This window comes from Rutidosis leptorrhynchoides, chromosome 8 (genome assembly GCF_046630445.1).
Source record: "Rutidosis leptorrhynchoides isolate AG116_Rl617_1_P2 chromosome 8, CSIRO_AGI_Rlap_v1, whole genome shotgun sequence".
Lineage (NCBI taxonomy): Eukaryota > Viridiplantae > Streptophyta > Magnoliopsida > Asterales > Asteraceae > Rutidosis > Rutidosis leptorrhynchoides.
In genome coordinates, this window is record NC_092340.1 from 109019770 (window position 1) to 109091858 (window position 72089).

The 72089-nt window shown below is 34.0% G+C and overlaps 2 protein-coding genes across 3 annotated transcripts; both read left to right on the plus strand.

The window, feature by feature from the left end:
* The first annotated feature begins 18851 nt into the window (after positions 1-18851).
* LOC139861357 (U-box domain-containing protein 4-like) lies at positions 18852-22731 on the plus strand. Of its 2 annotated transcripts, XM_071849731.1 has the most exons (6): positions 18852-19028; positions 19252-19315; positions 19427-19707; positions 19802-19915; positions 20593-22323; positions 22416-22731. In XM_071849731.1, exons 3-6 carry the CDS (start codon positions 19432-19434, stop codon positions 22473-22475), a joined length of 2181 nt encoding a protein of 726 aa, XP_071705832.1. In that variant the 5' UTR covers positions 18852-19028; positions 19252-19315; positions 19427-19431; the 3' UTR covers positions 22476-22731. The 2 variants fall into 2 exon arrangements, with proteins under 2 accessions (XP_071705832.1, XP_071705833.1); XM_071849732.1 differs by lacking the exon at positions 19252-19315.
* Positions 22732-30695: 7964 nt separating this feature from the next.
* Positions 30696-32743, plus strand: LOC139863725 (U-box domain-containing protein 4-like). Its single transcript, XM_071852330.1, has 4 exons — positions 30696-30974; positions 31055-31168; positions 31304-32362; positions 32480-32743. Exons 1-4 carry the CDS (start codon positions 30696-30698, stop codon positions 32537-32539), a joined length of 1512 nt encoding a protein of 503 aa, XP_071708431.1. The 3' UTR covers positions 32540-32743.
* The last annotated feature ends 39346 nt before the right edge of the window (positions 32744-72089 follow it).

Below are 72089 nucleotides of genomic sequence, written 5' to 3' on the forward strand. Positions count from 1 at the left end.
TCTATCTCAATCTTTTGTGACAGCTTCACTCGTACGCTTCACATAATCGAATCGTTTTATCTATATCTATATTAATCAATAATGATAAAACTCAATTTATCAACTCATATTCATCATGAAAACATTTTTATTGTTAGCCATGACGACCTCACTCAAATTTCTGGACAAAATTTCTTTAACAGGTAGGTACTGTGACGACTCGAAAATTTTCGACTAATTTTAAATCAAACTCTCGATACGATTTAATATTTTTGACACGATAAGAAAAGTTTGTTAGGTTGAGTCTCAAAAATTTTGAGCTGATTCATATATTTAATTGACTTTCAACTGTTCTCGACGATTCACGAACAACTATTTGTAAATAGATACATATATATTTAAAAATATAAATATATATATATATATATATATATATATATATATATATATATATATATATATATATTAATTCGAAATATAATTTGAAATATTATATTAGTTATTTATTAGAATTAATCTTGTATAATAAAATAAAATAAGATATAATAATGTTGTATCTTAAAATGAATATATATATATATATATATATATATATATATATATATATATATATATATATATATATATATATTGTAGTACTCAGTTGATATTTCAATTAATATTAAGCAAGTTAAATTCAAACTTATATGATTCTAAAATAAATGGTGATCCGAAAATGAGTTATATAAATTATAGGCTTACTAAAAATGTATTTAGGAGCTAATTGTTAAATTTGAAAACTTTTCATATTTTACCTGGAATCGAGCGCGGACAGTGATGTAATTTTATTTAAAAGTTAATAACCAAATTTTATACCATAATGACTGAAATAAATAAAGACATTTAATTTAAAAATATGGTTTTTTTTTTCGAAGACTTTCATCCGCCACTAATTATCAACGGAGTACGAAATTTAGTCCGTAATTAGTGACGGCTAACTTATAACACGTTTTATTTTCAATTGATTATTATAATTATTATTATATTATTACTTTATTTTTACTTTTAGTATTATATTATATATAGGTAATTGTAAGAGATTCATTTACATAATAACACAGACCACTTGTTTATCCCTTTACATCCGTGAACTTAAAGTATCAATCAACTTACTGTTTTGTTGATTGATTATTTCCATCAGTTATATAACATAATATATATACATATACTAGTGGCATATATAGGAGGAAGCTCAATCAACCACTCCCTAAATTTATCTGTTCTAATCAACATCAACCTTACCACCTTCACCTCACATGATTCCCAATTGTTATTTTGTTTATGTCTATCACCAAAGCCACCACAAAATACCACTATCTAATATCTAATATATGTATATAAACATATACATGTTAGAGATATCAACCCATATTATACCACTTGAGTTTTTAGTTCTCGGGTTCCATGATTTCATAATACCACAGCAACCTTACAACACAACCATCCTCCACCACCTTAAACTGCTATAACCAAACCTCAACACCATCATGATCCACCATCTCCAACCATCTCCCTTAATATCTGGTACATCCAAGTTTCTCTAACAATGATCCATCATCCTAACCGAATCCCGACCATCTAGTCCACCACCTTGAGCTCCGCCAACCACCACCATAGAATCACCATGAATCACCACCTTCCACGATAACCTTTAAACCACCATATTACCAACCATCCATCTCATCATCTTCATCAGATAAGCACCATGTACAACCACCACAACTCCATTACTATAACCTTCGATCTTCGCCAACTAACATATATGGTTTTTGTTCCGATCAATTAACGCAACCCATGACCATATTCGAACACCTTGATTTCCTACATTCTCCTGCTTGTTTTGTTCCAACATCCATAAACCCACACGCCACCTTCTCTCTCTTATTCTCTCTCTCTCTAATATTTCTGTTAGATCGAACCATTCGAACCATTACTGCATAATGATTTTCTTTTATTTTTCTGTTTAAATCGAGCAAACCGTCACCTTCCTTGCTTCCTCTCTTCTTCCTTTACGGTTGCAACCATCAACAACCCACCACCATAATAATCATCGAAAACCCATTTAAGTTGTTGATGTTTCGGTTCAACGCAAACAACCATCACCATCCTAATTATGAACACCATAACCACCAAGTTATCTTTGTGTTTCTTCCTGTTCAGTTTCCTGTCAAACCAGGCTACAAAACAGACAACATTTACAGCTGCCATTGCTGCTGTTGCAGTCCCTAATGTACCCGAACTTTTCCATGTTTATATATATTTATTGAGATTGATATTTACATGATTAAATGTTTCCAACATGTTAAGAAATCAAACTTGTTAAGACTTGATTCATTGAAATATGTTTCATATAGACAATTGACCACCCAAGTTGACCGGTGATTCACGAACGTTAAAACTTGTAAAAACTATATGATGGCATATATATGGATATATATATATATAGTTAACATGATACTATGATAAGTAAACATATCATTAAGTATATTAACAATGAACTACATATGTAAAAACAAGACTACTAACTTAATGATTTTTAAACGAGACATATATGTAACGATTATCGTTGTAAAGACATTTAATGTATATATATCATATTAAGAGATATTCATACATGATAATATCATGATAATATAATAATTTAAAATCTCATTTGATATTATAAACATTGGGTTAACAACATTTAACAAGATCGTTAACCTAAAGGTTTCAAAACAACACTTACATGTAACGACTAACGATGACTTAACGACTCAGTTAAAATGTATATACATGTAATGTTTTAATATGTATTTATACACTTTTGAAAGACTTCAATACACTTATCAAAATACTTTTACTTAACAAAAATGCTTACAATTACATCCTCATTCAGTTTCATCAACAATTCTACTCGTATGCACCGGTATTCGTACTCATACAATACACATCTTTTAGATATATGTACTATTGGTATATACACTCCAATGATCAGCTCTTAGCAGCCCATGTGAGTCACCTAACATATGTGGGAACCATCATTTGGCAACTAGCATGAAATATCTCATAAAATTACAAAAATATGAGTAATCATTCATGACTTATTTACATGAAAACAAAATTTCATATCCTTTATATCTAATCCATACACCAACGACAAAAAACACCTACAAACACTTTCATTCTTCAATTTTCTTCATCTAATTGATCTCTCTCAAGTTCTATCTTCAAGTTCTAAGTGTTCTTCATATATTCTACAACTTCTAGTTACATAAAATCAAGAATACTTTCAAGTTTGCTAGCTCACTTCCAATCTTGTAAGGTGATCATCCAACCTCAAGAAATCTTTGTTTCTTGGTTATCATTCTAATACAAGGTAATAATCATATTCAAACTTTGGTTCAATTTCTATAACTATAACAATCTTATTTCAAGTGATGATCTTACTTGAACTTGTTTTCATGTCATGACTCTGCTTCAAGAACTTCGAGCCATCCAAGGATCCGTTGAAGCTAGATCCATTTTCCTATTTTCCAGTAGGTTTATCCAAGGAACTTAAGGTAGTAATGATGTTCATAACATCATTCGATTCATACATATAAATCTATCTTATTCAAAGGTTTAAACTTGTAATCACTAGAACATAGTTTAGTTAATTCTAAACTTGTTCGCAAACAAAAGTTAATCATTCTAACTTGAATTTTAAAATCAAATAAACACATGTTCTATATCTATATGATATGCTAACTTAATGATTTAAAACCTGGAGACACGAAAAACACCGTAAAACCGGATTTACGCCGTCGTAGTAACACCGCGGGCTGTTTTGGGTTAGTTAATTAAAAACTATGATAAACTTTGATTTAAAAGTTGTTATTCTGAGAAAATGATTTTTATTATGAACATGAAACTATATCCAAAAATTATGGTTAAACTCAAAGTGGAAGTATGTTTTCTAAAATGGTCATCTAGACGTCGTTCTTTCGACTGAAATGACTACCTTTAAAAAAATGACTTGTAACTTATTTTTCCGACTATAAACCTATACTTTTTCTGTTTAGATTCATAAAATAGAGTTCAATATGAAACCATAGCAATTTGATTCACTCAAAACGGATTTAAAATGAAGAAGTTATGGGTAAAACAAGATTGGATAATTTTTCTCATTTTAGCTACGTGAAAATTGGTTACAAATCTATTCCAACCATAACTTAATCAACTTGTATTGTATATTATGTAATCTTGAGATACCATAGACACGTATACAATGTTTTGACCTATCATGTCGACACATCTATATATATTTCGGAACAACCATAGACACTCTATATGTGAATGTTGGAGTTAGCTAAACAGGGTTGAGGTTGATTCCAAAATATATATAGTTTGAGTTGTGATCAATACTGAGATACATATACACTGGGTTATGGATTGTTTCAAGATAATATTTATCGATTTATTTCTGTACATCTAACTGTGGACAACTAGTTGTAGGTTACTAACGAGGACAGCTGACTTAATAAACTTAAAACATCAAAATATATTAAAAGTATTGTAAATATATTTTGAACATACTTTGATATATATATATATATATTGTTATAGGTTCGTGAATCAACCAGTGGCCAAGTCTTACTTCCCGACGAAGTAAAAATATGTGAAAGTGAGTTATAGTCCCACTTTTAAAATCTAATATTTTTGGGATGAGAATACATGCAGGTTTTATAAATGATTTAAAAAATAGACACAAGTACGTGAAACTACATTCTATGGTTGAATTATCGAAATCGAATATGCCCCTTTTTATTAAGTCTGGTAATCTAAGAATTAGAGAACAGACACCCTAATTGAAGCGAATCCTAAAGATAGATCTATTGGGCCTAACAAACCCCATCCAAAGTACCGGATGCTTTAGTACTTCGAAATTTATATCATATCCGAAGGGTGTCCTGGAATGATGGGGATATTCTTATATATGCATCTTGTTAATGTCGGTTACCAGGTGTTCACCAGATGAATAATTTTTATCTCTATGTATGGGATGTGTATTGAAATATGAAATCTTGTGGTCTATTATTATGATTTGATATATATAGGTTAAACCTATAACTCACCAACATTTTTGTTGACGTTTTAAGCATGTTTATTCTCAGGTGATTATTAAGAGCTTCCGCTGTCGCATACTTAAATAAGGACGAGATTTGGAGTCCATGCTTGTATGATATTGTGTAAAAACTGCATTCAAGAAACTTATTTTGTTGTAACATATTTGTATTGTAAACCATTATGTAATGGTCGTGTGTAAACATGATATTTTAGATTATCATTATTTGATAATCTACGTAAAGCTTTTTAAACCTTTATTGATGAAATAAAGGTTATGGTTTGTTTTAAAATGAACGCAGTCTTTGAAAAAAGTCTCATATAGAGGTCAAAACCTCGCAACGAAATCAATTAATATGGAACATTTTTAATCAATAAGAACGAGACATTTCAGTTGGTATCCGAGCGTTGGTCTTAGAGAACCAGAATTTTGCATTAGTGTATCTTATCGAGTTTGTTAGGATGCATTAGTGAGTCTGGACTTCGACCGTGTTTACTTGAAAAATGATTGCTTAACAAATTTTGTTGGAAACTATATATTTTTAACATGTGAATATTATGTGATATATTAATCTCTTAACGTGTTTGATATTATGTGATAGATGTCTACCTCTAGAACAAGTCCCGTTGACTCACCTAATAATAATGAAGAGTCAAATGTAAACTGGAATGATTTGTGGACTGATTCACAAGTTCCCGAAGAGGAACCGGAAGAAGAATCGGAATCGGAAGAAGAATCGGAACCGGATGAAGAAATAGAACCGGTGGGGGAAATAATAAAACGGTTAAGTAAAAGAAAATCCTCAACCAACCGACCAAGGTTAATTATGGTCAATGGTGTTTCCGCCAAGGAAGCAAAATATTGGGAGGATTACCAATTCTCCGATGAATCGGATTCCGACGAGAATTCCGATGATGTTATAGAAATTACCCCAACCGAATTTAAAAAGGCAAAAGAAAATAATAAGGGAAAGGGCATAAAAATAGAGAAATCTAATTCCAACCCCGATGAACTTTATATGTATCGTCAACCCCCGAAGTCCTTAAGTTGTAACAATGACCCGGGAACCTCTAAACCACCAGGTTTTTCTAAACCAATGTGGAAAACGACAGCTCGTATTAGGGGAACATCATATATCCCTAGAAACTTGGCAAAACGAACCAAAACCGAAGAAGAAGAAACAAGAGAGTCGGAATAAGATAGTTGTATTCGTGTGGTGTAATATATGTAATATAGTGTGCTTATGCTTTATGATATATGTAAAAATTGCTTGTATTAATAAGTATTTTTTTTATGAATCTAACTCTTGTCTATTTTACAGTATAAAAACACAAAATGGATAGACAACCCAATATTTTAAGAGACCTACCCGGAGACATGATTGATGAAATCTTGTCTAGAGTCGGTCAGAATTCTTCGGCACAACTATTTAAGGCGAGATCAGTTTGTAAGACATTCGAAGAACGTTTCAAGAATGCCTTGGTTTATAAAAGGCTTTCGTTCGAAAGATGGGGGATATCACATTGGGAAATCCATAAGTTACGATGTGTTTACTTTGACGCATATATTGCGGGGAACCCAAATGCTATTTTACGCAATGGGTTAAGAAATTATTTTGACTCAATATATCCGAATATTGGACTTCGTGATTTAGAAAAAGCGGCTAACATGCAACATAAAGAAGCATGTTATGCTTACGGATTAGTAATGTTCGCTTCTCACCAAAGTGAGAACAAGAACATCGGGCTACAACTATTAAACAAAACGTTCCCACAAGTGACGGAGTCGGAAATTGGGGTAAGAAATGAGGTTTTTAGATTGTTACGGGACTGTTGGACATTACGTAACCCTCGTCCCTTTGACGACGTTACAACACGATGTCTTATCAATGGCCATAACGGTTATGTTCCACAAGACCAAGGATGGGAAGTAATCCTAGTAAAACCAGAATGCATGACTTGTTTCTGGACGTATGAATTACGTGTCTTTATTGCCTTTACTGAACGACTTGTGTACTAGCTAGAATTATCTTCACAACCATCTTGTATCAAATTTATTTTGTGCTATATTTCATTCTATATGTAAAATAAGCGGTATTGTAAGTTTGTAAAATATTGTGTAAAAGTTTGAACGCGAAATATTATTATAATCAGTTTTTCATATAGAATTGTAGTAGTTGAATTGTATATTAGCTACTAAGTATGAACTTAACGGGTAGGTACTACCCGAATTTAAACTTATAAAACGCTAATATGAAGAAAAAGCTTTTATAAATGAGTTCATATTATGCTACGAAATACTATTAACTACTCTTAATATTCTATATGATTAACTTGTTCCATTTGACTATTTTGAAGGAAATGGCAACGACTACTCGACACACCGTGAATATGAATGAAGAGGAATTCCGTACTTTTCTAGCTTCAAACATAGCCGCAGTACAGGCTGCGCTACATACCAACAATAACCTTGGATCCAGCAGTACAGGAAATCGTGTAGGATGCACCTACAAAGAATTCACTGCCTGCAAACCTTTGGAATTTGATGGAACCGAAGGACCGATCGGATTGAAACTGTGGACCGAGAAGGTCGAATCGGTGTTTGCCATAAGTAAGTGTACTGAAGAGGACAAAGTGAAGTACGCTACGCATACCTTCACAGGTTCTGCGTTAACATAGTGGAATACCTATCTAGAGCAAGTGGGACAAGACGATGCGTATGCACTACCGTGGTCAGCATTCAAGCACTTGATGAACGAGAAATACCGTCCTAGAACTGAGGTCAATAAGCTCAAGACAGAACTTAGAGGGTTACGAACCCAAGGATTTGATATTACCACGTACGAAAGACGATTCACAGAATTGTGCCTATTGTGTCCGGGAGCATTCGAAGATGAGGAAGAGAAGATCGACGCGTTTGTGAAAGGATTACCGGAAAGAATCCAAGAAGATATAAGTTCACACGAGCCCGCCTTCATACAACAGGCATGTAGAATGGCTCACAAACTAGTGAACCAGATTGAAGAAAGAATTAAAGAACAGACTGCTGAAGAGGCCAATGTGAAGCAAGTCAAAAGAAAGTGGGAGGAAAACGGTGATAAGAATCACCAATACAACAACAACAGCAATTACAACAATAATCGCAACAATTATCCCAACAATCGCAACATCAATCGCAACTACAACAAACGGCCCAACAACAACAACAACAACAACAACAACAACAGCAACTACAACAATCATCCCAACAACAATAATAACAACAACAACAACAACAATCAGAAGCAGCTATGCGAAAAGTGTGAAAAGTATCACTCGGGGTTCTGCACCAAATTTTGCAACAAGTGTAAAAGAAATGGTCATAGCGCGGCGAAGTGTGAGGTCTACGGACCAGGGGTTAATAGAACGAAAGGAACAAATAGTGTCGGAACGAGTAATGGCGGAGCAAGTAGTGTCGGAGCAAGTTATGCCAATGTAGTTTGTTATAAATGTGGAAAACCGGGCCACATTATTAGAAATTGCCCGAACCAGGAGAACACGAATGGACAAGGCCGCGGAAGAGTTTTCAATATTAATACGGCAGAGGCACAGGAAGACCCGGAGCTTGTTACGGGTACGTTTCTTATTGACAATAAATCTGCTTACGTTTTATTTGATTTGGGTGCGGATAGAAGCTATATGAGTAGAGATTTTTGTGCTAAATTAAGTTGTCCATTGACGCCTTTGGATAGTAAATTTTTACTCGAATTAGCAAATGGTAAATTAATTTCAGCAGATAATATATGTCGGAATCGAGAAATTAAACTGGTTAGCGAAACATTTAAGATTGATTTGATACCAGTAGAGTTAGGGAGTTTTGATGTGATAATCGGTATGGACTGGTTGAAAGAAGTGAAAGCAGAGATCGTTTGTTACAAAAATGCAATTCGCATTATACGAGAAAAAGGAAAACCCTTAATGGTATACGGAGAAAAGGGCAACACGAAGCTACATCTTATTAGTAATTTGAAGGCACAAAAACTAATAAGAAAAGGTTGCTATGTTGTTCTAGCACATGTCGAGAAAGTACAAACTGAAGAAAAGAGCATCAATGATGTTCCCATTGCAAAAGAATTTCCCGATGTATTTCCGAAAGAATTACCGGGATTACCCCCACATCGATCCGTTGAATTTCAAATAGATCTTGTACCAGGAGCTGCACCAATAGCTCGTGCTCCTTACAGACTCGCACCCAGCGAGATGAAAGAACTGCAAAGCCAATTACAAGAACTTTTAGAGCGTGGTTTCATTCGACCAAGCACATCACCGTGGGGAGCTCCTGTTTTGTTTGTCAAGAAGAAAGATGGTACATTCAGGTTGTGTATCGACTACCGAGAGTTGAACAAACTTACCATCAAGAACCGCTACCCACTACCGAGAATCGACGACTTATTTGATCAACTACAAGGCTCGTCTGTTTATTCAAAGATTGACTTACGTTCCGGGTATCATCAAATGCGGGTGAAAGAAGATGATATTCCAAAGACTGCTTTCAGAACACGTTACGGTCATTACGAGTTTATGGTCATGCCGTTTGGTTTAACTAATGCACCAGCTGTGTTCATGGACCTTATGAACCGAGTGTGTGGACCATACCTTGACAAGTTTGTCATTGTTTTCATTGATGACATACTTATTTACTCAAAGAATGACCAAGAACATGGTGAACATTTGAGAAAGGTGTTAGAAGTATTGAGGAAGGAAGAATTGTACGCTAAGTTTTCAAAGTGTGCATTTTAGTTGGAAGAAGTTCAATTCCTCGGTCACATAGTGAACAAAGAAGGTATTAAGGTGGATCCGGCAAAGATAGAAACTGTTGAAAAGTGGGAAACCCCGAAAACTCCAAAACACATACGCCAGTTTTTAGGACTAGCTGGTTACTACAGAAGGTTCATCCAAGACTTTTCCAGAATAGCAAAACCCTTAACTGCATTAACACATAAAGGGAAGAAATTTGAATGGAATGATGAACAAGAGAAAGCGTTTCAGTTATTGAAGAAAAAGCTAACTACGGCACCTATATTGTCATTGCTTGAAGGGAATGATGATTTTGTGATTTATTGTGACGCATCAAAGCAAGGTCTCGGTTGTGTATTAATGCAACGAACGAAGGTGATTGCTTGTGCGTCTAGACAATTGAAGATTCACGAACAAAATTATACGACGCATGATTTGGAATTAGGCGCGGTTGTTTTTGCATTAAAGACTTGGAGGCACTACTTATATGGGGTCAAAAGTATTATATATACCGACCACAAAAGTCTTCAACACATATTTAATCAGAAACAACTGAATATGAGGCAGCGCAGGTGGATTGAATTATTGAATGATTACGACTTTGAGATTCGTTACCACCCGGGGAAGGCAAATTTGGTAGCCGATGCCTTGAGCAGGAAGGACAGAGAACCCATTCGAGTAAAATCTATGAATATAATGATTCATAATAACCTTACTACTCAAATAAAGGAGGCGCAACAAGGAGTTTTAAAAGAGGGAAATTTAAAGGATGAAATACCCAAAGGATCGAAGAAGCATCTTAATATTCGGGAAGACGAAACCCGGTATAGGGCTGAAAGGATTTGGGTGCCAAAATTTGGAGATATGAGAGAAATGGTACTTAGAGAAGCTCATAAAACCAGATACTCAATACATCCTGGAACGGGGAAGATGTACAAGGATCTCATGAAACATTTTTGGTGGCCGGGTATGAAAGCCGATGTTGCTAAATACGTAGGAGAATGTTTGATGTGTTCTAAGGTCAAAGCTGAGCATCAAAAACCATCAGGTCTACTTCAACAACCCGAAATCCCGGAATGGAAATGGGAAAACATTACCATGGATTTCATCACTAAATTGCCAAGGACTGCAAGTGGTTTTGATACTATTTGGGTAATAGTTGATCGTCTCACCAAATCAGCACACTTCCTGCCAATAAGAGAAGATGACAAGATGGAGAAGTTAGCACGACTGTATTTGAAGGAAGTCGTCTCCAGACATGGAATACCAATCTCTATTATCTCTGATAGGGATGGTAGATTTATTTCAAGATTCTGGCAGACATTACAGCAAGCATTAGGAACTCGTCTAGACATGAGTACTGATTATCATCCACAAACTGATGGGCAGAGCGAAAGGATGATACAAACGCTTGAAGACATGCTACGAGCATGTGTTATTGATTTCGGAAACAGTTGGGATCGACATCTACCGTTAGCAGAATTTTCCTACAACAACAGCTACCATTCAAGCATTGAGATGGCGCCGTTTGAAGCACTTTATGGTAGAAAGTGCAGGTCTCCGATTTTTTGGAGTGAAGTGGGGGATAGACAGATTACGGGTCCGGAGATAATACAAGAAACTACCGAGAAGATCATCCAAATTCAACAACGGTTGAAAACCGCCCAAAGTCGACAAAAGAGCTACGCTGACATTAAAAGTAAAGATATAGAATTTGAAATTGGAGAGATGGTCATGCTTAAAGTTGCACCTTGGAAAGGCGTTGTTTGATTTGGTAAACGAGGGAAATTAAATCCAAGGTATATTGGACCATTCAAGATTATTGATCGTGTCGGACCAGTATCTTACCGACTTGAGTTACCTCAACAACTCGCGGCTGTACATAACACTTTCCACGTCTCAAATTTGAAGAAATGTTTTGCTAAAGAAGATCTCACTATTCCGTTAGATGAAATTCAAATCAACGAAAAACTTCAATTCATCGAAGAACCCGTCGAAATAATGGATCGTGAGGTTAAAAGACTTAAGCAAAACAAGATACCAATTGTTAAGGTTCGATGGAATGCTCGTAGAGGACCCGAGTTCACCTGGGAGCGTGAAGATCAGATGAAGAAGAAATACCCGCATCTATTTCCAGAAGATTCGTCAACACCTTCAACAGCTTAAAATTTCGGGACGAAATTTATTTAACGGGTAGGTACTGTAGTGACCCGAACTTTTCCATGTTTATATATATTAATTGAGATTGATATTTACATGATTAAATGTTTCCAACATGTTAAGCAATCAAACTTGTTAAGACTTGATTAATTGAAATAGGTTTCATATAGACAATTGACCACCCAAGTTGACCGGTGATTCACGAACGTTAAAAATTGTAAAAACTATATGATGTCATATATATGGATATATATATAGTTAAAATATATTATGATAAGTAAACATATCATTAATTATATTAAAAATGAACTACATATGTAAAAACAAGACTACTAACTTAAGAATTTCGAAACGAGGCATATATGTAACGATTATCGTTGTAACGACATTTAAATGTATATATATATATCATATTAAGATATATTAATACATCATAATATCATGATAATGTAATAATTTAACATCTCTTTAGATATAATAAACAATGGGTTAACAACATTTAACAAGATAGTTAAACTAAAGGTTTCAAAACAACACTTACATGTAACGACTAACGATGACTTAACGACTTAGTTAAAATATATATACATGTAGTGTTTTAATATGTATTCATACAATTTTTAAAGACTTCAAGACACTTATCAAAGTACTTCTACTTAACAAAAATGCTTATGATTACATCCTCATTCATTTTCATCAACAATTCTACTCGTATGCACTCGTATTTGTACTCGTACAATACACAGCTTCTAAAAGTATTTACTATTGGTATATACACTCCAATGATCAGCTATTAGAAGCCCATGTAAGTCACCTAACCATGTGGGAACCATCATTTAACATCTAGCATGAAATATCTCACAAAATTACAAACTAATGGAGCCTATATGGAAGCACCATATTCACGTGAACTTGCATACTCACAAACACATTCACTTTGCAATTTTCTTGAATCAAATTACTCTCTCTCAAGTGTTATTCCATTATTCTAAGTGTTATTCATCATCTTCATCAAAATCTAGCTCAATCTAGTTCATAAATCCGTACATAAACCAAGTTATAAAACAACTACTCAAGAATACACCAACAACACTTCCAAGTTTGCTAGCTTACTTCCAATCTTGCAAATCCACTTTGAGTGATCATCCAACCTCAAGAAATCTTTATTATTTAAAGTAAGATATCTTTCTAATATAAGGTAATACTCATATTCATACTTTGATTCAATTTCTATAACTTTAACAATCTTATTTCGAGTGAAAATCTTACTTGAACTTGTTTTCGTGTCATGATTTTGCTTCAAGAACTTTCAAGCCATCCAAGGATCCTTTGAAGCTAGATCTATTTTTCTCAATTCCAGTAGGTTTATCCTCAAAACCTGAGGTAGTAATGATGTTCATAACATCATTCGATTCATATATATAAAACTACCTTATTCGAAGGTTTAAACTTGAAATCACTAGAACATAGTTTAGTTAATTCTAAACTTGTTCGCAAACAAAAGTTAATCCTTCTAAATTGACTTTTAAAATCAACTAAACACATGTTATATATCTATATAATATGCTAACTTAATGATTTAAAACCTGAAAACACGTAAAATACCGTAAAACAGGATATACGCCGTCGTAGTAACACCGATGGCTGTTTTGGGTTAGTTAATTAAAAACTATGATAAACTTTGATTTAAAAGTTGTTCTTCTGGGAAAATTATTTTTCTTATGAACATGAAACTATATCCAAAAATCATGGTTAAACTCAAAGTGGAAGTATGTTTTCCAAAATGGTCATCTAGACGTTGTTCTTTCGACTGAAATAACTACCTTTACAAAAATGACTTGTAACCTGTATTTCTGGCTATAAAATTATACTTTTTCTGTTTAGATTCATAAACTTAAGTTCAATATGAAACCATAGCAACTTGAATCACTCAAAACGGATTTAAAACGAAGAAATTATGGGTAAAACAAGATTGGATATTTTTGCTTGTTGTAACTACGTGAAAATTGGTAACAAATCTATATTAATCATATCCTAGCTAACTCATATTGTATTAAACATGTATTCTAATATATTATGTAATCTTGGGATACCATAGACACGTATGCAAATGTTTTGACATATCATATCGACCCATGTATATATATTATTTGGAACAACCATAGACACTCTATATGCAGTAAGGTTTGAATTAGCTATACAAGGTTGATGTTGATTCCAAAAATATATATACTTTGAGTTGTGATCTAGCCTGAGACGTGTATACACTGGGTCGTGGATTGATTCAAGATAATATATATCAATTTATTTCTGTACATCTAACTGTGGACAACTAGTTCTAGGTTACTAACGATGACAGCTGACTTGATAAACTTAAAACATTAAAACATATTAAAAATGTTGTAAATATATTTTGAACATACTTTGATATATATGTACATATTTGTTATAGATTCGTGAATCAACCAGTGACCAAGTCTTACTTCCCGACGAAGTAAAAATATGTGAAAGTGAGTTATAGTCCCACTTTTAAAATCTAATATTTTGGGATGAGAATACATGCAATTTTATAAATGTTTTACGAAATAGACACAAGTAAATGAAACTACATTATATGGGTGAATGATCGAAGATAAATATGCCCCTTTTTAGCTTGGTAGCCTAAGAATTTGGGAACAGACCCCCAAATTGACGCGAATCGTAAAGATAGATCTATCGGGCCCAACAAGCCCCATTCTGGAATTTAGAATGCTTTAGTACTTCGAAATTATCATGTCCGATGGGTGTCCCGAAATGATGGGGATATTCTATATGCATCTTGTTAATGTCGGTTACCAGGTGTTCACCATATGAATGATTTTTATCTCTATGTATGGGATGTATATTGAAATATGAAATCTTGTGGTCTATTATTACGATTTGATAAATATATAGGTTAAACCTATAACTCACCAACATTTTTGTTGATGTTTAAAGCATGTTTATTCTCAGGTGACTATTAAGAGCTTCCGCTGTTGCATGCTAAATATGGACAAGATTTGGTGTCAGCATATTTGTATAATATTGTTTAAAACTGCATTCGAGATTTATTTTGTTGTAACATATTAATATTGTAAACCAATATGTATTGGTAGTGTGTAAGTGTGATATTTTTATATTATCATTTCTGGATAATCTAGGTGGTGTCCTTTTATCCTTGTCGATAAAATAAAGGTTATGGTTTGTTTTTAAAAACGAATGCAGTCTTTGAAAAACGTCTCATATAGAGGTCCAAACCTCGCAACGAAATCAATTAATATGGAACGTTTATAATCAATATGAACGGGACATTTCAATGTTTTTGTTTCGGTAAATTAACCAAACCCAAACCCATTATAATACCTTTATGATCAACCCTACCTTCACCACTTAAAACCATCACCAATTTCGATCATTATTTTCTATATTTTTGCTATTGCTCCTATTTACTTGTGCTGCTACACTGTTATCCATTCTATTACTATACAGCTCGACCTCTCCTATTTCTGTTTCAGTCCATCTCGAAACAAAAATATCGAACCCATTTAAGAGATAATGAACTGTAACTATTTTGATAACGATTCTGTGTTGACACGACGGATAACTTGAAGTTGATGATGATCGCGATAATGGTGACTGATGAGATATGATGCAAGAAGAAGATGTTACAGCTGTGAACCCATGTCCTATCTCTTATGCTTAAAATTTACGATCACTAAACAATCGAATACTCTTATTCCTGTTTTCGTTCGAGAAGATAAAAACCACAACCCACAACCACGTTCGATCACCCCTACAACCACCGTATTACTGCACTGCCTCATGTTCGTTTCTGTTTGCTACAGTTGCTGCATAATTTAATATAGCAAATAACGAAAACCCTTTATAATTGTTACTGGACTCCTATTTTCGATTTATGTTCAAATTGCAGCAGCCCACTTTTGCTATTCGGGCTTGTTATTTACTAATTGAGCTTAGATAATTAAATGTTATTGGGCCGAGATCTAGATCCAGTTCTGTTCCCGAATGGTACTGTCGTGTTTGAAGAAGAAGAAGGGGAACACATAAAAACGGGTTAAATAGAAATAAATCAAGAATTAATCAGAAATGAATGAAACGGAGGAGTGGTTATGGGAGGTGTCATATTAGCGAGAGGTCTTAGGTTCAAGCCCGGGCTGGGGCATTATTTTCTCAGCCTATTTTTTTTTTTGAGGTAGAACTTCTTTTATTATTATTATTACTATTATTATTATTATTAGTAACATAAGTATTATTATCATTACTATTATTAATTTTATCATTTCTAAATTTATTATTAAGTATCATTATTATTGTTATTACTACTACTATTATTATTAGCAAAACTATTATTATTATCATTACCATTATTAAAATCTAATCATTTTCATTATTAAAGATTACTATAAATATTATTAATATAACTAATATTATTATTATTATTAATATTTTAAACATTAGTATTATTTTTATTATCATTATCATTAGTATTATTAATATTACTATTAATATTATTATTATTACAACAAATATTATTTATGCAAAATATATTTATTACCTATATCATAAATATACTAATATCACATAAATATCATGTTTTTAATATAATATCATTTATAGTAAGATAACATTAATTAAATTATATATCAGATACATATTATAACATATTATAAGTATTAATATGAATATATATAAGGATATTAGTCTTAATACGATGTAAACTTAGTTGATTAATATTATAATGTGTTAATATATACACTTGATATAGGTTCGTGAATCTGATGCCAACCTTGCATTGTTCAGTTCATTCGTATGCATATTTTACTACAAAATATCGTATCGTGAGTTTCATTTGCTCCATTTTTAAATGCTTTTGCAATATATATATTTTTGGGACTGAGAATACATATGCTGCTTTTATAACTGTTTTACGAAATAGACACAAGTACTTAAAAACTACATTCTATGGTTGGATTATTATACCGGATATCACCCCTTTTAGCTTGGTAGCCTAAGAATTGGTGTTTATTATAATTGCCACCAATTGACGCGAATCATAAAGATATATCTATTGGACCCAACAAGCCCCATCCAGGTTACGGATGCTTTAGTACTTCGATTTATCATGTCCGATGAGAGTCCCGGAATGATGGAGATATTTTAGATGTATTTTGTTAATGTCGGTTACCAGGTGTTCACCATATGAATGATTTTTATGCAGATTGTGAAATGCCTGTATGATCTTTATAAAAACGAAAATCTTGTGGTCTATTAAAATTATGGAAATGAATGTTTATGATAAACCTATGAACTCACCAACCTTTTGGTTGACACTTTTAAGCATGTTTATTCTCAGCTATTAAAGAAATCTTCCGCTGTGCATTTGCTCATTACAAAGATATTACTTGGAGTCGTTCATGGCATATTTAGGTCAGTACCTCGCAATGGGACCAGATGTTGATGACTTCGTCCAGATGGATTAGGATGGGTCGTTTCATATCACTCGCGACAGAGCACGAAAGAGCGGGAAATAGTACAATAAGAGACTAGTAAGTACCGATTTAATAAGAACTAATCTTCATCCGAATGACATCGATCCCATTTTCCAACCCGAAAGTCTACCATTGAATTTATCAATAATTGCACGCCAATCACTTAACTTATTCGTTTTCGAACCAACGGGCAAACCAAGATAAATGAAAGGGAATTTACCAACTTGTCATCCCATGAGACTAGCATTAAGATTCACTTCCGCAAAATCGACCCCCACACCAAACTCACAACTCTTTTGGAAGTTAACTTTTAGCCCCGAAGCTAGCTAAAAACATTCAAGAAGATTCCTTAGATTGAAGGCATTTGAACGACTTCACTTAACAAAAAAAAAAGTGTCGTCCGCATATTAGAGATGCGATACTAACACTATATCTTTCCCGACTTCAACCCCTTTGAAAAGACCTTTATTCGTAGCCGCTTTAGTGAAAATGCGTAATCCTTTTGCCGCTAAGGTGAAGAGAAATGAAGATAGCGAATCACCATGCCTAACACCCCTATTAAGCCTATTAAGAGAGAATTCATTAGTTGAACACTTGGGTTCGGGGTCGGAAAAGGTGTTAGATGGTGAAGGTTTTTTTGACGAATATAGGAATGGCGGTTTGAATTCGAATGGGGTCGGAATTGAATCAACGTTTGCGTTTAAAGCTAAGGTGGTTAATGATTTCAACAACAAAAACGTTAATGCTTGATTTGTAGGGCATTTGTTCGCTTTTGTTTAGATGTTTGCTTAGTTTCGTTTTCTTTGTTTGTATTTTCATTCTGTTTCATCTCGGAGAGGTTCAGGACTAGTTAGCGTTTCTTGGTTGTATTGTATAGGTTATGTTTGTTGTCTTAGAGCCTCGGTCGTGGATGTTAGTTATGTTTCTTTGTTTTCTTGTCTCTCTTCGAGATCAATATTTGTTATAGAGTTTTCGTTTCTTTGCCCAAAAAAAAAAAGGTTGAACACCGTTTACATAATACGGAGTATATTATTATTTTAATTCGTATTCTTCCTTTTCTATTTATTTAGAAGGAAAAAATAATAAAGATCACAATTTTATTAAACCGATAGTCAACTTTATAAGATTTATTTGGAATCGTTCTCTGGATTTATAAAAGTAGCAAGTTCATTGACTAGTATCTGTTTATGGTCTGTGTGAACATAGACAAACCATGTGTTGGAATTGGAAAAACTATTAAAAATGGTTGAAAAACTGCAGTCTAATGATATAACGATACACATACACAACATAATTACAACCAAAATGAAATAAAAACCCCAATCATCATAACATAAAAATATTCACCCCCTCTATATTTATTAATTTAATTATTTAATCAAAATCAAATTAACTTCAAAATTCGTCACAACACGCCCCAAATTTCAACCGAAAATCTACTGAAACTCGGCCGTCCATCTTCAGGTGACCTTTTTATTCTCGTAATCAATTGATTCATTCACTTTCAGCTCATTTTGTTGTTTCTAGGGTTTCATTTTCTTACTGTCTCCTAATCTGTGTTTGACTAATTCAATTGATGCAATTCACGCGTTATTGATTTCACGTTTTTGTCTGATTAGATATGTACTTATAGATGAAGTCTCGTTTATTTTACCGTTTAGTGATTGATTGCTTGTCGTTTCTGTAGTATTAATTCTATGTGAACAAGATCCTATCAATTAACTAATCACAAAGTGTGCAGAGATAGATAGGTTAGTCATTATTTTTAATAACTTTTCAATAAGGTTATATAGATATAAATTTTGATTATTTTTGTTTAAATAAATGATAAATTAATAATTACGGAGTACTTGTTTACGCAGGTTCGATGGAGATATCACTGTTAAAAGCGCTTGTTAAAAATATAGCTAGTTTTCTTCAACTGTCGTTTCAAGATAACAAATATAGTGGCATTGTTAACAAGTATTACATTAAGATTGAAGAAGTATTGAAGATAATTAAGCCTGTGCTCGAGTCTATTGTTGATGCTGAGGTGGCATCAAGTGAATTGTTACAGAAGGAATTTGCCGGCTTGAGTTTGTCGGTTGATGAACTCAAGGAGGTGCTAGAAGATTCTCATCCGTTGATGAGTAAAGTTTACTTTGTATGTTACAATTCAAAGTTATTGATTTTGTACAGTAGTTATTGAATTTGAATTATTAGGTGTTACATAGTGACTAATCTTTTTTACTTTGAAGGTTTTAAAGGTTGGATCGTTGTTTGCAAAAGTTCAGACTCATGGTCTTGAACTCCTTGAACTGCTGCAATCATGTGAAGAACTTCCTGTAGAATTGAGTTCACCTTCGCTTGAGGTATGCCTTCACAATGTAACTTATTGATATTTACTTAAAACCTTAACGTTCTTAATATGAATTGAAAATTAGGTTTCTATATTGGAAGTGTATTCAACTTTATAAATTCTACTGTTGTATGTATTCAGCTTTGAGACCTTCTATTGCATGTACACGAGTTTTAAAACCAAATTTTATCCGCATTTAACTTACTGTTGTATGTATAGAACTTGCAAAAACACATCAATTTAATTAGCCAAAAACATGCAAAAACATACATCGGCAATTTTAAAACTTGAATACATACAATAGGAGGTTTCAAAGTTGGAGACTTATAGGGTATGTTTGGCAAAACTAGCTGGTAGCTTGTAGCTGTTAACTTTTTACATGTATTTAGGTGTTTGGCAGAGTAGCTGGAATTGTTAAAATAAAGAGTAAAATGACAAAATGTTAGGAGCTTTTTCTCAAACACTAGTTCTCATAGCTTTTTCCCTTCGTCTAAAAGCTTTAAGCTCTCTTAATCAAACGAAGCTTTTTATCAAATATGAGCTTTTTTCATAAAAGCTATAAGCTGAAAGCTCCTAAAAGCTCTGTGCCAAACATGCCCATAATATTAAAAGGTTTAAAGTTAGATACACTACCAAACTAAAAAACCCTTGAAAATAAAACATTCTTCTCTGCGATGTATGTGGTTGCAGCATTGTGTGCAAAAAATTAAGCATATGGGATATGAAAATCCATCAGCTATCGTGTCCAAAGTTATAAGGGATCAAGTTGAGGGCACTGAACCTAGCTCAGATATCAGGTCAAATATTGCTGACTTGCTTAGCTTAAAGTCAAATCAAGAACTTTTAATCGAATTGGTTGCCCTAGAACAATTAAAGGAGAATGCCGAACAAGCAGAAAAGACTGAAGATGTAGAGTATATTGATGAAATGATTGCGCTTATAACCTACATGCATGATTGCTATGTTGAGATGATACAATCACAGAGTGGGACCCATATATCGGTACCTTCAGACTTTTGTTGCCCATTATCGCTTGAATTGATGACCGATCCTGTAATTGTAGCTTCTGGACAAACATATGAACGGGTTTATATCCGTAATTGGATTAATAGCGGGCTTATGGTTTGTCCAAAAACAATGCAAACTCTTGTCCACACTAATCTTATTCCTAATTACACTGTTAAGGCACTAATTGCAAATTGGTGCGAATCCAACAATGTTAAGCTGCCAGACCCTGTGAAATCCCCAAACTTGAACCAACTTGGTTCACCTAAATATATGGAGCATCATGCTCCTTCGTCTTCGGAAGATTCCATGGCTGAAATATCTGAAAATGTGCATAAATTAGACATTAGCAATGGCAGTTTAGATGAATCTAGGGAGAGAAATTTGGATACTGGCGGACCTTCAACCGTATCACCGCCAGTAAAAGAATCTTCCGGTAGCGGTGATGCTACCGGAGAAGTGGTATCAAAGCCCATTGCAGCCGAAAGTGCGGTCCCACAAAGGGAACAACATGAATATTCACCTCGATTCAGAAACCGATCACGAAATCAAATATGGCGTAGACCAATAGAACGAACGGTTACCGAAACGCGACCTGATCTAAGTGAAATCGAAACTCAAGTCAAAAAATTTGTTCAAGATTTGAGTAGCGAATCAATTGATATAGTTAAGAATGCTACTTTGCAACTCAGATTACTAGCTAGACACGATAAAGATATTCGAAATGTAATAGCTAACTGTGGTGCTATTCCTTTATTAATCAGCATGCTTTATTCACCTGATGAAAAAATTCAAGAAAATTCCGTTACTGCCCTTTTAAACTTATCGATAAACGATATCAACAAAACTGCCATTGGTAACGCAAATGCAATCGAACCGTTGATTCACGTACTTGAAACCGGAAGCTCAGAGGCAAAAGAAAATTCAGCTGCAACACTTTTCAGTCTTTCAGTTATTGAAGAAAACAAGATAAAGATCGGGCGGTCAGGAGCGATCGGGCCGTTAGTTGATTTATTAGGAAACGGGACCCCACGAGGGAAGAAAGATGCAGCAACAGCTTTATTTAATCTATCCACATTACATGAAAACAAGATCCGAATTGTGGAGAAAGGCGCTGTCAAGTACCTTGTAGAGTTGATGGACCCCGCAACCGGGTTGGTTGATAAGGCGGTTGCTGTTTTGTCAAATCTTGCTACGATTCCCGAGGGGAGAGCCGGGATTGGTCAAGAGAACGGGATACCTATTCTCGTTGAAGTGGTTGAACTCGGTTCAGCTCGAGGTAAGGAAAACGCTGCAGCTGCCCTTTTACAGTTGTGTACTAATAGCAGTAGATATTGCAATATGGTGCTCCATGAAGGTGCTGTTCCACCATTGGTCGCTTTGTCACAGTCTGGTACCCCGAGAGCCAAGGAAAAGGTGATTTTTTATTTTTTTATTTTCTAATTTTGCGATACCCTGTTTTCATATTGAATGTGAAATGGAGTTGGATTTTGTTTATATTCTTGCAGGCTCAATCACTGATTAGCTACTTTAGAAACCAGCGACATGGTAATGGTGGGAGGCGATGAGACGATTATGTTGGTATTGAGGCTTTATCAATTGGTAAGCTTTGTGTACACCTGTACATTTAATGCTGCAAATATGCATAAGATTAGGAAATGGAATTGAGGATACATGATTTTTTGAAGGGCTTGATTGAGATATCTGATGAATAACTTTTTTTATTTTTTTTTTATTTTGTAAAGTTGATGCTTTCTATGTATATGTTTGTTGTAGTTTTGAGAAAACTTTATTTATTTTATTGAATTTTTTTAGTTTATGGTATACCTTGTTTTCTTTCTCATAACTCTATGTTTTTTTTTCTCATTTTCTGTCATTTTTCTTATCTTTATAGCTACTATCTGAACGCCATGTAATATTTGTAACAAATAACCTAAACTGCTGATATTTACATAATTAGAATACTGTAGACACTAAATGAGAATTTACTTTGTGGTTTGTAACTTATATGGAGTTTGTCTGAGTTATTGAGCAACTTCAGCATCCAATAAAGATGATTGATTGATTGGGGATTCGTAGGACTAGTTTCAGGCATTTTATCGGATAATTCGAAACCTATATCTCACGTAGGGTGAGTTTGATAAAACTGAATGATTTAGCGCTGAATGGTTCATAATTTGAATGATTCAAAGCCTCTGAATAAAGTTTGTTCTGAATGAAAATAAGCTGTTTGATAATCATTTAGAATGAACGATATAAAATGAGTAAAACTACCTTATCAAAGTGTAACATGAATAAAAAATTCAATATACTTGTTAGTTAAGTGTTCAAGATATGATTTGAGGAGAAAATTACTGAAAATTTAGGCTTTTAATGGTTAAGAGAGTGTTTTATCTCTGAATGGTTCAGCATTAAATTCTGAACCATTCAGTACCATATGTCATTTAGAGGTCAGAAACAAACGCGCTGAATGCTGAATGATTCAGCATTCAGCACTGAACCATTCCATTAAGGGGCCAACAAACACACCCGTAGTTGAACAATGCCACTGGATACAAATTGAAGCTAAGTATCTGAAAAATAAAAGCTGTAAAACTTTCTAAAATCTCTATTATTTATATCAAATTTTCGCTTGGTTGCTAAATCTATGTACTTTTTGACGTGGGGCTTTGTATGAATGCCACCTGGGTGTTTTTTGTATGAACCACACATCCGTCTAATTTGTATTTATATATTAACTAATAGACAAAATTTAAGAATAGTAACCAGGGTTTTTTAAATTTTTAACTAAATTTTATTTTACCAATAAAGTCCCCCAAACTTTTTTGAAAAATTCAAATCGAACCCCCAAACATGGGGTAAAGTGTCAAATAACTATTTTCATAAAATTTTTTTAAATAAACTCTACTCAAATATTCAACGGGTCATATCTTCTAGCTCACAACGAGTTAAATTTTTTCGACACTATCGTTAAACTCGAAATAATTTTAGGAACACAATGTCACTAGCTATACGCAAAACGGACGCTTTTTAAAAAACGCTAAATATTTGGGTTACTTTTCATACACGTTGATTTTGCGTTAAATTTTTAAAAGTCGACAATTCCATAGCGAAACGCGGAGATGTACATATATTGTTAATTTAAAATAACATTTAAATCTCTCACGGGTTATACCTTTTAGTTCGACTCGAGTTGCGCTTCAGCGACATCATCGTTAGTCACAAAATAATTTTACTAAACGCAATAAAATACATTGAAAACCGAACCCCCGGTGCGAAGCGGGGGTTCGATAACTAGTATTAACTAATAGACAAAAGTTATGAATAATAACCAGAGTTTTTTAATTTTTTAACTAAATTTTATTTTACCAACAAAGCCCCCCAAACTTTTTAAAAAAATTCAAATCGACCCCCCAAACAGGGGGTAAAGTGTCAAATAACCATTTTCATAAAAAATCTTAAATAAACTCCACCCAAATATTCAACGGGTCAAATCTTCTAGCTCGCAACGAGTTAAATTTTTTCGACACTATCGTTAAACTCGAAATAATTTTAGGAACACAATGTCACTAGCTATACGCAAAACGGACGCTTTTTAAAAAACGCTAAATATTTGGGGTACTTTTCATACACGTTGATTTTGCGTTAAATTTTTAAAATTCGACAATTCCATAGCGAAACGCGGAGATGCACATATATTGTTAATTTAAAATAACATTTAAATCTCTCACGGGTTATACCTTTTAGTTCGACTCGAGTTGCTCTTCAACGACATCATCGTTAGCCACAAAATAATTTTACTAAACGCAATAAAATACATTGAAAACCGAACCCCCGACGCGAAACGAGGGTTCGATAACTAGTATTAACTAATAGACAAAAGTTATAAATAGTAACCAGAGTTTTTTAAATTTTTAATTAAATTTTATTTTACCAAAAAAGCCCCCCAAATTTTTTTGAAAAATTCAAATCGACCCCCAAACAGGGGGTAAAGTGTCAAATAAACATTTTCATAAAAAATCTTAAATAAACTCCACCCAAATATTCAACGGTTCATATCTTCTAGCTCGCAACGAGTTAAATTTTTTCGACACAATCGTTAAACTCGAAATAATTTTAGAACACAATGTCACTAGTTATACGCAAAACGGACGCTTTTTAAAAAACGCTAAATATTTGGGGTACTTTTCATACACGTTGATTTTGCGTTAAATTTTTAAAATTCGACAATTCCATAGCGAAACGCGGAGATATACATATATTGTTAATTTAAAATAACATTTAAATCTCTCACGGGTTATACCTTTTAGTTCGACTCGAGTTGCGCTTCAGCGACATCATCGTTAGCCACAAAATAATTTTACTAAACGCAATAAAATATATTGAAAACCGAACCCCCGGTGCGAAGCGGGGGTTCGATAACTAGTATTAACTAATAGACAAAATTTAAGAATAGTAACCAGGGTTTTTTAAATTTTTAACTAAATTTTATTTTACCAACAAAGCCCCCAAACTTTTTTGAAAAATTCAAATCGACCCCCCAAACAGGAGGTAAAGTGTCAAATAACTATTTTCATAAAAAATCTTAAATAAACTCCACCCAAATATTCAACGGGTCATATCTTCTAGCTCGCAACGAGTTAAATTTTTTTGACACTATCGTTAAACTCGAAATAATTTTAGGAACACAATGTCACTAGCTATACGCAAAACGGACGCTTTTTAAAAAACGCTAAATATTTGGGGTACTTTTCATAAACGTTGATTTTGCGTTAAATTTTTAAAAGTCGACAATTCCATAGCGAAACGCGGAGATGTACATATATTGTTAATTTAAAATAACATTTAAATCTCTCACGGGTTATACCTTTTAGTTCGACTCGAGTTACGCTTCAGCGACATCATCGTTAGCCACAAAATAATTTTACTAAACGCAATAAAATACATTGAAAACCGAACCCCCGGTGCGAAGCGGGGGTTCGATAACTAGTATTAACTAATAGACAAAAGTTATGAATAATAACCAGAGTTTTTTAATTTTTTAACTAAATTTTATTTTACCAACAAAGCCCCCCAAACTTTTTAAAAAAATTCAAATCGACCCCCCAAACAGGGGGTAAAGTGTCAAATAACCATTTTCATAAAAAATCTTAAATAAACTCCACCCAAATATTCAACGGGTCAAATCTTCTAGCTCGCAACGAGTTAAATTTTTTCAACACTATCGTTAAACTCGAAATAATTTTAGGAACACAATGTCACTAGCTATACGCAGAACGGACGCTTTTTAAAAAACGCTAAATATTTGGGGTACTTTTCATACACGTTGATTTTGCGTTAAATTTTTAAAAGTCGACAATTCCATAGCGAAACGCGGAGATGCACATATATTGTTAATTTAAAATAACATTTAAATCTCTCACGGGTTATACCTTTTAGTTCGACTCGAGTTGCTCTTCAACGACATCAAAGGTTAGCCACAAAATAATTTTACTAAACGCAATAAAATACATTGAAAACCGAACCCCCGACGCGAAGCGAGGGTTCGATAACTAGTATTAACTAATAGACAAAAGTTATGAATAGTAACCAGAGTTTTTTAAATTTTTAACTAAATTTTATTTTACCAACAAAGCCCCCCAAACTTTTTTGAAAAATTCAAATCGACCCCCAAACAGGGGGTAAAGTGTCAAATAACCATTTTCATAAAAAATCTTAAATAAACTCCACCCAAATATTCAACGGTTCATATCTTCTAGCTCGCAACGAGTTAAATTTTTTCGACACAATCGTTAAACTCGAAATAATTTTAGGAACACAATGTCACTAGCTATACGCAAAACGGACGCTTTTTAAAAAACGCTAAATATTTGGGGTACTTTTCATACACGTTGATTTTGCGTTAAATTTTTAAAAGTCGACAATTCTATAGCGAAACGCGGAGATGTACATATATTGTTAATTTAAAATAACATTTAAATCTCTCACGGGTTATACCTTTTAGTTCGACTCGAGTTGCGTTTCAGCGACATCATCGTTAGCCACAAAATAATTTTACTAAACGCAATAAAATACATTGAAAACCGAACCCCCGGTGCGAAGCGGGGGTTCGATAACTAGTATTAACTAATAGACAAAATTTAAGAATAGTAACCAGGGTTTTTTAAATTTTTAACTAAATTTTATTTTACCAACAAAGTCCCCCAAACTTTTTTGAAAAATTCAAATCGACCCCCCAAACAGGGGGTAAAGTGTCAAATAACTATTTTCATAAAAAAATCTTAAATAAACTCCACCCAAATATTCAACGGGTCATATCTTCTAACTCGCAACGAGTTAAATTTTTTCGACACTATCATTAAACTCGAAATAATTTTAGGAACACAATGTCACTAGCTATACGCAAAACGGACGCTTTTTAAAAAACGATAAATATTTGGGATACTTTTCATACACGTTGATTTTACATTAAATTTTTAAAAGTCGACAATTCCATAGCGAAACGCGGAGATGTACATATATTGTTAATTTAAAATAACATTTAAATCTCTCACGGGTTATACCTTTTAGTTCGACTCGAGTTGCGCTTCAGCGACATCATCGTTAGCCACAAAATAATTTTACTAAACGCAATAAAATACATTGAAAACCGAACCCCCGGTGCGAAGCGGGGGTTCGATAACTAGTATTAACTAATAGACAAAAGTTATGAATAATAACCAGAGTTTTTTAATTGTTTAACTAAATTTTATTTTACCAACAAAGCCCCCCAAACTTTTTAAAAAAATTCAAATCGACCCCCCAAACAGGGGGTAAAGTGTCAAATAACCATTTTAATAAAAAATCTTAAATATACTCCACCCAAATATTCAACGGGTCAAATCTTCTAGCTCGCAACGAGTTAAATTTTTTCGACACTATCGTTAAACTCGAAATAATTTTAGGAACACAATGTCACTAGCTATACGCAAAACGGACGTTTTTTAAAAAACGCTAAATATTTGGGTTACTTTTCATACACGTTGATTTTGCGTTAAATTTTTAAAAGTCGACAATTCCATAGCGAAACGCGGAGATGCACATATATTGTTAATTTAAAATAACATTTAAATCTCTCACGGGTTATACCTTTTAGTTCGACTCGAGTTGCTCTTCAACGACATCATCGTTAGCCACAAAATAATTTTACTAAACGCAATAAAATACATTGAAAACCGAACCCCCGACGCGAAGCGAGGGTTCGATAACTAGTATTAACTAATAGACAAACGTTATGAATAGTAACCAGAGTTTTTTAAATTTTTAACTAAATTTTATTTTACCAACAAAGCCCCCCAAACTTTTTTGAAAAATTCAAATCGACCCCCCAAACAGGGGGTAAAGTGTCAAATAACCATTTTCATAAAAAAATCTTAAATAAACTCTACCCAAATATTCAACGGGTCATATCTTCTAGCTCGCAACGAGTTAAATTTTTTCGACACTATCGTTAAACTCGAAATAATTTTAGGAACACAATGTCACTAGCTATACGCAAAACGGACGCTTTTTAAAAAACGCTAAATATTTGGGGTACTTTTCATACACGTTGATTTTGCTTTAAATTTTTAAAAGTCGACAATTCCATAGCGAAACGCGGAGATGCACATATATTGTTAATTTAAAATAACATTTAAATCTCTCACGGGTTATACCTTTTAGTTCGACTCGAGTTGCTCTTCAACGACATCATCGTTAGCCACAAAATAATTTTACTAAACGTAATAAAATACATTGAAAACCGAACCTCCGGCGCGAAGCGAGGGTTCGATAACTAGTTACATACAATTAGCAATAATAAAAAAGTGGATACACATAATAGAGATTTTGAATGTTGAGACAGAATATAGTTTTTGCCTTAGTTTGTTACATTTTCAGACAGTTAGGCCTACATGTTATGGCAAAATGACAATACTTACTGTCCCATTTGAAAAGAATGTAACCAAATGTGAAAAAAATCAGACATTTCCTTCAGCCTTTTAGAACTAAGTAAGCCCAGATCACATATTTTATGTCCGAGTTTGTCATGCTTCTCTGTTTTAAAGATGATGCTCGGTTTTCATAGCAAGCAGTTCGTCTGTTTAACAACTCAGTGCTTTCGAAACACATCACCTCATCAATCTTGTAAGAAGAAAAAAACGAATACCCCAAGTGCCACAAGTATTGACCATGTTCTTATGAGGATCATAAACTCTCACCTCCTTAACCATCCCAAGACAGCCTAGAACGGTCACGGAATAACCTAACTAGGCTGCATACATCCGAGTAATGATACTCGCTTTCCCAGGTACCTGAACCAGGATCTATTTATTTATTATTTTTTTTTTTTGAAAAGCAAAGCCCCAAAGTGTAGCTAGTGGGAATTGAACCCCAGTCTCTTTTGGAGATTCCTAAGCATCACACCACAATGCCATCCCTCGTGTAAAGAGTTATCAAACACCAAGTTGCCATTGTGGTAAGTTGCAACACTTTCCTGGCTTCAAATGTCATTAGATATTGAATCCTGCATCTTCCATCTGATTTGTTTGTATCATATATGGAGTATTACATTCTATTGCAAGGCACGCATATCCCTTGTGAAGTAATGATATATTACATTTGTTTGTATCATATATTTTTGTACTCTATTCTAACCCAAATCCTTGTGAAGTCACAAATTAACAATGTAGTAGTAAGGGAAGGAATCTGACCCCAAGTACCTCTCTTCAAAGGGATGAGACATTAATGAACACTTAATTATGGAGTAGCAAAAAATTTGTTTATTTTAAAGTTTAGGTGTGTTTTGGTTTTTTTTTGGTTGCTTGGTTCATGTGCTTTTTCGGTTGTCTTATTTCATTATGGATGCATTTGGTTGGTGTTAATGATGTGGCTCGGTTGGGGTTAGCGTCGACTTGTTTTAAACTAGTTCGAGCCCGTCTGGTTTCTTTCTTTGTTTGTACCGGCTTGGATCTTCATTTTTCGATGAAGGTCCCGTTTTATATAGTTTTTGTTATTTTGCCAAAAAAAAAAAAAAAAAAAAAAGGTTAACTGGTAAGTGGCAAGTGTTACGATGTCATAGCCTTTCATGCTCTAGAAGCTCTCATAATCCTGTATATACCAATCTTAGTACTAGCTTGGAAATATGAAAGGGAGTATTTTTCACTCATATGTACTCGGCGGCTAAGACCGTTTGTTGCCTTGGGTCTTGACCACCAAAAGATACGTTGTTAGTGAGATTGAACGGGACCTCTTGTAAGAATATGAGAACTCAAACCACTGGCTATCTTGGAATGACTTATTTGTATATTTGTAGAAATTCAATATTCTGATGCAACATATATATTTTAATGGACTGATATTAATCATTTAAAATTGGAGAAGGTAAACGTATATAAAAAGATACAAAAGAAATTTAACTTTGCTGTAAATATGGTTGTATACGAAACATATCTGATCTTTAAGTCTTTAACAACCCATTTCAATGTTAAGAAAAGTTGAATTGTGTGGACCCATTCTTTTAACTTAATGTGAATGGGCTGGTGTGAAAGTGAACTAATTTAAGAATTAAGTCTTCGAGAATTAATTTAATTTGTTAACGTGGTTGAAAAAAATCAGTCAAATGATGACCGAAGACAACAAGATCAATGGAAAATGTAATGAAAAGCCAATAGAAACTTACAAGGAAGATTCATATGCCAAGAATTAAAAGTAAAGAAAGTTCATTTTTTTTTTTAAAAGATCAATCCTAGTTGGTTATTCACACAAGTATAATGGAGAAGATATCACTGATAAAAGTGTTTATTAAAAGTATAACTAATTTTCTTCAACTGTCATACCAAGATTACAAATGCAATGACATCGTCCAAAACTATTACATCAAGATTGAACAAGTACTCAAGTTGATTAAGCCGGTGCTCGAGTCTATTATCGATGCTGACGTGGATTCAAATGAATCACTGCAGAAGGAATTAGCAGGGATGAGTCAGTCTCTTGATATACTCCGTGAGCTTCGAAAAGATTCTCGTTCGTTGATGAGTAAAGTTTACTCTGTATGTTCTAAAGAACTGCACCTTTTAAGTTTTGTTATCCGAAAGCGTAATTAACTTGATCATGTTTATATACTCTGCAGGTTTTCAAGGGCGAATTGTTGTTTACGAATCTTCAGACTCACTGCTTAGACCTTGTTTACATGCTGCAATCATTTGAAGGACTTACAATTGAATCGAATTCACCGTTGCTTGAGGTAGAGCTTTCTGTAAATCAAATACGATGCACTTTTAACTTTTTATACATGTTATCAATAACAACATTAGCCTGAACAGTGAAAACTATCCATATACTCGTTTTAAGTTTTATCAATAGCAAGCATTGTGTGCAGACAATGAAGAATTTGGGATACGAAAAGTCATTTTTTATTATCTCCAAAGCCATAAGTGATCAATTAGATGGAACAAAACCGAGCTCTGATACCATGTCAAAAATTGCTGATTTGCTTAGCTTAAAGTCGAATCAAGAACTTTTAATCGAATTAGTCGCACTTGAAAACTTAAAGAAGAAGGCTGAACAAGGAGAACAGAACATAGAAGATGTTGAATATATTAAAGGAATGATTTCAATTGTTACACACATTCATTATTCCTTTGTCAAAAAATTAATTGAAGATTTAAGTGGCACTTCAATTGATACGGTAAAAAATGCTACTTCTGAACTCAGGTTACTTTCAAGATACGATAACGATATTCGAAACATCATTGCAAACTGTGGGGCCATAACTATATTAACCGCACTGCTCCATTCACCAGACAGATATATCCAAGAAAACGCGGTTACTACTCTTTTAAACTTATCGATAAACGATATCGTCAGATCAGCTATCGGTGATGCCAATGCAATTGAACCTCTAATACATGTCTTGAAAACAGGAAGCCCAAAAGCCAAAGAAAATTCAGCCGCAACGCTTTTTAGTCTTGCGGCTATCGAAGATTACAAGATACTAATTGGCCAGGCAGGCGCAATCGGGCCACTAGTTGATTTATTAAAAAATGGGAGTTTGCAAGGTAAGAAAGATGCAGCTACTGCTTTATTTAACTTGTCAACGTTACATGGAAACAAGGCCCGTATAGTCGAAGCTGGTGCAGTTAGGTTTCTTGTAGAGTTAATGAATCCTGCATTCGGGTTGATTGATAAGGCGGTTGCGGTTTTAGGTAATCTTGCTACTATTAGTGAGGGAAGAGAAGATATTGGTCGCGAAGGGTGTATACCGATGCTCGTTGACGTTGTTGAATTGGGTTCGGCCCGAGGTAAAGAAAATGCTGCTGCAGCTTTGTTACACTTGTGTACTAATAGTAACAGATATTGTAACATTGTGCTTCATGAGGGAGCTGTTCCACCACTGGCGGTTTTAGCACAATCTGGTACCCGGAGAGCCAAAGAAAAGGTGCATGTTTTGTCCATATTATTGTTATTGTTATTATTGTTGTTGTATTGTTATATTAATTTTATTTTTATTTTGATTTTGATTTGATTTGGTCATGGGTTTTTTTACCTTCTGTAGGCTCAAACACTGCTAAGCTTTTTTAGAAATCAGAGACAAGGTAATGGTGGGAGAAGATGAGGAAATTGTGTTGGTGGTTATGCAAGTTTTGTATAAAAGTACATATTTGATTTGTAACTTGTTTTTGTAGTCAAAATTGTATGCGTTAACTTGAACATTATATACTGCGTATTAGTTACAACTAGTGGTGATATCCACGCTTCGCTGCGGAGTTGTCGGGATTAAAATAGCAAATACTTTCGTTACACAATAAAATGTTGAGATTCGATCGGTTTAATTTGCATAGTAATCGTAATATATTTGGTTCTTTTATCATAACTTTTTAAAATCTAAGAAGAGCAAACTAATTTTTTTTTCACAGTTACAAAACTACAGTATTTGTTTCTTGATTTGGGCCACAATTGGGTTACAACCTTGTAATTTCTTTTTTTACTCATAAAAGTTCTGCCCTTCATTTCTGTTTAATAAAATTTACCTTCTATTTAATTTTGGTGATTTCATCTTTTGATGAAATTTATCTTCTATTTAATTTCTTTTGGTGGTAGTGGTGGCAGGAGGTTGATGGTGGTAGTAGACGGAGGTTGTGGTGGTTGCTGGAAGTCGTTCGTGGTTGTGGACGACGTTCATAGTGGTGGTGATGACAGAAGACGACGTACTGTTGGCCGGAAGTCGACGGTCGTGATGGCCGGAGTTCATGACTGCCGACAGTAGCAAATAGCGGTTGCAGGAGGTTGTTTGATATGGTGGCAGGAGGCTGTTTGTGGTGATGCACTGAAAAGACAAACAATACCATGAATTTTTTTTAAAAAAATAAAAAAGAATTCAAAAATCAAATGTCTAGGTAGTGTGTGGGGATTGCTTTCAAGGATATTATTGTAATTTACCTCATTTGATCAGCACTTGATTGGTTAAAAAGAAAGATAAAAATAAAAATAAAAATGAAAGAGTGTTGAAATTCCATCTTAAATAGGAACAGTAATACAAATTTTTGGTTATGATCACTTTCAAAACTAACATCCATGAATCTTGATAATGAACAATGAGAAAAATGAGCTGTAAAGAAAAATTGGGGGAATGGAGAAAAAATGATGACAGTAGCAAGTACTCACTATTTGGAGTGGGGGTGGCACATGATGTGAGGGTAGGTCAAAAGATTAGGGTAATTTCTCAAAAATGAAGGGCAACTTCATTTACATGTTTAGGTATACATGGACAACTTTGATTGGCTGGAATCAAAAATAGAAAATACAAAAATTGTCACAAGACTGTGAAGGACGATGGCTAAAGTGACAATATGTGTTTTAGTATATTTAGATAATATATGTATAATTACCGTATTACTTTACTACGGAGTGTCGGAGTATATTTGTCGTTCTATATTTTACGCGTATTATGGTTTATAAATGACAAAAGTTAGAGGTATTTGGAAGCCAATGGAAGAATATATGAGTTTTTGGTGAAAAATGGTAATTGAAGACGATTTCGCGAAAAGTAAAAAAATTCTGCATTTTAACATTGGAGTAAATTACGCCAGCCAAGGAGTAAATTACGCCAGGCCTTGAATGAGATCAGAAAAAAGTGCACTTCGTAGAGTAATTTTACGCCATTGGCGTAAATTACGCCAGACATATTCCAGCTTCCGGATTTTGTTAGTTTTTGACTTTGGGAACAAGTTATTCATTCCCTATGTAAGGGAAACCCTTGGGACTTTTTTCTCAGCTTTTAGAGCCCTAATCACACACAAAAACATCACAAAATATCATCAATCAAGGATTCAAGTCAAGATCAAGGAGGTGTTTTTCATGCAATTTAAAGAAATCATCATGTTCATCATCTTGAATATGAGTGACTAGTCTCTTTCTCTTTATTTCTTCCATGAACAATTAATGCATGTATTTTTCATTCAAGTTTTATGTGGTTTGTAATATTATGAAACTTATGTCTTTTTAGTTGTAATGTTATGAACCGATTATCTATTGATTAATGCAAGTCTTATGATTCTGATTATTGTAAGTTGCTTTATAATGATTTAACATTGTGTTCTTGACCCAACTTAGTGTTAATTAGATTAAGGATAAAGACATAGTGTCTAGGTTGCATTGTTCAATCTCAAAATAGTTAGAATTGGTAGACTTAAGAAATCTTATCTATGAGATTTGATCAATACTTGATGAACATAAGATTTGTTTAAATGAATGCATGCTAGATTGGGATTGTGAAGGAATAAAGGCTTTTAATATGATTGTTTACATTTTAATCTTTTAATTGCGCTCTTAGTTTAAGTATTTAAGTTTCAATTTAGTTGGTTAATCTTAGTTACTCATTAGTTAAACAAACAATCGAATCTTGAAAATTGCTTGCTTTTGACCACAATTTTTCGTGGAATAAATCTTACTTACCCTATCTAGTCTAGAGTATTTAGTTCATTTTTGGTTGGTACTTCGACACCGATCAAATTTTGGCGCCGCTTGAAATGTCCCGTTCTTATTGATTAAAAACGTTCCATATTAATTGATTTCGTTGCGAGGTTTTGACCTCTATATGAGACGTTTTTCAAAGACTGCATTCATTTTTAAAACAAACCATAACCTTTATTTCATAAATAAAGGTTTAAAAAGCTTTACGTAGATTATCAAATAATGATAATCTAAAATATCCTGTTTACACACGACCATTACATAATGGTTTACAATACAAATATGTTACATCGAAATCAGTTTCTTGAATGCAGTTTTTACACAATATCATACAAACATGGACTCCAAATCTTGTCCTTATTTTAGTATGCAACAGCGGAAGCTCTTAGTATTCACCTGAGAATAAACATGCTTTAAACGTCAATAAAAATGTTGGTGAGTTATAGGTTTAACCTATATATATCAAATCATAACAATAGACCACAAGATTTCATATTTCAATACATATCCCATACATAGAGATAAAAATCATTCATATGGTGAACACCTGGTAATCGACATTAACAAGATGCATATATAAGAATATCCCCATCATTCCGGGACACCCTTCGGATATGATATAAATTTCGAAGTACTAAAGCATCCGGTACTTTGGATGGGGTTTGTTAGACCCAATAGATCTATCTTTAGGATTCGCGTCAATTAGGGTGTCTGTTCTCTAATTCTTAGATTACCAGACTTAATAAAAAGGGGTATATTCGATTTCGATAATTCAACCATAGAATGTAGTTTCACGTACTTGTGTCTATTTTGTAAATCATTTATAAAACCTGCATGTATTCTCATCCCAAAAATATTAGATTTTAAAAGTGGGACTATAACTCACTTTCACAGATATTTCCTTCCTCAGAAATAAGACTTGGCCACGGATCGATTCACGAACCTATACAAATATGTACATATATATCAAATTATGATCAAAATATAATTACAACCATTTTTATTATGTTTTAAAGATTTGAGTGTATTAAGTCAGCTGTCCTCGTTAGTAACCTACAACTAGTTGTCCACAGTTAGATGTACAGAAATAAATCAATATATATTATCTTGAATCAATCCACGACCCAGTGTATACATATCTCAGTATTGATCACAACTCAAACTATATATATTTTGGAATCAACCTCAACCCTGTATAGCTAACTCCAACATTCACATATAGAGTGTCTATGGTTGTTCCGAAATATATATAGATGTGTCGACATGATAGGTCGAAACATTGTATACGTGTCTATGGTATCCCAAGATTACATAATATATTAGAATACATGTATAATACAATATAAGTTAGCTAGGATATGAATTGTATAGAATTGTTAATATTTCCCGTAGCTAAAAAAATCAAAAAATATCCAATCTTGTTTTACCCATAACTTCTTCATTTTAAATCCGTTTTGAGTGAATCAAATTGCTATGGTTTCATATTGAACTCTATTTTATGAATCTAAACAGAAAAAGTATAGGTTTATAGTCGGAAATATAAGTTACAAGTCGTTTTTGTAAAGGTAGTCATTTCAGTCGAAAGAACGACGTCTAGATGACCATTTTAGAAAACATACTTCCACTTTGAGTTTAACCATGATTTTTGGATATAGTTTCATGTTCATAAGAAAAATCATTTTTCCAGAAGTATAGCTTTTAAATCAAAGTTCTTCTTAGCTTTTAATTATCCCTACCAAAATAGCCCCCGGTTTTACTACGATGGCGTATATCCAGTTTTATAGTGTTTATCGTGTTTTCGGTTTTAAATCATTAAGTTAGCATATCATATAGATATAGAACATGTGTCTAGTTGATTTTAAAAGTCAAGTTAGAAGGATTAACTTTTGTTTGTGAACAAGTTTAGAATTAACTAAACTATGTTCTAGTGATTACAAGTTTAAACCTTCGAATAAGATAGCTTTATATGTATGAATCGAATGATGTTATGAACATCATTACTATCTCAAGTTCCTTGGATAAACCTACTGGAAATGAGAAAAATGGATCTAGCTTCAAAGGATCCTTGGATGGCTTGAAAGTTCTTGAAGTAGAATTATGACACGAAAACAAGTTCAAGTAAGATTTTCACTCGAAATAAGATTGTTATAGTTATAGAAATTGAATCAAAGTTTGAATATGATTATTACCCTGTATTAGAAAGATAACCTACTGTAAGTAACAAAGGTTTCTTGATCTTGGATGATTACTTGGAATGGATTTAGAAAACTTGGAAGTAAACTTGCAATCTTGGAAGTATTCTTGATTTTATGAAACTAGAACTTTTGGAATTTATGAAGAACACTTAGAACTTGAAGATAGAACTTGAGAAAGATCAATTAGATGAAGAAAATTGAAGAATGAAAGTGTTTGTAGGTGTTTTTGGTCGTTGGTGTATGGATTAGATATAAAGGATATGTAATTTTGTTTTCATGTAAATAAGTCATGAATGATTACTCATATTTTTGTAATTTTATGAGATATTTAATGCTAGTTTCTAAATGATGGTTCCCACATGTGTTAGGTGACTCACATGGGCTGCTAAGAGCTAATCATTGGAGTGTATATACCAATAGTACATACATCTAAAAGGTGTGTATTGTACGAGTACGAATACGGGTGCATACGAGTAGAATTGTTGATGAAACTGAACGAGGATGTAATTGTAAGCATTTTTGCTAAGTAGAAGTATTTTGATAAGTGTCTTGAAGTCTTTCAAAAGTGTATGAATACATATTAAAACACTACATGTATATACATTTTAACTGAGTCGTTAAGTCATCGTTAGTCGTTACATGTAAATGTTGTTTTGAAACCTTTAGGTTAACGATCTTGTTAAATGTTGTTAACCCATTTTTTATTATATCAAAAGAGATTGTAAATTATTATATTGTCATGATATTATGATGTACGAATATCTCTTAATATGATATATATACATTAAATGTCGTTACAACGATAATCGTTACATATATGTCTCGTTTCAAAATCATTAAGTTAGTAGTCTTGTTTTTACATATGTAGTTCATTGTTAATATACTTAATGATATGTTTACTTATCATAATATCATGTTAACTATATATATAACCATATATATGTCATCATATAGTTTTTACAAGTTTTAACGTTCGTGAATCACCGGTCAACTTGGGTGGTCAATTGTCTATATGAAACCTATTTTAATTAATCAAGTCTTAACAAGTTTGATTGCTTAACATGTTGGAAACACTTAATCATGTAAATATCAATTTCATTTAATATATAAAAACATGGAAAAGTTCGGGTCACTACAGTACCTACCCGTTAAATAAATTTCGTCCCGAAATTTTAAGCAGTTAGAGGTGTTGACGTATCTTCTGGAAATAAGTGCGGGTATTTCTTCTTCATCTGATCTTATCGTTCTCAGGTGAACTCGGGTCCTCACGATCCATTATTTCGACGGGTTCTTCGATGAATTGAAGTTTTTCATTGATTTGGATTTCGTCTAACGGAATAGTGAGATCTTCTTTAGCAAAACATTTCTTCAAATTCGAGACGTGAAAAGTGTTATGTACAGCCGCGAGTTGTTGAGGTAACTCAAGTTGGTAAGCTACTGGTCTGACACGATCAATAATCTTGAATGGTCCAATATACCTTGGATTTAATTTCCCTCGTTTACCAAATCGAACAACGCCTTTCCAAGGTGCAACCTTAAGCATGACCATCTCTCCAATTTCAAATTCTATATCTTTTCTTTTAATGTCGGCGTAGCTCTTTTGTCGACTTTGGGCGGTTTTCAACCGTTGTTGAATTTGGATGATCTTCTCAGTAGTTTCTTGTATTATCTCCGGACCCGTAATCTGTCTATCCCCTACTTCACTCCAACAAATCGGAGACCTGCACTTTCTACCATAAAGTGCTTCAAACGGCGCCATCTCAATGCTTGAATGGTAGCTGATGTTGTAGGAAAATTCTGCTAACGGTAGATGTCGATCCCAACTGTTTTCGAAATCAATAACACAAGTTCGTAGCATGTCTTCAAGCATTTGTATCGTCCTTTTGCTCTGCCCACCAGTTTGTGGATGATAGGCAGTACTCATGTCTAGACGAGTTCCCAATGCTTGCTGTAATGTCTGCCAGAATCTTGAAATAAATCTGCCATCCCTATCAGAGATAATAGAGATTGGTATTCCATGTCTGGAGACGACTTCCTTCAAATACAGTCGTGCTAACTTCTCCATCTTGTCATCTTCTCTTATTAGCAGGAAGTGTGCTGATTTGGTGAGACGATCAACTATTACCCAAATAGTATCAAAACCACTTGCAGTCCTTGGCAATTTAGTGATGAAATCCATGGTAATGTTTTCCCATTTCCATTCCGGGATTTCGGGTTGTTGAAGTAAACCTGATGGTTTCTGATGCTCAGCTTTGACCTTAGAACACGTTAAACATTCTCCTACGTATTTAGCAACATCGGCTTTCATACCCGGCCACCAAAAATGTTTCTTGAGATCCTTGTACATCTTCCCCGTTCCAGGATGTATTGAGTATCTGGTTTTATGAGCTTCTTTAAGTACCATTTCTCTCATATCTCCAAATTTTGGTACCCAAATTCTTTTAGCCCTATACCGGGTTCCGTCTTCCCGAATATTAAGATGCTTCTCCGATCCTTTGGGTATTTCATCCTTTAAATTTCCCTCTTTTAAAACTCCTTGTTGCGCCTCCTTTATTTGAGTAGTAAGGTTATTATGAATCATTATATTCATAGATTTTACTCGAATGGGTTCTCTGTCCTTCCTGCTGAAGGCATCGGCTACCACATTTGCCTTCCCCGGGTGGTAACGAATCTCAAAGTGGTAATCATTCAATAATTCAATCCACCTACGCTGCCTCATATTCAGTTGTTTCTGATTAAATATGTGTTGAAGACTTTTGTGGTCGGTATATATAATACTTTTGACCCCATATAAGTAGTGCCTCCAAGTCTTTAATGCAAAAACAACCGCGCCTAATTTCAAATCATGCGTCGTATAATTTTGTTCGTGAATCTTCAATTGTCTAGACGCATAAGCAATCACCTTCGTTCGTTGCATTAATACACAACCGAGACCTTGCTTTGATGCGTCACAATAAATCACAAAATCATCATTTCCTTCAGGCAATGACAATATAGGTGCCGTAGTTAGCTTTTTCTTCAATAACTGAAACGCTTTCTCTTGTTCATCATTCCATTCAAATTTCTTCCCTTTATGCGTTAATGCAGTCAAGGGTTTTGCTATTCTGGAAAAGTCTTGGATGAACCTTCTGTAGTAACCAGCGAGTCCTAAAAACTGGCGTATGTGTTTCAGAGTTTTCTGGGTTTCCCACTTTTCAACAGTTTCTATCTTTGCCGGATCCACCTTAATACCTTCTTTGTTCACTATGTGACCGAGGAATTGAACTTCTTCCAACCAAAATGCACACTTTGAAAACTTAGCGTACAATTCTTCCTTCCTCAATACTTCTAACACCTTTCTCAAATGTTCACCGTGTTCTTGTCATTCTTTAAGTAAATAAGTATGTCATCAATGAAAACAATGACAAACTTTTCAAGGTATGGTCCACACACTCGGTTCATAAGGTCCATGAACACAGCTGGTGCATTAGTTAAACCAAACGACATGACCATAAACTCGTAATGACCGTAACGTGTTCTGAAAGCAGTCTTTGGAATATCATCTTCTTTCACCCGCATTTGATGATACCCGGAACGTAAGTCAATCTTTGAATAAACAGACGAGCCTTGTAGTTGATCAAATAAATCGTCGATTCTCGGTAGTGGGTAGCGGTTCTTGATGGTAAGTTTGTTCAACTCTCGGTAGTCGATACACAACCTGAATATATCATCTTTCTTCTTGACAAACAAAACAGGAGCTCCCCACGGTGATGTGCTTGGTCGAATGAAACTACGCTCTAAAAGTTCTTGTAATTGGATTTGCAGTTCTTTCATCTCGCTGGGTGCGAGTCTATAAGGAGCACGAGCTATTGGTGCAGCTCCTGGTACAAGATCTATTTGAAATTCAACGGATCGATGTGGGGGTAATCCCGGTAATTCTTTCGGAAATACATCGGGAAATTCTTTTGCAATGGGAACATCATTGATGCTCTTTTCTTCAGTTTGTACTTTCTCGACATGTGCTAGAACAGCATAGCAACCTTTTCTTATTAGTTTTTGTGTCTTCAAATTACTAATAAGATGTAGCTTCGTGTTGCCCTTTTCTCCGTACACCATTAAGGGTTTTCCTTTTTCTCGTATAATGCGAATTGCATTTTTGTAACAAACGATCTCTGCTTTCACTTCTTTCAATCAGTCCATACCGATTATCACATCAAAACTTCCTAACTCTACTGGTATCAAATCAATCTTAAATATTTCGCTAACCAGTTTAATTTCTCGATTCCGACATATATTATCTGCTGAAATTAATTTACCATTTGCTAATTCGCGTAAAAATTTACTATCCAAAGGCGTCAATGGACAACTTAATTTAGCACAAAAATCTCTACTCATATAGCTTCTATCCGCACCCGAATCAAATAAAACGTAAGCAGATTTATTGTCAATAAGAAACGTACCTGTAACAAGCTTCGGGTCTTCCTGTGCCTCTGCCGCATTAATATTGAAAACTCTTCCGCGGCCTTGTCCATTCGTGTTCTCCTGGTTCGGGAAATTTCTAATAATGTGGCCCGGTTTTCCACATTTATAACAAACTACATTGGCATAACTTGCTCCGACACTACTTGCTCCGCCATTACTCGTTCCGACACCATTTGTTCCTTTCGTTCTATTAATCCCTGGTCCGTAGACCTCACACTTCGCCGCACTATGACCATTTCTTTTACACTTGTTGCAAAATTTGGTGCAGAACCCCGAGTGATACTTTTCACACCTTTGGCATAGCTGCTTCTGATTGTTGTTGTTGTTGCGGTTATTATTGTTGTTGGGATGATTGTTGTAGTTGCTGTTGTTATTGTTGTTGTTGTTGTTGTTGTTGTTGTTGTTGTTGTTGGGCCGTTTGTTGTAGTTGCGATTGATGTTGCGATTGTTGGGATAATTGTTGCGATTATTGTTGTAATTGCTGTTGTTGTTGTATTGGTGATTCTTATCACCGTTTTCCTCCCACTTTCTTTTGACTTGCTTCACATTGGCCTCTTCAGCAGTCCGTTCTTTAATTCTTTCTTCAATCTGGTTTACTAGTTTGTGAGCCATTCTACATGCCTGTTGTATGGAGGCGGGCTCGTGTGAACTTATATCTTCTTGGATTCTTTCCGGTAATCCTTTCACAAACGCGTCGATCTTCTCTTCCTCATCTTCGAATGCTCCCGGACACAATAGGCACAATTCTGTGAATCGTCTTTCGTACGTGGTAATATCAAATCCTTGGGTTCGTAACCCTCTAAGTTCTGTCTTGAGCTTATTGACCTCAGTTCTGGGACGGTATTTCTCGTTCATCAAGTGCTTGAATGCTGACCATGGTAGTGCGTACGCATCGTCTTGTCCCACTTGCTCTAGATAGGTATTCCACCATGTTAACGCAGAACCTGTGAAGGTATGCGTAGCGTACTTCACTTTGTCCTCTTCAGTACACTTACTTATGGCAAACACCGATTCGACCTTCTCGGTCCACCGTTTCAATCCAATCGGTCCTTCGGTTCCATCAAATTCTAAAGGTTTGCAGGCAGTGAATTCTTTGTAGGTGCATCCTACACGATTTCCTGTACTGCTAGATCCAAGGTTATTGTTGGTATGTAGCGCAGCCTGTACTGCGGCTATGTTTGAAGCTAGAAAAGTACGGAATTCCTCTTCATTCATATTCACGGTGTGTCGAGTAGTCGGTGCCATTTCCTTCAAAATAGTCAAATGGAACAAGTTAATCATACAGAATATTAAGAGTAGTTAATAGTATTTCGTAGCATAGTATGAACTCATTTATAAAAGATTTTTCTTCATATTAGCGTTTTATAAGTTTAAATTCGGGTAGTACCTACCCGTTAAGTTCATACTTAGTAGCTAATATACAATTCAACTACTACAATTCTATATGAAAAACTGATTATAATAATATTTCGCGTTCAAACTTTTACACAATATTTTACAAACTTACAATACCGCTTATTTTACATATAGCATGAAATATAGCACACAATAAATTTGATACAAGATGGTTGTGAAGATAATTCTAGCTAGTACACAAGTCGTTCAGCAAAGGCAATAAAGACACGTAATTCATACGTCCAGAAACAAGTCATGAATTCTGGTTTTACTAGGACTACTTCCCATCCTTGGTCTTGTGGAACATAACCGTTATGGCCGTTGATAAGACAGCGTGTTGTAACGTCATCAAAGGGACGAGGGTTATGTAATGTCCAACAGTCCCGTAACAATCTAAAAACCTCATTTCTTACCCCAATTACCGACTCCATCACTTGTGGGAATTTTTTGTTTAATAGTTGTAGCCCGATGTTCTTGTTCTCACTTTGGTGAGAAGCGAACATTACTAATCCGTAAGCATAACATGCTTCTTTATGTTGCATGTTAGCCGCTTTTTCTAAATCACGAAGTCCAATATTCGGATATATTGAGTCAAAATAATTTCTTAACCCATTGCGTAAAATAGCATTTGGGTTCCCCGCAATATATGCGTCAAAGTAAACACATCGTAACTTATGGATTTCCCAATGTGATATCCCCCATCTTTCGAACGAAAGCCTTTTATAAACCAAGGCATTCTTGGAACGTTCTTCGAATGTCTTACAAATTGATCTCGCCTTAAATAGTTGTGCCGAAGAATTCTGACCGACTCTAGACAAGATTTCATCAATCATGTCTCCGGGTAGGTCTCTTAAAATATTGGGTTGTCTATCCATTTTATATTTTTATACTGTAAAATAGACAAGAGTTAGATTCATAAAAAAAAATACTTATTAATACAAGCAATTTTTACATATATCATAAAGCATAAGCACACTATATTACATATATTACACCACACGAATACAACTATCTTATTCCAACTCGCTTGTTTCTTCTTCTTCGGTTTTGGTTCGTTTTGCCAAGTTTCTAGGGATATATGATGTTCCCCTAATACGAGCCGTCGTTTTCCACATTGGTTTAGAGAAACTTGGTAGTTTAGAGGTTCCCGGGTCATTGTTACAACTTAAGGACTTCGGGGGTTGACGATACATATAAAGTTCATCGGGGTTGGAATTAGATTTCTCTATTTTTATACCCTTTCCCTTATTATTTTCTTTTGCCTTTTTAAATTTAGTTGGGGTAATTTCTATAACATCATCGGAATTCTCGTCGGAATCCGATTCATCGGAGAATTGGTAATCCTCCCAATATTTTGCTTCCTTGGTGGAAACACCATTGACCATAATTAACCTTGGTCGGTTGGTTGAGGATTTTCTTTTACTTAACCGTTTTATTATTTCCCCCACCAGTTCTATTTCTTAATCCGGTTCCGATTCTTCTTCCGGTTCCGATTCTTCTTCCGGTTCCGACTCTTCTTCCGGTTCCTCTTCGGGAACTTGTGAATCAGTCCATGAATCATTCCAATTTACATTTGACTCTTCATTATTATTAGGTGAGTCAATGGGACTTGTTCTAGAGGTAGACATCTATCACATAATATCAAATGCGTTAAGAGATTAATATATCACATAGTATTCACATGTTAAAAATATATAGTTTACAACAAAATTTGTTAAGCAATCATTTTTCAAGTAAACACGGTCGAAGTCTAGACTCACTAATGCATCCTAATAAACTCGATAAGACACACTAATGCAAAATTCTGGTTCTCTAAGACCAACGCTCGGATACCAACTGAAATGTCCCGTTCTTATTGATTAAAAACGTTCCATATTAATTGATTTCGTTGCTAGGTTTTGACCTCTATATGAGACGTTTTTCAAAGACTGCATTCATTTTTAAAACAAACCATAACCTTTATTTCATAAATAAAGGTTTAAAAAGCTTTACGTAGATTATCAAATAATGATAATCTAAAATATCCTGTTTACACACGACCATTACATAATGGTTTACAATACAAATATGTTACATCGAAATCAGTTTCTTGAATGCAGTTTTTACACAATATCATACAAACACGGACTCCAAATCTTGTCCTTATTTTAGTATGCAACAGCGGAAGCTCTTAGTATTTACCTGAGAATAAACATGCTTTAAACGTCAACAAAAATGTTGGTGAGTTATAGGTTTAACCTATATATATCAAATCATAACAATAGACCACAAGATTTCATATTTCAATACACATCCCATACATAGAGATAAAAATCATTCATATGGTGAACACCTGGTAATCAACATTAACAAGATGCATATATAAGAATATCCCCATCATTTCGGGACACCCTTCGGATATGATATAAATTTCGAAGTACTAAAGCATCCGGTACTTTGAATGGGGTTTGTTAGACCCAATAGATCTATCTTTAGGATTCGCGTCAATTAGGGTGTCTGTTCCCTAATTCTTAGATTACCAGACTTAATAAAAAGGGGTATATTCGATTTCGATAATTCAACCATAGAATGTAGTTTCACGTACTTGTGTCTATTTTGTAAATCAATTATAAAACCTGCATGTATTCTCATCCCAAAAATATTAGATTTTAAAAGTGGGACTATAACTCACTTTCACAGATATTTCCTTCCTCGAAAATAAGACTTGGCCACGGATCGATTCACGAACCTATACAAATATGTACATATATATCAAATTATGATCAAAATATAATTACAATCATTTTTATTATGTTTTAAAGATTTGAGTGTATTAAGTCAGCTGTCCTCGTTAGTAACCTACAACTAGTTGTCCGCAGTTAGATGTACAGAAATAAATCGATATATATTATCTTGAATCAATCCACGACCCAGTGTATACATATCTCAGTATTGATCACAACTCAAACTATATATATTTTGGAATCAACCTCAACTCTGTATAGCTAACTCCAACATTCACATATAGAGTGTCTATGGTTGTTCCGAAATATATATAGATGTGTCGACATGATAGGTCGAAACATTGTATACGTGTCTATGGTATCCCAAGATTACATAATATATTAGAATACATGTATAATACAATATAAGTTAGCTAGGATATGAATTGTATAGAATTTTTAATATTTCCCGTAGCTAAAAAAATAAAAAAATATCCAATCTTGTTTTACCCATAACTTCTTCATTTTAAATCCGTTTTGAGTGAATCAAATTGCTATGGTTTCATATTGAACTCTATTTTATGAATCTAAACAGAAAAAGTATAGGTTTATAGTCGGAAATATAAGTTACAAGTCGTTTTTGAAAAGGTAGTCATTTCAGTCGAAAGAACGACGTCTAGATGATCATTTTAGAAAACATACTTCCACTTTGAGTTTAACCATGATTTTTGGATATAGTTTCATGTTCACAAGAAAAATCATTTTTCCAGAAGTATAGCTTTTAAATCAAATTTCTTCTTAGATTTTAATTATCCCTACCAAAACAGCCCCCGGTTTTACTATGACGGCGTATATCCAGTTTTATAGTGTTTATCGTGTTTCCGGGTTTTAAATCATTAAGTTAGCATATCATATAGATATAGAACATGTGTCTAGTTGATTTTAAAAGTCAAGTTAGAAGGATTAACTTTTGTTTGTGAACAAGTTTAGAATTAACTAAACTATGTTCTAGTGATTACAAGTTTAAACCTTCGAATAAGATAGCTTTATATGTATGAATCGAATGATGTTATGAACATCATTACTATCTCAAGTTCTTTGGATAAACCTACTGAAAATGAGAAAAATGGATCTAGCTTCAAAGGATCCTTGGATGGCTTGAAAGTTCTGGAAGTAGAATTATGACACGAAAACAAGTTCAAGTAAGATTTTCACTCGAAATAAGATTGTTATAGTTATAGAAATTGAATCAAAGTTTGAATATGATTATTACCTTGTATTAGAAAGATAAACTACTGTAAGTAACAAAGGTTCCTTGATCTTGGATGATTACTTGGAATGGATTTAGAAAACTTGGAAGTAAACTTGCAATCTTGGAAGTATTCTTGATTTTATGAAACTAGAACTTTTGGAATTTATGAAGAACACTTAGAACTTGAAGATAGAACTTGAGAAAGATCAATTAGATGAAGAAAATTGAAGAATGAAAGTGTTTGTAGGTGTTTTTGGTCGTTGGTGTATGGATTAGATATAATGGATATGTAATTTTGTTTTCATGTAAATAAGTCATGAATGATTACTCATATTTTTGTAATTTTATGAGATATTTAATGCTAGTTGCTAAATGATGGTTCCCACATGTGTTAGGTGACTCACATGAGCTGCTAAGAGCTAATCATTGGAGTGTATATACCAATAGTACATACATCTAAAAGGTGTGTATTTTACGAGTACGAATACGGGTGCATACGAGTAGAATTGTTGATGAAACTGAACGAGGATGTAATTGTAAGCATTTTTGTTAAGTAGAAGTATTTTGATAAGTGTCTTGAAGTCTTTTAAAAGTGTATGAATACATATTAAAACACTACATGTATATACATTTTAACTGAGTCGTTAAGTCATCGTTAGTCGTTACATGTAAATGTTGTTTTGAAACCTTTAGGTTAACGATCTTGTTAAATGTTGTTAACCCATTGTTTATTATATCAAAAGAGATTGTAAATTATTATATTGTCATGATATTATGATGTACGAATATCTCTTAATATGATATATATACATTAAATGTCGTTACAACGATAATCGTTACATATATGTCTCGTTTCAAAATCATTAAGTTAGTAGTCTTGTTTTTACATATGTAGTTCATTGTTAATATACTTAATGATATGTTTACTTATCATAATATCATGTTAACTATATATATAACCATATATATGTCATCATATAGTTTTTACAAGTTTTAACGTTCGTGAATCACCGGTCAACTTGGGTGGTCAATTGTCTATATGAAACCTATTTCAATTAATCAAGTCTTAACAAGTTTGATTGCTTAACATGTTGGAAACACTTAATCATGTAAATATCAATTTCATTTAATATATAAAAACATAGAAAAGTTCGGGTCACTACACCGCTGCCGGGGAGAGTGTGCGTTTGATTGCAAGCTCTTATTTGTAGTTTGCTTTCTTTTAGATTTTGAAAAAGCATTAAAAATTATAAAACCTAAAAAATCCAAAAATATTTTCTCATTTCATTAGTTTTATTCGGTTTTACGCGTGATGTTTTCTTGTTTGTGTTTTCATATAGGTGGAAATTCTATTTGTCACTATGGAAGAGAGGGACACACGCAGGGTGGATTCGTACTACCAACCGGGTGTGTACGAAGATCATTCACCCATTGTTTATCCGGCCACTCTGAATGCGAAAAATAACCAGAGATTTGAGGTTCGACCTCAATTGATTGCTATTTTGTCAACCTACCGAGGTTTGGCATCGAAGGAACCATATGAGCATATAACGGAGTTCAATGAAATGTGTACTACAAATCAAGTGAATGGCTTTTCTGATGATGAGGTACACTTACGATTATTTTCATATTCATTAAAAGATAAAGCTAAGCATTGATTTTTGTCCTTACCTGCCCGAAGTATCACTACTTGGGCGGTGATGAAAAAGAAATTCCTTGAGGAATTCTGTAGTGACCCGAACTTTTCCATGTTTATATATATTAATTGAGATTGATATTTACATGATTAAATGTTTCCAACATGTTAAGCAATCAAACTTGTTAAGACTTGATTAATTGAAATATGTTTCATATAGACAATTGACCACCCAAGTTGACCGGTGATTCACGAACGTTAAAACTTGTAAAAACTATACAATGACATATATATGGTTATATATATAGTTAACATGTTTTTATTATAAGTATGTATCTCATTAGGTATTTTAACAATGAGTTATATACATAAAAATGAGACTATTAATTTAAGAAACTCGAAAACGATATATATAACGATTATCGTTATAACAACGTCTTACTAGGTACATATGAATCATATTAAGATATTGATACACTTGGTTAATTATGTTAAATGATAAGTAAATATATTATTAAGTGTATTAACAATGAAATACATATGTAAAAATAAGACTACTAACTTAATGATTTCGAAACGAGACATATATGTAACGATTATCGTTGTAACGACATTTAACTGTATATACATCATACTAAGATATATTATATATCATAATATCATGATAATATAATAATTTAACATCTCATTTGTTATAATAAACAATGGGTTAACAACATTCAACAAGATCGTTAACCTAAAGGTTTCAAAACAACATTTACATGTAACGACTAACGATGACTTAACGACTCAGTTAAAATGTATATACACGTAGTGTTTTAATATGTATTCATACACTTTTGAAAGACTTCAATACACTTATCAAAATACTTCTACTTAACAAAAATGCTTACAATTACATCCTCGTTCAGTTTCATCAACAATTCTACTCGTATGCACCCGTATTCGTACTCGTACAATACACAGCTTTTAGATGTATGTACTATTGGTATATACACTCCAATGATCAGCTCTTAGCAGCCCATGTGAGTCACCTAACACATGTGGGAACCATCATTTGGCAACTAGCATGAAATATCTCATAAAATTACAAAAATATGAGTAATCATTCATGACTTATTTACATGAAAACAAAATTACATATCCTTTATATCTAATCCATACACCAACGACCAAAAACACCTACAAACACTTTTATTCTTCAATTTTCTTCATCTAATTGATCTCTCTCAAGTTCTATCTTCAACTTCTAAGTGTTCTTCATATATTTTACAAGTTCTAGTTACATAAAATCAAGAATACTTTCAAGTTTGCTAGCTCACTTCCAATCTTGTAAGGTGATCATCCAACCTCAAGAAATCTTTGTTTCTTACAGTAGGTTATCATTCTAATACAAGGTAATAATCATATTCAAACTTTGGTTCAATTTCTATAACTATAACAATCTTATTTCAAGTGATGATCTTACTTGAACTTGTTTTCGTGTCATGATTCTGCTTCAAGAACTTCGAGCCATCCAAGGATCCGTTGAAGCTAGATCTATTTTTCTCTTTTCCAGTAGTTTATCCAAGGAACTTAAGGTAGTAATGATGTTCATAACATCATTCGATTCATACATATAAAGCTATCTTATTCGAAGGTTTAAACTTGTAATCACTAGAACATAGTTTAGTTAATTCTAAACTTGTTCGCAAACAAAAGTTAATACTTCTAACTTGACTTTTAAAATCAACTAAACACATGTTCTATATCTATATTATATGCTAACTTAATGATTTAAAACCTGGAAACACGAAAAACACCGTAAAACCGGATTTACGCCGTCGTAGTAACACCGCGGGCTGTTTTGGGTTAGTTAATTAAAAACTATGATAAACTTTGATTTAAAAGTTGTTATTCTGAGAAGATGATTTTTATTATGAACATGAAACTATATCCAAAAATTATGGTTAAACTCAAAGTGGAAGTATGTTTTCTAAAATGGTCATCTAGACGTCGTTCTTTCGACTGAAATGACTACCTTTACAAAAATGACTTGTAACTTATTTTTCAGACTATAAACCTATACTTTTTCTATTTAGATTCATAAAATAGAGTTCAATATGAAACCATAGCAATTGGATTCACTCAAAATGAATTTAAAATGAAGAAGTTATGGGTAAAACAAGATTGGATAATTTTTCTCATTTTAGCTACGTGAAAATTGGTAACAAATCTATTTCAACCATAACTTAATCAACTTGTATTGTATATTATGTAATCTTGAGATACCATAGACACGTATACAATGTTTCGACCTATCATGTCGACACATCTATATATATTTCGGAACAACCATAGACACTCTATATGTGAATGTTGGAGTTAGCTATACAGAGTTGAGGTTGATTCCAAAATATATATAGTTTGAGTTGTGATCAATACTGAGATACGTATACACTGGGTCGTGGATTGATTCAAGATAATATTTATCGATTTATTTCTGTACATCTAATTGTGGACAACTAGTTGTAGGTTACTAACGAGGACAACTGACTTAATAAACTTAAAACATCAAAATATATTAAAAGTGTTGTAAATATATTTTGAACATACTTTGATATATATGTATATATTGTTATAGGTTCGTGAATCAACCAGTGGCCAAGTCTTACTTCCCGACGAAGTAAAAATATGTGAAAGTGAGTTATAGTCCCACTTTTAAAATCTAATATTTTTGGGATGAGAATACATGCAGGTTTTATAAATGATTTACAAAATAGACATAAGTACGTGAAACTACATTCTATGGTTGAATTATCGAAATCGAATATGCCCCTTTTTATTAAGTCTGGTAATCTAAGAATTAGGGAACAGACACCCTAATTGACGCGAATCCTAAAGATAGATCTATTGGGCCTAACAAACCCCATCCAAAGTACCGGATGCTTTAGTACTTCGAAAATTATATCATATCCGAAGGGTGTCCCGGAATGATGGGGATATTCTTATATATGCATCTTGTTAATGTCGGTTACCAGGTGTTCACCATATGAATGATTTTTATCTCTATGTATGGGATGTGTATTGAAATATGAAATCTTGTAGTCTATTATTATGATTTGATATATATAGGTTAAACCTATAACTCACCAACATTTTTGTTGACATTTTAAGCATGTTTATTCTCAGGTGATTATTAAGAGCTTCCGCTGTCGCATACTTAAATAAGGACGAGATTTGGAGTCCATGCTTGTATGATATTGTGTAAAAACTGCATTCAAGAAACTTATTTTGTTGTAACATATTTGTATTGTAAACCATTATGTAATGGTCGTGTGTAAACAGGATATTTTAGATTATCATTATTTGATAATCTACGTAAAGCTTTTTAAACCTTTATTGATGAAATAAAGGTTATGGTTTGTTTTAAAATGAATGCAGTCTTTGAAAAATGTCTCATATAGAGGTCAAAACCTCGCAACGAAATCAATTAATATGGAACGTTTTTAATCAATAAGAACGGGACATTTCAGTTGGTATCCGAGCGTTGGTCTTAGAGAACCAGAATTTTGCATTAGTGTGTCTTATCTAGTTTGTTAGGATGCATTAGTGAGTCTGGACTTCGACCGTGTTTACTTGAAAAATGATTGCTTAACAAATTTTGTTGGAAACTATATATTTTTAACATGTGAATATTATGTGATATATTAATCTCTTAACGCGTTTGATATTATGTGATAGATGTCTACCTCTAGAACAAGTTCCATTGACTCACCTAATAATAATGAAGAGTCAAATATAAATTGGAATGATTCGTGGACTGATTCACAAGTTCCCGAAGAGGAACCGGAAGAAGAGTCGGAACCGGAAGAAGAATCGGAACCGGAAGAAGAATCGGAACCGGATGAAGAAATAGAACCGGTGGGGGAAATAATAAAACGGTTAAGTAAAAGAAAATCCTCAACCAACCGACCAAGGTTAATTATGGTCAATGGTGTTTCCGCCAAGGAAGCAAAATATTGGGAGGATTACCAATTCTCCGATGAATCGGATTCCGACGAGAATTCTGATGATGTTATAGAAATTACCCCAACTGAATTTAAAAAGGCAAAAGAAAATAATAAGGGAAAGGGCATAAAAATAGAGAAATCTAATTCCAACCCCGATGAACTTTATATGTATCGTCAACCCCCGAAGTCTTTAAGTTGTAACAATGACACGGGAACCTCTAAACCACCAGGTTTTTCTAAACCAATGTGGACAACGACAGTTAGTATTAGGGGAACATCATATATCCCTAGAAACTTGGCAAAACGAACCAAAACCGAAGAAGAAGAAACGAGCGAGTCGGAATAAGATAGTTGTATTCGTGTGGTGTAATATATGTAATATAGTGTGCTTATGTTTTATGATATATGTAAAAATTGCTTGTATTAATAAGTATTTTTTTTATGAATCTAACTCTTGTCTATTTTACAGTTTAAAAACACAAAATGGATAGACAACCCAATATTTTAAGAGACCTACCCGGAGACATGATTGATGAAATCTTGTCTAGAGTCGGTCAGAATTCCTCGGCACAACTATTTAAGGCAAGATCAGTTTGTAAGACATTCGAAGAACGTTCCAAGAATGTCTTGGTTTATAAGAGACTTTCGTTTGAAAGATGGGGGATATCACATTGGGAAACCCATAAGTTACGATGTGTTTACTTTGACGCATATATTGCGGGGAACCCAAATGCTATTTTACGCAACGGGTTAAGAAATTATTTTGACTCAATATATCCGAATATTGGACTTTGTGATTTAGAAAAAGCGGCTAACATGCAACATAAAGAAGCATGTTATGCTTACGGATTAGTAATGTTTGCTTCTCACCAAAGTGAGAACAAGAACATCGGGCTACAACTATTAAACAAAACGTTTCCACAAGTGACGGAGTCGGTAATTGGGGTAAGAAATGAGTTTTTAGATTGTTACGGGACTGTTGGACATTACGTAACCCTCGTCCTTTTGACGACGTTACAACACGCTGTCTTATCAACGGCCATAACGGTTATGTTTCACAAGACCAAGGATGGGAAGTAATCCTAGTAAAACCAGAATGCATGACTTGTTTCTGGACGTATGAATTACGTGTCTTTATTGCCTTTGCTGAACGACTTGTGTACTAGCTAGAATTATCTTCACAACTATCTTGTATCAAAGTTATTGCGTGCTATATTTCATGCTTTATGTAAAATAAGTGGTATTGTAAGTTTGTAAAATATTGTATAAAAGTTTGAACGCGAAATATTATTATAATCAGTTTTTCATATAGAATTGTAGTAGTTGAATTGTATATTAGCTACTAAGTATGAACTTAACGGGTAGGTACTACCCGAATTTAAACTTATAAAACGCTAATATGAAGAAAAAGCTTTTATAAATGAGTTCATATTATGCTACGAAATACTATTAACTACTCTTAATATTCTGTATGATTAACTTGTTCCATTTGAATATTTTGAAGGAAATGGCACCAACTACTCGACACACCGTGAATATGAATGAAGAGGAATTCCGTACTTTTCTAGCTTCAAACATAGCTGAAGTACAGGCTGCGCTACATACCAACAATAACCTTGGATCTAGCAGTACAGGAAATCGTGTAGGATGCACCTACAAAGAATTCACTGCCTGCAAACCTTTGGAATTTGATGGAACCGAAGGACCGATCAGATTGAAACGGTGGACCGAGAAGGTCGAATCGGTGTTTGCCATAAGTAAGTGTACTGAAGAGGACAAAGTGAAGTACGCTACGCATACCTTCACAGGTTCTGCGTTAACATGGTGGAATACCTATCTAGAGCAAGTGGGACAAGACGATGCGTACGCACTACCGTGGTCAGCATTCAAGCACTTGATGAACGAGAAGTACCGTCCCAGAACCGAGGTCAATAAGCTCAAGACAGAACTTAGAGGGTTACGAACCCAAGGATTTGATATTACCACGTATGAAAGACGATTCACAGAATTGTGCCTATTGTGTCCGGGAGCATTCAAAGATGAGGAAGAGAAGATCAACGCGTTTGTGAAAGGATTACCGGAAAGAATCCAAGAAGATATAAGTTCACACGAGCCCGCCTCCATACAACAGGCATGTAGAATGGCTCACAAACTAGTGAACCAGATTGAAGAAAGAATTAAAGAACAGACTGCTGAAGAGGCCAATGTGAAGCAAGTCAAAAGAAAGTGGGAGGAAAACGGTGATAAGAATCACCAATACAACAACAACAGCAATCGCAACAATTATCCCAACAATCGCAACATCAATCGCAACTACAACAAACGGCCCAACAACAACAACAACAACAACAACAACAACAACAACAACAGTAACAACAACTACAACAATCATCTCAACAACAATAATAATCACAACAACAACAATCAGAAGCAGCTATGCCAAAGGTGTGAAAAGTATCACCCGGGGTTCTGCACCAAATTTTGCAACAAGTGTAAAAGAAATGGTCATAGCGCGGCGAAGTGTGAGGTCTACGGACCAGGGGTTAATAGAATGAAAGGAACAAATGGTGTCGGAACGAGTAATGGCGGAGCAAGTAGTGTCGGAGCAAGTTATGCCAATGTAGTTTGTTATAAATGTGGAAAACCGGGCCACATTATTAGAAATTGCCCGAACCAGGAGAACACGAATGGACAAGGCCGCGGAAGAGTTTTCAATATTAATGCGGCAGAGGCACAAGAAGACCTGGAGCTTGTTACGGGTACGTTTCTTATTGACAATAAATCTGCTTACGTTTTATTTGATTCGGGTGCGGATAGAAGCTATATAAGTAGAGATTTTTGTGCTAAATTAAGTTGCCCATTGACGCCTTTGGATAGTAAATTTTTACTCGAATTAGCAAATGGTAAATTAATTTCAGCAGATAATATATGTCGGAATCGAGAAATTAAACTGGTTAGCGAAACATTTAAGATTGATTTGATACCAGTAGAGTTAGGGAGTTTTGATGTGATAATCGGTATGGACTGGTTGAAAGAAGTGAAAGCAGAGATCGTTTGTTACAAAAATGCAATTCGCATTATACGAGAAAAAGGAAAACTCTTAATGGTGTACGGAGAAAAGGGCAACACGAAGCTACATCTTATTAGTAATTTGAAGGCACAAAAACTAATAAGAAAAGGTTGCTATGCTGTTCTAGCACACGTCGAGAAAGTACAAACTGAAGAAAAGAGCATCAATGATGTTCCCATTGCAAAAGAATTTCCCGATGTATTTCCGAAAGAATTACCGGGATTACCCCCACATCGATCCGTTGAATTTCAAATAGATCTTGTACCAGGAGCTGCACCAATAGCTCGTGCTCCTTACAGACTCGTACCCAGCGAGATGAAAAAACTGCAAAGCCAATTACAAGAACTTTTAGACCGTGGTTTCATTCGACCAAGCACATAACCGTGGGGAGCTCCTGTTTTGTTTGTCAAGAAGAAAGATGGTGCATTCAGGTTGTGTATCGACTACCGAGAGTTGAACAAACTTACCATCAAGAACCGCTACCCACTACCGAGAATCGACGACTTATTTGATCAACTACAAGGCTCGTCTGTTTATTCAAAGATTGACTTACGTTCCGGGTATCATCAAATGCGGGTGAAAGAAGATGATATTCCAAAGACTGCTTTCAGAACACGTTACGGTCATTACGAGTTTATGGTCATGCCGTTTGGTTTAACTAATGCACCAGCTGTGTTCATGGACCTTATGAACCGAGTGTGTGGACCATACCTTGACAAGTTTGTCATTGTTTTCATTGATGACATACTTATTTACTCAAAGAATGACCAAGAACATGGTGAACATTTGAGAAAGGTGTTAGAAGTATTGAGGAAGGAAGAATTGTACGCTAAGTTTTCAAAGTGTGCATTTTGGTTGGAAGAAGTTCAATTCCTCGGTCACATAGTGAACAAAGAAGGTATTAAGGTGGATCCGGCAAAGATAGAAACTGTTGAAAAGTGGGAAACCCCGAAAACTCCGAAACACATACGCCAGTTTTTAGGACTAGCTGGTTACTACAGAAGGTTCATCCAAGACTTTTCCAGAATAGCAAAACCCTTGACTGCATTAACGCATAAAGGGAAGAAATTTGAATGGAATGATGAACAAGAGAAAGCGTTTCAGTTATTGAAGAAAAAGCTAACTACGGCACCTATATTGTCATTGCCTGAAGGGAATGATGATTTTGTGATTTATTGTGATGCATCAAAGCAAGGTCTCGGTTGTGTATTAATGCAACGAACGAAGGTGATTGCTTATGCGTCTAGACAATTGAAGATTCACGAAAAAAATTATACGACGCATGATTTGGAATTAGGCACGGTTGTTTTTGCATTAAAGACTTGGAGGTACTACTTATATGGGGTCAAAAGTATTATATATACCGACCACAAAAGTCTTCAACACATATTTAATCAGAAACAACTGAATATGAGGCAGCGTAGGTGGATTGAATTATTGAATGATTACGACTTTGAGATTCGTTACCACCCGGGGAAGGCAAATGTGGTAGCCGATGCCTTGAGCAGGAAGGACAGAGAACCCATTCGAGTAAAATCTATGAATATAATGATTCATAATAATATTACTACTCAAATAAAGGAGGCACAACAAGGAGTTTTAAAAGAGGGAAATTTAAAGGATGAAATACCCAAAGGATCGGAGAAGCATCTTAATATTCGGGAAGACGGAACCCGGTATAGGGCTGAAAGGATTTGGGTACCAAAATTTGGAGATATGAGAGAAATGGTACTTAGAGAAGCTCATAAAACCAGATACTCAATACATCCTGGAACGGGGAAGATGTACAAGGATCTCAAGAAACATTTTTGGTGGCCAGGTATGAAAGCCGATGTTGCTAAATACGTAGGAGAATGTTTGACGTGTTCTAAGGTCAAAGCTGAGCATCAGAAACCATCAGGTCTACTTCAACAACCCAAAATCCCGGAATGGAAATGGGAAAATATTACCATGGATTTCATCACTAAATTGCCAAGGACTGCAAGTGGTTTTGATACTATTTGGGTAATAGTTGATCGTCTCACCAAATCAGCACACTTCCTGCCAATAAGAGAAGACGACAAGATGGAGAAGTTAGCACAACTGTATTTGAAGGAAGTCGTCTCCAGACATGGAATACCAATCTCTATTATCTCTGATAGGGATGGCAGATTTATTTCAAGATTCTGGCAGACATTACAGCAAGCATTAGGAACTCGTCTAGACATGAGTACTGCCTATCATCCACAAACTGATGGGCAAAGAGAAAGGACGATACAAACGCTTGAAGACATGCTACGAGCATGTGTTATTGATTTCGGAAACAGTTGGGATCGACATCTACCGTTAGCAGAATTTTCCTACAACAACAGCTACCATTCAAGCATTGAGATGGCGCCGTTTGAAGCACTTTATGGTAGAAAGTGCAGGTCTCCGATTTGTTGGAGTGAAGTGGGGGATAGACAGATTACGGGTCCGGAGATTATACAAGAAACTACCGAGAAGATCATCCAAATTCAACAACGGTTGAAAACCGCCCAAAGTCGACAAAAGAGCTACGCTGATATTAAAAGAAAAGATATAGAATTTGAAATTGGAGAGATGGTCATGCTTAAAGTTGCACCTTGGAAAGGCGTTGTTCGATTTGGTAAACGAGGGAAATTAAATCCAAGGTATATTGGACCATTCAAGATTATTGATCGTGTCGGACCAGTAGCTTACCGACTTGAGTTACCTCAACAACTCGCGGCTGTACATAACACTTTCCACGTCTCGAATTTGAAGAAATGTTTTGCTAAAGAAGATCTCACTATTCCGTTAGATGAAATCCAAATCAACGAAAAACTTCAATTCATTGAAGAACCCGTCGAAATAATGGATCGTGAGGTTAAAAGACTTAAGCAAAACAAGATACCAATTGTTAAGGTTCGATGGAATGCTCGTAGAGGACCCGAGTTCACCTGGGAGCGTGAAGATCAGATGAAGAAGAAATACCCGCATCTATTTCCAGAATATTCGTCAACACCTTCAACAGCTTAAAATTTCGGGACGAAATTTATTTAACGGGTAGGTACTGTAGTGACCCGAACTTTTCCATGTTTATATATATTAATTGAGATTGATATTTACATGATTAAATGTTTCCAACATGTTAAGCAATCAAACTTGTTAAGACTTGATTAATTGAAATATGTTTCATATAGACAATTGACCACCCAAGTTGACCGGTGATTCACGAACGTTAAAACTTGTAAAAACTATACAATGACATATATATGGTTATATATATAGTTAACATGTTTTTATTATAAGTATGTATCTCATTAGGTATTTTAACAATGAGTTATATACATAAAAATGAGACTATTAATTTAAGAAACTCGAAAACGATATATATAACGATTATCGTTATAACAACGTCTTACTAGGTACATATGAATCATATTAAGATATTGATACACTTGGTTAATTATGTTAAATGATAAGTAAATATATTATTAAGTGTATTAACAATGAAATACATATGTAAAAATAAGACTACTAACTTAATGATTTCGAAACGAGACATATATGTAACGATTATCGTTGTAACGACATTTAACTGTATATACATCATACTAAGATATATTATATATCATAATATCGTGATAATATAATAATTTAACATCTCATTTGTTATAATAAACAATGGGTTAACAACATTCAACAAGATCGTTAACCTAAAGGTTTCAAAACAACATTTACATGTAACGACTAACGATGACTTAACGACTCAGTTAAAATGTATATACATGTAGTGTTTTAATATGTATTCATACACTTTTGAAAGACTTCAATACACTTATCAAAATACTTCTACTTAACAAAAATGCTTACAATTACATCCTCGTTCAGTTTCATCAACAATTCTACTCGTATGCACCCGTATTCGTACTCGTACAATACACAGCTTTTAGATGTATGTACTATTGGTATATACACTCCAATGATCAGCTATTAGCAGCCCATGTGAGTTACCTAACACATGTGGGAACCATCATTTGGCAACTAGCATGAAATATCTCATAAAATTACAAAAATATGAGTAATCATTCATGACTTATTTACATGAAAACAAAATTACATATCCTTTATATCTAATCCATACACCAACGACCAAAAACACCTACAAACACTTTCATTCTTCAATTTTATTCATATAATTGATCTCTCTCAAGTTCTATCTTCAAGTTCTAAGTGTTCTTCATATATTTTACAAGTTCTAGTTACATAAAATCAAGAATACTTTCAAGTTTGCTAGCTCACTTCCAATCTTGTAAGGTGATCATCCAACCTCAAGAAATCTTTGTTTCTTACAGTAGGTTATCATTCTAATACAAGGTAATAATCATATTCAAACTTTGGTTCAATTTCTATAACTATAACAATCTTATTTCAAGTAATGATCTTACTTGAACTTGTTTTCGTGTCATGATTCTGCTTCAAGAACTTCGAGCCATCCAAGGATCCGTTGAAGCTAGATCTATTTTTCTATTTTCCAGTAGGTTTATCCAAGGAACTTAAGGTAGTAATGATGTTCATAACATCATTCGATTCATACATATAAAGCTATCTTATTCGAAGGTTTAAACTTGTAATCACTAGAACATAGTTTAGTTAATTCTAAACTTGTTCGCAAACAAAAGTTAATCCTTCTAACTTGACTTTTAAAATCAACTAAACACATGTTCTATATCTATATGATATGCTAACTTAATGATTTAAAACCTGGAAACACGAAAAACACCGTAAAACCGGATTTACGCCGTCGTAGTAACCCCGCGGGCTGTTTTGGGTTAGTTAATTAAAAACTATGATAAACTTTGATTTAAAAGTTGTTATTCTGAGAAGATGATTTTTATTATGAACATGAAACTATATCCAAAAATTATGGTTAAACTCAAAGTGGAAGTATGTTTTCTAAAATGGTCATCTAGACGTCGTTCTTTCGACTGAAATGACTACCTTTACAAAAACGACTTGTAACTTATTTTTCCGACTATAAACCTATACTTTTTCTATTTAGATTCATAAAATAGAGTTCAATATGAAACCATAGCAATTGGATTCACTCAAAACGAATTTAAAATGAAGAAGTTATGGGTAAAACAAGATTGGATAATTTTTCTCATTTTAGCTACGTGAAAATTGGTAACAAATCTATTCCAACCATAACTTAATCAACTTGTATTGTATATTATGTAATCTTGAGATACCATAGACACGTATACAATGTTTCAACCTATCATGTCGACACATCTATATATATTTCGGAACAACCATAGACACTCTATATGTGAATGTTGTAGTTAGCTATACAGGGTTGAGGTTGATTCCAAAATATATATAGTTTGAGTTGTGATCAATACTGAGATACGTATACACTGGGTCGTGGATTGATTCAAGATAATATTTATCGATTTATTTCTGTACATCTAATTGTGGACAACTAGTTGTAGGTTACTAATGAGGACAGCTGACTTAATAAACTTAAAACATCAAAATATATTAAAAGTGTTGTAAATATATTTTGAACATACTTTGATATATATGTATATATTGTTATAGGTTCGTGAATCAACCAGTGGCCAAGTCTTACTTCCCGACGAAGTAAAAATCTGTGAAAGTGAGTTATAGTCCCACTTTTAAAATCTAATATTTTTGGAATGAGAATACATGCAGGTTTTATAAATGATTTACAAAATAGACACAAGTACGTGAAACTACATTCTATGGTTGAATTATCGAAATCGAATATGCCCCTTTTTATTAAGTCTGGTAATCTAAGAATTAGGGAACAGACACCCTAATTGACGCGAATCCTAAAGATAGATCTATTGGGCCTAACAAACCCCATCCAAAGTACCGGATGCTTTAGTACTTCGAAAATTATATCATATCCGAAGGGTGTCCCGGAATGATGGGGATATTCTTATATATGCATCTTGTTAATGTCGGTTACCAGGTGTTCACCATATGAATGATTTTTATCTCTATGTATGGGATGTGTATTGAAATATGAAATCTTGTGGTCTATTATTATGATTTGATATATATAGGTTAAACCTATAACTCACCAACATTTTTGTTGACGTTTTAAGCATGTTTATTCTCAGGTGATTATTAAGAGCTTCCGCTGTCGCATACTTAAATAAGGACGAGATTTGGAGTCCATGCTTGTATGATATTGTGTAAAAACTGCATTCAAGAAACTTATTTTGTTGTAACATATTTGTATTGTAAACCATTATGTAATGGTCGTGTATAAACAGGATATTTTAGATTATCATTATTTGATAATCTACGTAAAGCTTTTTAAACCTTTATTGATGAAATAAAGGTTATGGTTTGTTTTAAAATGAATGCAGTCTTTGAAAAACGTCTCATATAGAGGTCAAAACCTCGCAACGAAATCAATTAATATGGAACGTTTTTAATCAATAAGAACGGGACATTTCAAATTCTACCCCATAAGTAAAACTTCGGATATGCGTGCACAAATAAAATCTTTAAACAATTTTCTGGTGAATTTTTTCATGAAGCGTACGAACGTCTTAAGGAATTACTTAGATCTTGTCCCTACCAGGAAATACCGAAATGAGAACTTGTCAAAGTTTTTTATGATGGTCTTAACTCGCAAAATAGACAATTCTTATTAGCGGCTAGTGGTGGTGTGTTTATGACTCGAGGTAGTGAGGATGATTGGGCATTTTTCGAGCAATTGAGCAAAGGTTCAAAAACTCAAGCTTTGGTTGCACAAAAAACTCACAATTTTCACATGTTAACCATGTGTCTAACTCGGGAGGGTCGTCTAGAAATTTAGAAAAGGAACTAGATGAGATAAAAATGTTGCTTCCCATGTTTAACAACCCGAACCGGGCTGGTAGTGTTAATTTTGTGCAGGTTCAGGATGTGTGCTCAAATTGTGAAGATCCATTTCATTATTCAAACGGTTGTAAAAGGGGGTACCATCAAGGATGGAAGAGCAAGTGAACGAGGTTCAAGGGCGGAAATATGATCCATATCCCAACACCTACAACCCAGGGTGGAGGAATCATCATCCAAACTTCAGCTGGAACAACAACAACACATTGAATACACCAAACCAAAACCAAAATAACTACCCGAACCAATTTCAAAACAACAACCATTGTCAAATGCAAAACTAAAACATGTCTCACAATAACTCACCAGTAGATCAACCTTTAAGTACGCATGTTAGGATGGAGTCACTCATAGAAGAGATGAAGAAGGCTTTGGAAATTCAAAATAAGTCAATTGTGTCATTGGGTAAGCAAATTGGTCAAGTGGTGGAAGAAAAGGCAACACGAGAACCGGGTACAATTCCAAGTTATACATTGCTAAACCTGAATCATAAACCGCAAGGAAGAGGACATGAAGTGAACATGGTAGGCACTTTGAGGAGCGGAAAGATATACAACAACCAGGTGAACACACCCGGAAAAGTGGAAACAAGGCATGTTATAGGTAAGTGATGTCATGCGAGGTGTATATTAAATAGTTATTAATTTTAGCAGAAAACACTATTAAATACGATACAATTTTACACAAGATATTTATTTATTTATAGAATGGATATACTTAAACCTTGCTACAACACTTATAGGCAGTGTACCTAATCGTACAGTAGTGTAGTTTTTAGTAAGTCCGGTTCGTTCCACAGGGAAATCTTTAAACAAAGCTCAACGCTATATTAGTTTACTTTTATAAAAATACAAATATATATATAAGTAATATTATTATTATAAAGGGGGGTTTTTACCGTTTAATGACCGGTTTGTCGATTTTAAGACTTTAGTCGCAGTTAAAACCTAATGTAAAATATTAAATAAATAAAAGACTTAATTTAAAGCGTAAAGTAGATAACGATAATGAAATTGCAAATAATAAAAGTGCGATAAAATAAACTTACGATAATTAAAAAGTACGATAATTAAAAGTGCAATTAAATATAAAATAAAGGAAATTAAATATGAAATAAAAGAATTATGCTTATTTAAACTTCCGTAATCATGATGTTTGACGTGTTGATTTTAGTTTTATGCCCATGGGTTAATTTTCCTTTGTCCTGGATTATTTAATATGTCCGTCTGGTTTTTGTCCATAACAGTCCATCAGTCATAAATATAAAGTGCAAGTGTCCTTGTCAAATTATTATTATACCCGAAGTTAAATATTCCAACTAATTGGGGATTCGAATTGTAACAAGGTTTTAATACTTTGTTAACAATTACACCAATTACCCTTGAATGTAATTTCACCCCTGTTTTAATTATTCTAGTGGCTATTAATCCATTCCCGTGTCCGGTTAAATGAACGATTATTCGTACATATAAATACCCCGCCCATCGTGTCCGATCGAGTGTATATGGTAATTTATAGGGACGCCCAATTGTAAATCTTTATATTAACATTAACAAACTTTCATTTAGTTAAACAAATATAAAGCCCATTAATAGCCCATAGTCTAATTTCCACAAGTGTCGTTCTTTTGTCCAAACCCCAATTATGGTACAAAGCCCAATTACCCAATTTTAGTAATTAGCCCAACATCATGATTACTTCGTTTTAAATAAGCATAATAATAACTTAGCTACGAGACATTAATGTAAAAAGGTTGAACATAACTTACAATGATTAAAAATAGCGTAGCGTTACACGGACAGAATTTCGACTTACACCCTTACAACATTCGCTAACATACCCTTATTATTAGAATTATAATTAAAATTAAAATTAAAATATAAATTATATATATATATATATATCGTATAGATAGAGAAGAGAGAAAATATAATATGAAATTTTGATCAGAATTCGGTTTGCTTTATAGCCAGAGTTGAAATTTGGGGCTCCGCGACTCGCGGCAAAATCCCCTTCAAACTCCGCGAGTCGCGGAGGTTAATTTTACAGCTCAGTCCTTGGAGTTTTCTCTGCCGACGGTTTTGAATATATATATATAATATATATATAATTAATATAATTAATTATATATTATATTATATTTATATACATAGTTAACTTGTAATTTTTAGTCCGTTGCGTCGAGCGTTAAGAGTTGACTCTGGTCCCGGTTCCGGATTTTCGAACGTCCTTGCGTACAATTTAATATCTTGTACTTTGCGTTTTGAATCTTGTACTCTTGTAATTTCGAGACGTTTCTTATCAATAATTGGAACCTTTTTGATTGTCTTTTGTACTTTTGAGCTTTTTGGTCGTTTGCGTCTTCAATTCGTCGAATCTGTCTTTTGTCTTCACCTTTTATTATTTAAACGAATATCACTTGTAAATAGAACAATTGCAACTAAAAGCTTGTCTTTCTTGAGGAATAATGCTATGAAATATATGTTCGTTTTTAGCATTATCAAATATTCCCACACTTGAGCGTTGCTTGTCCTCAAGCAATATTGTCTTGAAATACTAGAATCACTTCTTTATTCTTCACACTTTGTACATCAGTGATTTTTATACGGCGGTATAAACAATGGTAGTAACGATATGGTTTACAGTCCCACATGACTATAAAAATTTAGATCCATTAAGGAAATTGGATCTTTATGAAAACATTTGATTTTTTTGAAATCTAGTTTTTACCCTAGATAAGTTTTCCGGAATAACCCTTTACCGGTGTTTGCAAAATATTTTTGTGGGTTTGGTGGGTTTCAGATTTGAAAATTTTAGCTCAAAACTTGCGGTTTTGTGTCACCCACTTGCTAACCTTGTATTTGGAAAGCAACACGTCCAGTTTACTTGTCCCGTATATTACCTTTCGGTAAACTACCGTCCGGTTGTAAAGGAAAGCGTTGAACAAGCAACTGTTAAGGCAATGTCCCGTGACATGCTTTTGATTATGGTCTATAACATGTCGGACGCAATTACTATCCTTGGTAGGAGCAATAGTAAAGCTCACCCTTATAATTTTTTGGCCTGGCACAAGGTCCTGTCTTTGACCACTATGCAACCACCGTTCTTACGGTTGACACCCGATTTAGTTCAGGTGACCTAATGAATTCCAGGTGAATTCCTAGGATTTTACGTTCAATGGTAATGAACGCATTGAAAATAGGGTTTTCAGAAAACAAATCGGTTTGTAATTTTGATCAAAATATTTTCTCGTTTAAGCTCGAGTTTAGATATCATTGAATTCCATGAGTTTGAATTCTCAATCTTTAAGGTCAATCTCTAGGATTGAGTAATATCAGTCTTAAAAGTTGATTTTTAATCTTTAAGGAGATTATCCTTTCTGGGGATCTGATTCATTAGTCTTATCAAGCTAATTTGCATGGTGCCCCCCCATTGTACGAGATAAATCCTTCTCATGGTTAGGATAAATCTGACCACTTGGCGACCCTGTTTAATGCTGAGGTCCGTGGATTTCCTGCTGATTTTAGTGATGACTTTTCTAGATTTTTCGTCAACCTACAGCTGGTCTGAACGACAACTTCATGACCTAAATCAAGAAGCGCGTTTCTTTTTCGGAAGACTTTACTTCCTTTTAATGATGGAATTGATTCATCGTGTAGATCCATCTCTTCTTTTATTTCATTGGGTAAAACAGTTTAGTTTAGTTCAAAGCAAAAGTATTTTCAGTTATTTGTTACAGATATATGTGGCATATGTTTAAAATAACTTGGTAAATTTTCCCACACTTGGCTTTTATTTTCCTTTTTATCGTCCTCTATTCCATTTTAAATGAATTTTAACATTTTAGTTCGTTTCTCAATTTATGTCCTTTCCGAGGTAACAATAATTTCGGTGTTAAAACCTAGTTTTATCGTTCATAAATATGTATAAACATGATTTTGAGTTCATTTAATTGAAAATTTTGAAAAATTTTACTAGAATTGGGTAGTTAGTATATAAGACTAGGGCTGTTCTTTTTTATCAGAGAGTACTAGATTCTAATACAACTACTGCTTTACTAGTATTTTTAATGGTAACCAAGTGTTTAATATAAAAATTTTAAAATCCGAAAGAATTTAACCCCTTCCCACACTTAAGATCTTGCAATGCCCTCATTTGCAAGAAATCAGTAACAATTTAAATTATTGAGGGTGATTTGTGTGAAAATGATTAAATTTTTACCAAAGTTTCCAAATATATTGGCGTTTGTATGCTGAATGATAAATGGTGCACATCATTTGTTCATTCCGTCTTGTTGTTATTTCACATATATTTTGCATCTTGTCGTCAAAATTAGTTGCTTTTGCTGAACTTAATGCCAGTCTTTGAAAATGCGTTGTTTTACCCTGTTGTGTACATAAGATAAACTGCAAACATATATACATATTTTTGAAGTTTGGTATATTACCCCACATTCAAAAATTATTAAAATCTAAGAATAAAAGTTAGATAATTATAAAAATGATTACAATATTAACAAAAGTATTAAACGTATTAATAATTACAAATAAAAAAAAAAATAAGTAAACTAAGGATGATATTGGTACCAATAGGGGTTCCAGGCATAACCATAAGTGCTATAGAATGCTTCGGCAGGGTCATACGTAGGATATGGTGGCTGCATCTCTATCGACCAAGGAGGGAAGACGGGTTTCGGTGTAGGAATATAGTTTCTACCTATATGTTGGCAATGAGCTATGATCTGGTTCTGATGAACTTGCCAATCTTCAAATGCTCTCTGTCTAGCATTTTCGTATTCCTGAGAAGCTATAAACCTATGCATTTCTTGCATCTCATTCCCCCCTCCTACATTACCTTGTTGCTGGTTTCTCTCCACCTGTGGATGTCTACCATGGTATCGTACTGCGGCGTTATTTCGCCTCTTCAAAACTTTCGCACCATGGTATACATTTAAACCTATAGTATCGCGGGGTTCCGGCTCTTCTAGTAATAATCCCCCCCGACTTATATCCACACCGAGATATTCACCAATCAAAGTTATAAAAATACCACCTCCTATTATGCTATGTGGTCGCATCCCCCGAACCATAGCTGATAAATAATAACCCACACAATATGGTATACTTACAGCGCTCTGTGGGTCTCGAATACACATATGGTAAAACAAATCTTGTTCATTTACTTTTTCTTTGTTCTTACCCCTTTGTGTAATCGAATTAGCTAAAAACCTATGTATCACTCTTAATTCGGCTCTATCTATATCCAAATAAGAGTAGTTTCCCCCTTTGAAACGGTGATGGCTTGTCATTTGACTCCACACACCGTGTGTATCAAAATTCTCATCTATCTTTCTACCGTTTAGTATCAATCCTCTACAATCGGCAGACGCTAACTCCTCAGGCGTATATATACGTAAAGCCTGAGCCATGTCCAGTAAAGACATGTGGCGCATCGAACCGCCTAACAAAAATCTAATAAAAGAACGATCGGTTAAACTAGCTACCCAATCATTCAACTCTATACTACATAACAACTCTTCACACCATACTTTATATACAGGTCTGCGTATGGTGAATAAACATATCCAGTCATTAAAAGAAGAATTACCATACCTCTGTACAAGTAATTCCCTAATTGGCCCGGCCAATTCTACAGCTTCTAAGGGTCCCCATTCTATGACCCTCGGTACCTCAACAACCTTAGAGTGAAGAGTATGCAAACCCCGTTGATATTTTGGATAATCTATCCAAAGTCTGTCAAATCTCAGGTTCGGGTGCAACTCTTCCAAGTGCATATCGGAAAAGGTCATGACTGGATGAGGTACATCCTGCTTGTAGTAGTTATCTACCTCCTGTTGTTCCAAATTCTCAGCAGGAGCATTGCGGGCTTGGGATGAAGATTCACCCCTTTCATTCTGCAAAACACATCAAACACAATTTTTGTGCATCCAAATATGCATTAGTGTCAGCAAAATCATCAATCAAAATAATTACAATGACATTATCAATTTATATCAAACTTAAGCTTATTTTCACATTTTTATCAAATCTACACTTTTTCAAATAAGCATATACGAAAATTTTCGCCAATTTCATAAGCATTCAACTCAAATAACATGTCAAAATAATCATTACTAGCAATTAAACAAGTCTCAAATGGCATTATCTTTCAAAAATCAAGTTCATGAATTTTAGACTTGAAAAAGTCCACTTTAATTCTCAAAATCATGTTTAGGCTCAAAGTTTGGATCATTTAACTACCTAGACATGTTACACTACTTAATTTAGCAACAATTCATGAAAAAAATTGGCCATAACCTGTTTATATCAAAAAGCCCCAAATTGCTCAAGAACACAAACCCTAGATTACTCAAAATTTGAAGTTTAAGGCTTCTAATCATGTTAAACAGCATCAATCTAGGTTATACAAGCATAATACATAAACAATTTAAGCTTAATTACACTAAAAAGCATCAAAATCAAATTGGGGAAAAAATAGCTCAAGAACACCAAATTTCGGATTAAATGGTGTTTAGGTGTAGAAATTTACCGTTTTTCTTGAGTAATTCTTAGATAGCATCCTTCTCAACATGATTTTAGCAAAAAATTTGGTGATTAACGGTTAAAAATTGGGATTTTTGGGGGTGATTTTCGGGTTTTTCGGGTCTGTTTTCGCAGTATTTTTGCTGTGTTTTTGAGTTGTGGAGTATACTGATCGTTCAGCTCTTTTTATTTTTTTTCTGGGTTTTGGTCCCTCCGCGAGTCGCGGAGGTTTTTCACTTCAAACTCCGCGAGTCGCGGAGTTTGCTCTTTTTTTTTGTTTTTTTTTTTTTTTTTTTTTTTTTTTTTTTTTTTTTTTACAATCATTAACTTATTAAAACAATTAAGTAATTAATTTTAAAATTTTGTTTCCCTTGTTATTTAGGATGAGGTCGTTTCGGATCGATGTCCTAGTCCGTCTCTCGACAAAATTTTAAAATTTATCTTTTTGTAGCGATTGTTTTAAAAGCTAAGATTTTTGGGTTTTTTCAATGTTTTTGGCATACTTTAATTCAATAAGATTAAAAATAATGATAATAAAAGTTCTCGTCCCTCCCTTGGGTAAAACAATTTCGGTTCAAAGACCTAGTCTTCAACTTACGACGAATTTTAAAAATCATATTTTTAACTTAATGAGATAAAGTAAATTTTTGTTTTTAAATTCACACAACTTAAATATAAAATTCAAAATTAATATTAAAAATTCACACCAAACTCAAAATTTAAAATGCATAAAATTAAAATTTTATATTTTAAAAATTAAAAATTCACACCAAACTTAATTTAAAAATTTATAAATTCATATCAAACTTATATTAATTTTTCAAATATTTACAATTTTAAATATATTGTTTTTACAAAATTTACAATATTAATTTAAGATTTAAATATTAAGATTAAAAACATGGTAAAAATAAAAAAAAAAAATCTTTTTGTCTTTTTATCCCACTTTAATCAATCAAATATTATCAAAAATATGCGCCCCTCTTTTTGGTAAAGTAATTTCGGTTCCAAGACCTAATTTAACTCATGACGAATTTTTGAAATATTTTGGGTTGAATGATTAAAGATATTTATACCTTAAGAATAAACGTTAAATTTCGCAGTGATGTAATAAATTTTTGAATGATATCAATAATTTCGGTCGCCAAACCTAATTTTATTCAATACCAATTTAATACTTTTTAGCGAACAAATTAGCGTTTATTATCAAAAGGTTAAAAATAAAAATAAAAACTGTACAGACATACCTGTGAAATAGATTTCTTAGTTATATGATCTATTCCATTCATAAGATAGTCGGTTTAATTGGTTTTCCATGGCTGCATAGGCGTAACCCCGAGCATTCAGTGTCTTTTCTTCTAAACATATGAATGGTCCATCTCTGCATAAAGTAACAAATTCGGTATTTGAATAGGTTTGATTATTTGAACATTTACCTCCATGTGACCATTTTCCGCATTTGTGACATCGTTCTAGGTGTCGTGCTCTTCTTTTCGCTGCGGATTTTGATTTTCCTTTACCAAATTGTAACTTATTATCTTCGCATCTGGATTCTTTTCTAACTCCGTCCATTCTTTCTCTGATTACTGATACTAATTCGCTCGGTAGTATGTCATTATTACGTTTAGTGATCAAAGCGTGTAGCATTAGACCATGGTTTAGTTCACAGGCAGTCTTCATTTCGTAGAAACCTAAAAAAAATAAAAATTCAGAATGGGGGGAGAAGACTAGTTCTTTAGGGTCTGCTAGGGAAAGACCATTCGGGTTCCATTTTCGAGAACTACACGAAAACAGACAATCTAACTCTAACAGAAATACATATTATCCTTTAAAGACTTGATTCTCCCCACACTTAGTTAGCTGTGGTGTCGAAATTGTGATTAACTTCGTTGTCGACTTCCATCGGACCATGTATGTAATGTTTAACTCTGTGACCATTAACTTTAAATTCAATCCCATTTGAATTTATTAATTCTATCGTTCCGTATGGGAAAACTCTTTTGACTATGAATGGTCCAAACCATCTTGATTTCAATTTTCCAGGAAATAGCTTGAATCGTGAATTGAAAAGAAGAACTCTGTCTCCTTCTTTAAATTCTTTTGAACTTCTGATTCTTTTATCATGCCATTTCTTCGTTCTTTCTTTATAGATTAACGAATTTTCGTATGCTTCATGTCTTAATTCTTCTAATTCGTTTAGTTGACTTAATCGTAGACGTCCGGCTTCATGTAAATCAAGATTACATGTCTTCAAAGCCCAAAATGCTTTGTGTTCAATTTCTACTGGAAGATGACATGCTTTTCCATAAACAAGTCTAAAAGGTGTGGTTCCAATTGGAGTTTTGTAGGCTGTTCTAAAAGCCCAGAGTGCATCCTCCAATTTAATGGACCATTCCTTCGGATTTGATCCTACGGTTTTCTCTAGAATACGTTTTAAAGCTCGGTTGGTATTTTCAACTTGTCCACTTGTTTGTGGATGATATGCGGTGGAGATTTTATGAGTTACTCCATATCTTTTAAGAACTTTCTCAAGTTGATTATTACAGAAATGAGTACCCCGATCACTTATTAAAGCTTTCGGTGTTCCAAACCTTGCAAAAAGACGTTTTAAAAAGTTGACTACAACTCGTGCATCGTTAGTTGGGAGAGCTTGTGCTTCCGCCCATTTAGATACATAATCAATGGCTACGAGTATATATAGATTATTATGAGATTTTGGAAATGGACCCATAAAGTCAATACCCCAAATGTCAAATACTTCACATACTTGGATGACATTTTGTGGCATTTCATCACGTTGACTTATTTTTCCGGCCCTTTGACATGCATCACAGGATTTGCAAAGAAGGTGTGCGTCTTTGTAAATTGTAGGCCAATAGAATCCAGCTTCATAAACTTTTCTTGCTGTTAGTTGAGGCCCATAATGCCCTCCTGTTGGTCCTGTGTGACAATGGTTTAAAATTTTACTAGCTTCATCTCCAAATACACATCGGCGTATTATTCCATCGGGACAACTTTTAAACAGATGTGGATCTTCCCAGAAAT

What these genes read in the sequence shown, in the direction of transcription:
- LOC139861357 (XM_071849731.1), top strand. Translation starts at nt 19,432, where the DNA reads ATGGAGATATCACTGTTAAAAGCGCTTGTTAAAAATATAGCTAGTTTT. An exon ending in TGATGAGTAAAGTTTACTTT is followed by an intron (nt 19,708 to 19,801) that starts GTATGTTACAAT and finishes TTTACTTTGAAG; the next exon opens with GTTTTAAAGGTTGGATCGTT. An exon ending in CCCCGAGAGCCAAGGAAAAG is followed by an intron (nt 22,324 to 22,415) that starts GTGATTTTTTAT and finishes ATATTCTTGCAG; the next exon opens with GCTCAATCACTGATTAGCTA.
- LOC139863725 (XM_071852330.1), top strand. Translation starts at nt 30,696, where the DNA reads ATGGAGAAGATATCACTGATAAAAGTGTTTATTAAAAGTATAACTAAT. An exon ending in TGATGAGTAAAGTTTACTCT is followed by an intron (nt 30,975 to 31,054) that starts GTATGTTCTAAA and finishes TATACTCTGCAG; the next exon opens with GTTTTCAAGGGCGAATTGTT. An exon ending in CCCGGAGAGCCAAAGAAAAG is followed by an intron (nt 32,363 to 32,479) that starts GTGCATGTTTTG and finishes TACCTTCTGTAG; the next exon opens with GCTCAAACACTGCTAAGCTT.